Source organism: Lichenostomus cassidix, unplaced genomic scaffold (genome assembly GCF_008360975.1).
Source record: "Lichenostomus cassidix isolate B80296 unplaced genomic scaffold, HeHo_3.0 unassigened_scaffold_chr26, whole genome shotgun sequence".
In the NCBI taxonomy this organism is placed as follows: Eukaryota; Metazoa; Chordata; class Aves; order Passeriformes; family Meliphagidae; genus Lichenostomus; species Lichenostomus cassidix.
Genome location: NW_028147268.1, coordinates 1,770,582 through 1,841,656, shown reverse-complemented (window position 1 = coordinate 1,841,656; position 71,075 = coordinate 1,770,582). Strand labels below are relative to the sequence as shown.

Below are 71,075 nucleotides of genomic sequence, written 5' to 3'. Positions count from 1 at the left end.
TCCTGGCCCTCACTCCCTTCACCTCAACCACCCACAGGACCTCACGTGCCTGCCCAGATGCCTTCCAAAACCCAGCAGGTTCAGATGACTCTGGATCACAAGGGAAGCCAAATTCAAAGTCACAGGTCTTCACAGAGAATGCCTTGTCAACAACTTTCCTAACTACATATACCCTGACTGGAAAACTGCCACTGAGCAGCTGTGGCAGCCTTGCAAAAAAACAACCCAAAACCAGTATGCTTTAAAACTTTATCTTTAAAAAAACTAAACCTAACAGAGAAAATTACTACCAAACTCATCCGATGTGGTTAATATGTTTGGGTATGGGAAAAATTGCTGGATTTGAAGATTCAGTTTGATGTGCTCCAAAAGTTATATAAAATCAGCATAAAAATGGTACTTCTCTTCGTACAACTCACCAGCACTGGGTTTACAAGTTCTGGATGACTATGCTAAACAGCACAGGTCCTTACAAGACTCCAGCAGCAATTTCCTTCTGTTGAAAAACCATTCCTCTATTTTAACCAGTTACTAGGCCACAGAAGAATTCTGCTCTTGTATTTTGGCAGCTACACTGCCACACCATGCTCACGAAGCAAGAGCATCATCCAAGTCAGTGATACCTTACTGAAAGCCTACTTGAAAATCCACTACACCAAAATATTTGGATTGATTAAACCAGCCAGTGAACCTTCAGAAGTTAAGAGATTTACCTCTAAAGAGCAGCCCGCTCTCCTCATTAGGTGGTATTGATTCACATGCCCAATATTCTCCTTCTTCACTCAAATTTTAACCAACTTGCTGGAATCACCAGCCAGCCTCTGTTGATCTTCTGGACCTTCTTCCCATCAGCATTCTACATTCCCCACTCCTACCCCTTCCACACCAGCAGGGATATAAGGAACAGGCAACACATTACTGTTAATACTTCATACCTTCTCATGAACATCATCTGGCTCTTGCCATGTTCTACTATTCATTGCAGCAATTTCTTCTAAACCTTTTCTACCGGTTTTAACAGTTAGACATCTCTGTAATGGAAATTCCCAGTACAAGAATACCTCTATTTCCCTCCATGGTAAATAAAAGAAATCCCTTTGAACTACAGTTTCATCTTCCACAAGCTTTCTCATTTAAAAAGATATTATTTTCTATCTTAAACAATTTGTCCTTCCTTTTTTTTAATCCTCTTAGTTCACGTCTAACTTGCAGCTGTTTGTTCTTTTCTATTTTCTCCCTTCAGAAAGGATTTCCAATTCTGTAAATCAAGACCTCTTTCAAAATCTACCAGCCTTCTGTAGGTGCTTTTAAGATGCGTGTCTGTTTCATTTTTTTGCTTTGTTGTTTTAATTTAGCAAGTTACATGACTCAGGACCAACAGCACAGTCTCTATATTGCAGATGACTTTTCATTAGTGGTCAAACGAGGAAAACCCAACTTAAAATATGTGTTACATGAAGTCAAATAGCACCCAGCAGTTACAAAAGAAGAACAAGACAAGTGTTCAGCAAAGAAACTCTATGAGAAATATTACAGACTCCAGTCACAGAAATACTGATATCCGTTGGGATTCGGAGAAAAATGTTTTTTCCCATGACACTTTCATGTAAGGCAGCAGGCTCACACCTGGACTGCCTGACAGAGAAAGCGGTAGGTACCTCTGGAGCTCATGAATTAGCTGATGTGGGTCCAGGTGCCACTATTCAGCATTAATTTCACATTTAACAGGCAGGTTAATAAATATTATTTTACCACAAGCATTAGTTAATTAAGGGGTACTCAAAAATAATACAAGTATATGGAAAAAAAGAATAGCCAGAGTTTGTTCTCGGTGTTTTTGTCTTAGCCAAATGGGAAACAAACATGATGGAGCGATGACATCCCGGTGCTCCATCCCGGCCGTCCCCCCACCCGCCCTCAACCTCTACAAGCAGGCGATTATATAAACATCATGGAAAAAACCTCCTGCTCATCCCAGAGGAGGACGCGGGGACCGGACGCTTCGGGAGCCACCGAGTCAACAGGAGACCCGCGAGGGTCATACCCGCACAAACACCGCATCGCAGTGGCGCGAAGCCGAGCGTTCTGGGCGGAGAGCGAACCCTCGGGAGAGGACGCCGGGACGGGCCGTGGGGAGCGAAGTCCGTCTCGGGGCCGCCCCGGGACTACGGGACCGCCTCCCCCGCCGCATCGCCCCGCTCGGCGGCAGCGCCGCCTTCCCGAACCCGCGGAAACTTTCCCAGCGCGGCACCCACGCCCCGGTTTTTCCCCGGTTCCCTCCGGGCGCCGCTTCCCGCCGCGGCCCTCCCGCCGCCCCGCAGGGCGCCGGCGCGGCCGGGCCTACGCGCGGCCGGCTGGGCGGCGGCGGAAGGGCCCCGGTCCGGCTCGGCGGCAGGAGGGCCCCGGTCCTGCTCGGCGGCGGAGGGCGCTCACCTGGGCGCACAGTCTTGAGGCGCACGGGCTCCCTGAAGTGCCGCACCACGGCCAGCGTGTCGCGGTGCGTGAGGCCGCTCACCGGAGTGCCGTTCACCTCCAGCAGCACGTCTCCCGGCGCCGGCGGCTTGCCCGAGAGCAGCGCGGGGCCCGGCGCTCCCTCGCCGCCCGCGGGCAGGCGGCCCGCCAGGTACGGAAACTCCCCGCGCTCGGCGCCGCCGCGCAGCAGGTCGGGATCGGGGCCCGCCGGGCCGCCCCAGGACACCACGCACTCCTGCACCTTGCTCAGCCAGTGCCGCTTCTTCCGCAGCGTCTTGGACATGCCGCAACACGGGGCGACGCTACCCACCCCGCGCTGCCGCCGCTCCCGCCCCGGCCGCGGCTGCCGCCCGACTGGGGCCCCAGTCCCGCCTCGCCTGCCCCGCCCCTTCAAGCCCCGCCCCCAGGCCCCGCCCCGCAGCGCGGACCCCCGGCCCCGCCGCGCCCTGCCTGCCGCACTGGCCGCGCCCCTCCGGTCCTGCCACGCCCCCGCCGCGCCCTTCACACGCCCCTGGGCGGGGCTGCCGGTCACGGACTGCGCGCCCGTCGGGCAGGGCCGGGCCCGGGTGTGTAGTGGAGCTCGGACCCGGCCCCGCTAGGGCCCCCCAAGAGCCGCGGCACATCCCGCATGTCACCCCCCCCCTCTCTCGGGAAGAGCTCCTCAGCCAGGAGCCCCCCAGCCAGTGCTCGTTGCGGCAGGGTCCCCTCTCGTCCAGGACTTGCCTTCTGTAGGATCTCTCCTCAGCCAGGGCCCCTCAATCAGTGCCCATCCCAGGCAGGGTCTCCTGTCAGTCAGGATCTCTAGCAGGATCTCTCCTCAGCCAGGAACCCCCCTCAGCCAGGACCTTCGCTCAGCTAAGAGCCCCCAGTCAGCTCCCATCTGAGGAAGGGTTTATCTTCAGCTAGGATCTCCCCTCACCTAGGACCACCCCGCAGCCAGGAGCTCCTCTCGGCAGCTGGGTTTGAGGTGGATGTGAGAGCTGAGGTGGGCTGTCCATGCTCTTTCATGTTTGCACTTAGTGCCTGGGCAACCAGACAGGCAGAGACACCATTCCTGTGTGTTCCCACCATTCCCATGACCACTGCCACTGGAACCAGTTGGTTCAAAGTGTCTCGAGCACTTCAGACCAAAGCAGAGCTCAGAAGAGTGGGTACAATTTAGATACAAACGTGGATACTTTTTCAACTGGAAAACACAAGTGCAGTGGGTTTTCTCTTCACACAAGCCTGATTATTTAGCTGTGATTCACAGATCTTCGGCACAGCAATTAGGTCATGCCACGTGCAGAATACACGCCAGGTATGTGCCATGCGCATCCCAGCATTCAGGAGCACAGTGCAGCTGCTGAACAAATGAAACACTAAAAAGTACAAAGCCCAGGAAAGTTCATTCCAAATCAATGTCACTGCCATAAAAATTGCCAATGTCATTGCCATAAAAGCTGGCAATTAATCCTTTGAGAGCTTTCTGGTTCAAACTGCAAATTTGACTGCCCAGTCCTCCAATTGTTTTAATCAGAGGCTGAATTTCCACTGCGAATCTGTTGACGTCTACAGTGTTTTAGGAGTGTCTTGAAGGCTCCAGCTGTGCCCAGTGGCCTGAAGTCCTTAAGGAGCAGTGGGGCTGCAATAAAACATGAGCCCTGAGAGGGTATAGCTTTGACTCTGTTTGCAAATAAAGAGGCGTGACTCAAAAACTTCTTTCCTTTCTGTAGGAGGAAGTGACGAAACCAGTACCTGCAGTGTCTAAAGAATGTTTGCTGAGTCGTAAAACAATGGATTTTTGTTCCCATTGCTCTGCCCCTGTGTTCACCTCAGTCTGGACAAAATGTTGTGTTAGAAGTATCCGATTTCAACACTGAATTTTGCAATGGTAAAGAGCAGCAAGTGAAACCATCAAGAAACCTGCTCATAACAAATACCAGTAACTTCTGCAGCCGGGTATTTTCCAGCTCTTAGAGACTCATCTACCTTTAAGGCCTATCAGTCTGTGGCTTGTACCAAAAAAAGCAAGAATGCTTCCAAAAAAGTCAGAAGAACACCAAACTTATAATAAAACCATGCTTGCTGGGGTAAAACAGTGTAATCCAAACTTGTCTGGGGATATTAACCAAATGCTCCAGATACATCTGAGGTGCAGTGCCTCTGGCACTAATGGAGTTGCAACAAGCATAGGTTCAGCTCATCGTGTTCACTGCTATTTGAGGCACATTGGGCTGCCTGCCAACAGGCACGAGAAAACTGCCAGAGATAAATTTTCTTTCACACTTGCAGAATGGAAGCAAGAAGGCTGAAAGCTTTGTGGTGCTTGTGAACTGGACATTAAAAGGGACATCGTCTCATTGTTTGAAAGCAGCCTTCAATTTTTCACATTGGAATTGTGACATCAGGCATGAGCTGTAATTTATGAGCTGCTGACAGTAGCCTGCGCCAGATGTTCCAGAGAATACAGAGTCCCGTGTAGACAGTGTGGACATCTCAAGGAGGAGATGAGTGTCCTTGTGGCTCCAGGGTTGGCAGTGTGTCCATCCTCCTAAGCAGAACATTTGTCCACCCCTCCTCTTAGGAAAGCACAGCTCAGTCTTTTCACTGGCCAAGACTTCAAACCTTGGAGTGAAACACCCACTGCATTTACACACCTGAAATGGGGAACAACTCCAGAAATGCTGAGATGTGCCAGTTAATAATAACACTGGTAAAAAAAGCAAGTCATGAAGCTGCTGTTCTGCAGTGAAAGTACTGTTGTCTTTAATAGTATGCTTCCCTATAAAAGCCAAAAAAAAGCTGCCTAATCCTTGCAAATATTATGATGCCAGTAAGTTGGGCAGGTTCATTGTACATCACATGAACCATAATCCTCTTCTGGATCTGCACGTCTACCTGCCAGTCTCATTGTATTCTGAGAGAACAAATAGCACTGTTGAATGTATTTATTTTCTCTGAATCACTTGCCAATCCCCCATCTCCTCTTCAGCACCTGGCATGGGGATGCTTTGGCACCACAGACTAGTCCAGGAGATGTGTGGCACTGCTCTCAGACAGTGACAGTGACCACAGTCTGTGGGGCTCCTTGGGGCCTTGGCTCCTTGGGCTCCACAGTCTGTGGCCCTGCCCTGGGGTCCCCAATGTCACCTCTGTTGGGGTGGACACTGCTGGAGGTCAGGGCAGCCCCCCCCCAGGTCACAGGGTGGTTTTCGGGTAGCCCACCCCACACAGCTCATCTCAGTCCGTGGGACCTGCTGTACTGGTCTCCACAAACAAACTTTGAAACATGTACAGGCTGCTTGAAAACTGGTTGACAGTTTTAGTCCATTTGTCCAGCTTTCGTTACTCCTTCCAGATTACTCATTGCAGGTCCCACACACATGAAGTGTCTGCACAGTCTTGATGTGATCAGAAGGGAACCCTGCACTCCCACCAGCCCCAACCTGCCAAGGGCTGAGGAATTGTGTATTTACTGAGCCCTGGTGTTTGGAGCTCTCAGTGAGCTTAAAGGGACCATCAAAGAAACATCAGAGCTCTAGCATCCCTGGTTCATCACCCATCATGCTGTGGCAGCTGCCATTCCCCTCTGCTGTTGGCGTCAGCACACGCAGAATGCCACAGGAAGAGGGTGCTGAGCTCTGCCACATCAGAATGAAGGACATAAACTGCTTCAAGGCAGCACAGCCTTTGGTAGACAGGGAAGCAAAGTTTGTTTATCACGCTGCCAAAGTTCAAAGGCAATCAGAACAGCAAAAACATGTCAAACTGCTGTTTAATTAGAGCATGAAGACACACTTTCTCTGAGAGAGTAGAAAAGGAATTGTGGTGTTATGCTTGGACTCCTCTGAAGTCCTTTTCCTCGTGCCCAATGCTTGCCATGCAAATCTTGGTGTGATGTGTAGGTCAGCAGTCCTGTGCTTACAGGGAAGAGACCCTGCCAGAGGCAAAATACTCACACAACATGCACAAACACAAAAGAGCATCTCCATCCTCAGCGAGGATGACATGAAAGCCAGTTGCACCAATACAGAGCAGTGTGCAGGCATTTACTTACACAGAAGTATATTATTTCCTTCTTCCTGGTGACTGGGCACACAGGAGCTCTGACTGTCTCACAACACCACTACCTGACCACAATGCTGTTACAGCTTTTGGGAGAAGCAGCAGTGATGGTTGACTGCACTGCATTAACTGAAAACAAAAACAGTTGCTGGGGAAAAGCAGCGGGCATAATGTTCCTCCCTAACAGAGCCCTCATCTCAAACACGGGGTAACAAATTATTCAGGAAGCTTCGTGCCTCTGAGGAAGCACAAACAAATCATGGTTGGATAAGAGTGGTTCAAAGCCAGGCACTTGCTGTTCTGTTGAGAGATATATCCAGGACTGTCTCTTTGAGAATGTTGTGACCCTAAGATACATTTATGTGAAGACAAACTTTTAAACATGTCATAAATTAACTTGTACGAGAGCAAAAGCTGCCATGGAACCAGATCTTACCAGGGAATTTTTTTAAAGCTTAGAGAATAAACGCAAGCCTTAAGAGAGGTCTGTGTCACCCTGGGCTGACTAATCTTTGGTGTCTGGGCTTCTCCCCTGGGAATGGAGAATGTATCAGCCCAACAGGCTGTAGATGGGGATCAGCGGACGCTTCACTGATGCAAAGCTCCTTCATAAATCTGCCTGTATTTCATAAACACATCAGCACAGTAGGCAAATGAGAGGCAATGCCAGCAGGAATAGCATCAACACAGTGGTACATCCTTCTTTGCCCTGTTTTCACAAATAAATAACCATTGTTAAGCAATGCAGATATTAACTACTGATCATTGCATACAATAGAATCAGAGAATCATAGAATATGATCATCAAGTCCAATTCCTGGCCCTGCACAGGACAACCCCAAAATCCTACCAGGTGTTAGAGAGTGTTGTCCAAACAATCCTTGAGCTCTTGCAGCCTTAGGACCATGACCACTGCCTTGGGGAGCCTTTACAGTGCCCGACCACCCTCTGGGGAAAGAACCTTTTCCCAATATCCAGCCTAAACCTCCCCTGGCAGACCTCCATGTTGCTCCTTCAGTTCCATCACTGGTCACCAGAGAGCAGAGATTGGTGTTGAACATCTCCTTAGTAATCCTGTAAAATTTACAAACAATGAGAGTGTTGGGCTGGGAATTTTAAATGTTTCAACCAAGATTTTACAGTAAATCAGACAGTGAGTACAGATCCTCTGTATGCCTCAACTTTCTAGCTGTACCTTCAACTATATTTTGCATCTGAAACATCACAAATAGTTTTAAACTAATGCTCATGAAATAAAAGACGCCTCCATGGAAAGAAGCTATGTAACTCTGCAGTGAAGAATATGGGAAAAAACAGACACCAGATGGTTCGTTTGTTTGCTTGAAACAAACAACTGACAACAAGTTAAAAGCTTGGGCAAGGGATGAGTCTGCTCCTGACCTGTGTTGTACTGCTTTGCACAATGACAGCAGTGTTCAGTTAAACTCAAGTTGGCAAAAAAAAAAAAAAAAAAAAAAAAAAAAAGGAGGGGGAGGAGAACAATGAACAAGGCACTTCTGAAACAGGAGTAATAATCTCCGAGAGCAGGTGTCATGCAGGGATATACAGGAGAAACAGTCATATATGCTCAAGCACTTTTCATCTGCTTTGCTGTTTCCTCTGTTCCTCACCCCACAAGACTCAAAACTTCCAGAATAAATTTGAAAAGTAACTACAGGGATTGCTCCACATTTGACTGCTCTAGGTATGATTGGATTCTGCGGTAGAGTTAATGAGATGAACTAAGAGGACTTGTCAAAGTGAATAAAGAAGCAGTCTATGCAAATACCCCTCAGCCGTTCATGATGTGATCAAGCATTGCCGCAAAGTGGGGATAAAGGCCCAGTCAAACAGTGAGTGGAGAGTCACGCAGTCGTATAGAATTACAGCATGGGTTTGAAGTCTACATATTGGATTTAGGGCCTAAATGTAGTAATGGAGTGTTTAAGTCTAGATCTAGAGCTTAATGCTTTGCAGAATAAACAAGGCTGGAGAAAAGCAGTAAAATGCTCTGGCATGGCTGAGAGAGGCAAGCAGGACTGACATGTTTGGGAAGCAAGGACCGAGCATGATGGGACCAGGGGACCATCAGCAGGGAGCTGCAGTGGCAGAGCCACTGCTACTGAGTTACAGAATCACAGATCACAAAATGGGTTAGGTTGGAAGGGACCACAGTGGGTCATCCGGTCCGCCCTCCCTGCTCCAGCAGGGTCATCCCAGATCACATGACACAGGATTTTGTACAGACCGTTCCTGAGTATCTCCAGAGAGAGAGAGACCACATCCTCTCTGGGCAATCTATTCTGGTGCTGCGTCAATCACGCATTAAAGAAGTTCTTCCTCATATGCAGGTGAAACATCCTGTGCTTCGGTTTCTGCCCATTGCCTCTTGTCCTGTTATTGGGCACCACCAAGCAGAGCCCGGTCCATCTTCTTGGCAGCCCTTCTTTAAATACTTATAGACATGGATGAGGTCCCCTCTCTGTCACCCCTTCTCAAGCCTGAACAGGCCCAGCTCCCTCAGCCTTTCATGCTTTCAGCCATTTTTCCACACTTGGGTGTGTTTCTGATCAGCACCCACTAAAATCCTTTGTTTGACCTCCCCCTTGGTGTCAGCTTCCTTCAGCAGCAGCGAGTTAAAATCTGTAAGCGGTTCAGCTCTGTCAGTGGTTTTACATCTTTAATAGGATCTGAAATATCTGTAGCAGCCTTGTCAAGTTTTATAACCCTGTTCATAGGGATTTGGGATAGCTGGCATGGTCCAAAACCCTATCCTAGTCTCTGCCTGATAAAAGTAATCCCCAGCTCCTCTCTGATTCCTGCTCCTTTTTACCAGCCACTTTCTCTCTCCTCATTGACTATTAGCTGCTTGAGCAGCTGGGGAAACAAGGAGGACCAGTCAAAGGTCATAGAGCAGCACTACAAGCCATCTCTGTCTGTGCAGAGAACACACTATCCCCTGGAGAACACAGAAGGAAAATCAATTTTCTTGAGAGTTGATGCCCACTCCTGTCAGTCATCACCTCCCAGCCTGAGTCCTGCATGTGAGGTCTGAGCTTGTCTTTCATAGACATCTAGAAATATTTGAGTGGACTGGAATCAGTGACAGAGGGCTGAGGTGTTGTCCTGACCTCTCCAGTTCCACCAGCCCTACTGACAGAGGAGAGGGGGTCTGAGCTGCAGCAACACACTAACAATTCTCTTTGCATGTAGAGAAGAGGATGGAGGAGCAGCAGAGTGTTAGGAAGTGAAAACCAAGTCTCTTTCCCTCCACTACATTTGGAGGGAGCACTACGGTTACCTATGGGAGCATCAGCCTTCTCCTCGCGTCACTCCCTGGTGTTCCAGGTGTGATTTCAGACTGACATAGCCAGCCTTTCTTTGACTGCTATTGATGACATCACTGACTTCATCCCTTTGTCACTCTTCCAACTGCTTGAACCTTCCAGAAAGCCTCATTTGAGCAGATCAGCCTTGCCCAGCTGAAGCATGACTGCCTTCATTTTTCTGAGCAACAGCTCATGCAGATCTGGTTACATTACTTGTACAAATCTATATGATTAATATACTCCTTGTCTTTCCATGATTAGTATTTAAGCAGAAGGGTACAAGGGTTTTTACAGACTTACTTAGAAAAGACTGTCCCCATTCTTCCTTTTTGAATGTTAATAATGTAGCTAGAGTCTCAGTGGATCTGTCATAAAAAATATTATCAAAGGAACCAAGAGAAGTAAAGAATTATTTGCTGTTTGGAAAATCCAGACACATCACAGAAAGCAATAATAACACAAAATAACTTTGATAAAAGTTTTACAGGGAACATTTTTTTATAGCCCCAGCTGTAATTACAGTTCATACTGAATAAGCTGCTTACAAAGGCTTTAAGGTAATTTACATTTTAGTACAAGAAGCAGAATAACACACTCTGACAGAAGAAAGTGCACCTCAAGGCAGAGGTCACCCAGGTGTGGCTACAATAGAGTCAGAACTTCGAAAAAAAATATATGGGTGGGGCTCAGAGCCAGGTCGGGGCTGTCATGGCTGCACCTCACACAGAGCTCTCCACGCCTGAGATGTAAAAGTCTCCTTATTTTCTGTGGCCTTCACAACACTTTTGCTGAGAGGTGCCACGGCTGAGTATCTGCTGAGAAATAAATTGTCCTCTTCCCACTGCATTGTGTCCAGTTCTACATTGAGTTCCTCCTTTTCTCCATGGTTTTCAGCACATTGCAGAGGCAATCTCAGAACAGAGCTCGTGTAGCAATGTCAGTGTTCCTCTGAGAGCACTGGTGAGACACCTTTCTCTGTATTATTTTTTTGTTATTTTTTTCCTCCCGTATCAGCCAGACAAAAACCCTCTCACTACATTATGTCATCCATAATTCTGGAGGTCCTGTTCTATTATAATTCAGTTTTAAAATTATTACTCTAAACACAGGGAGAGAGCTTTTATACATTCTTATTTCTCCTGGCAGTGTTTGTACAGCAACATGGGTTACTGTAGCCAAAACCTGATTAGTATTGCTGGGTTTTGTTAATAAGCAAAGGACTCTTTGGGAGTAAATGAGATCTAATAGAAGCTTCATAGGTTTTCCATTAGACTCCACCATTATCATTTAGAGGTAGCTTCTTTTGTAGTCATTAATGAATAATGACAATATTATAATCTTCAAAGCTCACCATTCCAGCACCAACATTTCCTCTGACTTATAATTAAGATGTCAGTGTTAATTTCTGTCTCACAAAGCAGGGACTTTTCTTTCTTTGCTGATGCATCTGTTTTACAAGTATCACCTCTCTGCTCCATTGCTGGGCTTAACCTTGCTATGAAGGATGGGGGGGTTGGAGTACACAGTGCTTCATCTTTGTCTGTCAGCCCTCAAAACCACTTTTGCAAAAAAAAGAACAGAAGAGTGTATCATGTTGCTAGATGGCTCCTGTGGGCTCGGACACTATCTGTTATTGACATAAGGGGCAGGAATCTTAGAATCATGGTCAGAAAAAACCTTTAGGACCATCAAGTCCAGCCATTAACCCAGGACTGCCAAGGCCACCACTAATCCATGTCCTCAAGTGCCACGTCTACACATCTTCTCAATCCCTCTGGAGATGGTTACTCCACCACTGCCCTGGGCAGCCTGTTCCAATGATGGACCACCCTTTTGGTGAGGAAATTTTCCCTAATATCTCGTAAAACTCCCCTGGTTGGTGCAACTTGAAGCCATTTCCTCTCATCCTGCTGCTTACTTGGGAGAAGAGAGAATCATTTAGGTTAGAAAAGACTTTTGAGATCCTTGAGTCCAATGTCAAGAACTTTCACTGGTCTCCAGAGTATGATGTGATGCTTTTCATTTTTAGGTGAATGAAATAAGATCCCTGAGGCAAAGCTGTGCTCCATGGATGTCAGACATACTGAAATGCTTCCATACAGCAGCCTTTTGACATGTCTGACACCCACGGAGCCTCACACTGGGCCTGCCTATGTGTCATCCTCGAGGATGCCCTCATCCCTTTAAACTTTCATGGGCTCTTGCTTCTTCTCATGTATTCCTATTACTAACAGGCCTCCCAGCTGACAACACAACAGTGAATACATTATTCAGCCTGGCTAGCTGACTTCATTGCTGTCTGTCTCCATTACAGCGACATCCTCCAGCACCTAAGAGTGGGGATCCCCAGATTCATTCAAGTGTCCTGGCAGAACATGGCTGATGCTGGAGGGCTCAGCGGGGAGAGGCAGTGAGACGGGACCAGAGCCAGAGATCTCGGTCAAGACTCAACGCAGCACTGGAGCGCACAAGCCCAGCTCCTCCAGTCCTCTGTGAGCCCCAGGAGGTGCAGGGGAGGCAGGAGAAGCTTCTTGAGGCTGAAGTGCCACTTGTGCTTCTGCTATTACATTACAGAGCTGCTACCACCCTGCCACACCCCTTTCCCTCTTTTTCCACATGAACTGTGAACTGAGCAATTACCTCTGCATCTCACAGGATCACTGTGAAGCTTAATTAATTTGTGCATTTCAGTTCATTGTGCTCTCAAAATGCAGCATATTTAATTCCTTCATTACTTCACAGTTAATAACATTATTTATTTTAGTCAGGGTGGTCCCCACCAAGCCTGTGCAAGGGTGGATTCCCAATTCCACATGATACACTGGCCAGCCACAGACGCCCTGTGTTCCCTACCACTGACTAAAACAGGAGACATTTAGGTTAGATATTAGGAAGAAGTTCTTCTCTGTGAGGGTGGTGAGGCCCTGGCACAGGTGGCTGAGAGAAGCTGTGGCTCCCCCATCCCTGAAAGTGTCCAAGGCCAGGTTGGATGTGGTTTGAAGCAACCTGGTCTAGTGGAATATGTTTCTGCCCATGGCAGAGGGTTTGGAGTGAGGTGAGCTTGAAGGTCCCTTCCACCCCAAACCATTCTAGAAGTCCGTGATCAAGCACCAGTGGGCCTGGGGAGTAGCCGTAGTGTGGGGAAAGGACACAGGAACATGGCCATGGATACCTGCATGCCCTGTCATCCATGTGGAAGAAGAATCTGTGATCGATGAGTGGTGTGGTACAAGAGGAATCTGAACCCCTGCTTATCCCAGGCAGCCTTCAGCTGCTTACAGAGACCAAGAAAGACAAAAATTAAACAGGCCATTAGCAGCACTCCAGTGGATTAGCATTTGTCTGTCTCGCTTACACTGCAGGATTTCAAAATTCCTTTGAAGTTTGCATATAAGAAAATCACTTTCCAAGCCACAAAACTTTGAGCTTTAGCTGTTTCCTAACAGTTCTGTGGTTGAGGAACAGCTGACTAATCTTTTAGGATTTAATAAGGTTAACTAACATGCAGTTTTGTAGGGAGCTATAGTTTTTATTTTGGTAGCAAACATGAAAAACATTGACAATAAGTCATGTTCTGTAAAGAGCCATTATGGGAGCATGGCATCATTTTGCCAACTTTTGCTGAAGTTTCTGTTTTCTTCATAGAGCACGAGTTGGGCTTCTGATCTTGTTCAATCATAACAATTAATAGTTAACAGAACTGTTTACTTGTAACACTGATGTCAATAGGATTACACTTTTCTGTTTTCTGGGTTAATCTATGGTTATGTAGTTTCTTGTCTGACTCTACAGGACCCCCTTCCATGGACTGGCAGAATATCAGCCATGTTTTCCAGCAGCTGGGAAGGGGGTGTCCAGCACTGGGCTGGCACTGGAGCCACATCCCACTGTTTGCCCAGCAGACCCCAAATCCACCCCTGGGAAGGTCTGGCTCGGAGCCTTCCCCCAGCTGAGCTCCTAGAATAACTATGGAATAGAATCATAGAATCATTAAATTTGGAAAAGGCCTCCAAGTTCATCAAGTCCAGCCTTCTCCATTCAGGAGGTTGGCTGTGGAGTACCTGTGCCTCAAGACTGAACGACAAACTTAATTTGGTATTTACAGAATACACCAAAGTTGCATGTAACAAGCTGACACACAAATTCATTAGGATGCAATTACAACGATCAGAATGTAGACTACTCAATTATTTTAGTGAGAACATGTAATTAACTGCAGGTTCATGTTGAATGCTGCCTGGTGCCATGAAGCAAGTTCCGAGGATTGGCTTGCATGGGAAAACACAGAAGCAGGGTTTTTCCCAGAGCACGGCCTCTGGTTGAGACATGCAGACTGATGGAAAACAGCAGTGGCTGGATTGGTGGGAGACAAGCCTGAGTGAGATGAGAGGAGCAGAGCATCTTGTCCATCATCTAGCAGCCCAGCTGACAGGGCTGGAGCTGCTAGAGATGTGAGCTCAGTGCATCAAAATTCATTGGGTATTGTCACTGCTTCACCATTGCTGCCTCATGATTAAACACCATGAATATTAATGAGTTCTTATAGCATCTTTGGAAAGATCTGCCTTTTATGGCTCATAGATCAAACTGGTGCTGGGAGAAAATAAAACTATGTCAAACTGTTTGCCTTTTGCTCCTTTGTAATGCTCTCCTTCAGCTCACAGGAGCCTGGAGAGTATTCTGGAGAAGTGGTTTCCTCAGCATCTCTTCCACTTGTGAATTATTTCATGGGAAGATTTATCCTAGCAATGAGTGGAAAATTCAGTGTGGCAATTAATATGTCTGTTACCCTCAGGCCTTCACAATCCTTGTCAAAATATGTGTTACACCAGTAAAAGTTCCATACAGAGCAGCAGGCAGACAGGCGGCTGTTCAGGGGCTATGTATGGAAAGAAGGAAGAGAAAAAAGACAGGAAATCCGTCAGGATTTACTGGGTAAATAAAGCAGGAGAGCAGTAAGGGCATGAGTGGCACAACAGGACCTGGGAGCAGTGACACAGAGTCCTGTAAGGTGCTGAGCAGCTTGGTCTGGGAAAGGAGTCCCTGCCCATGGAAGGGGTGGGGGAATGAGCTTTAAGGGGCCTTCCAATCCAAACCATTCCATGATTCTATGAAGTCAATTTCATTAATTGCTGTTCCTCATTCCCGGGGCAGTGCCATGGGGTGCATGAGTTCCATCTCCCTTCTCCTGTCCCATTGTTTTAGAAGAAAGCTTCTGCAAAGAGCTTGATCTTCCCACAACTCATTTCCAACTGGGATTTAACAGACTCCTGTCTCCCAAATAATAAATAAGAACCTTTACACTGCAACACTCAGTTTGTTAAGCAGAGCTTTAAACAAAGCCTAAATAGCAGCTGATTTAGGGAACCAGGTCGGGAAGGCAATGTTGCCATAGCTGCAGCACTTGAGTGGGATAAACCACCCAGTCCTGTCTGGTCAGATCCCCAAAAACCAATCCTACTGCCAGGCTTGAAGTCACCACCAAGAGCTTTCCCCTGTAGCAGTGAAGGGAAAGCTCTGAAGGATTACAGGATTGCTGCCTTATTCCAGCAAAGTAATGTGGCTCTGGGTTTCACCATCTGCACTCTGTGGGGAGAGCCCAATGTGGCCAGGCTGGTGGTACAGCAAGGGCAGGGCCAGCACCAGCAGCTGTGCCCTTCCCAGGGAGAGCAGAACCAGACATGCTCACAGAATTCCCAGGCCAGCCTGGGAACCAGCAAGCACCAAACTGGGACAGGAGCCTGTGAGCTGATTTGCTGACAGCTGGAATGGGCTGGCAGAGACAGGAGCACCCTGGGGCTCGTGGCACCTCCACACAGTGGATCCATGGACTGCTCTGAGCGCTTTACACACCACTAACTCATGCACTTCCTTGCTGCATAATTCATACCATTTTAGCAGAAGATAAAAGCTTCATAACTGTTAAAATGCAAGTGTTTATTAACGTGAGTATGCCAGACAGCCCTTCAATTTGGAAGGAGCTCTTGAGAAAGAGCCAAAGTCTGTCCTCTGTAAGCAGACTCTTTTTGAAAAAGCAGAGCATGGTGGGTACCAGGTTCCAAGCAATTCTCCAGTGGCTGCTGAGCTGCTGCTTCATCCTGGTGCCCCTGAAGAACTTGGAGCATCACAGAAGCAGATATAAATAAATAGATAATTTCCTTTACACAAGGCCGGGTGCTGGATGTGCTGTATTGGTCATGTCCCTCTCCTGCACAGAGCAGTCAACCAAGCACAGAAAGGAGATAAGAACATTTGTTCGCACAAGGAACACGGAAAGGATGGAAAACAAGTTTGCAGTTGTGTTCTGTGCAAGGTCGATTATAATGCCTGTGACTATTTTTAAGCCTGAGAAATGAAGGGCTGCCAGCTGCAGCCAGCCCTTGAGGGAAGGTGCCTTGTGTTCTGGAGCACTGTCAGGTGAACCAGAGCAGACACTTGTCACCCGGCAGCCAGCACGGGGACATCAGTGACACCACCCTCCCCATCCCTGTCCTCGGTGGGAGCCCAGCTGCAGGCACTGTCCTGGCAGGGGCACCACGCAGCCGCTACTGGGGTGACACCAACATTCACAGGGACAATGTGACTGCAGAAAACCTTCCCAAAGATACTGCTGGAGGGGAAACACAGTCTCTGGGTCTAGCGTGGCTGCTTGGGAGTGGAGGGAGCAGGAGCCTGGGCTGGTGCTTTTGTAGTTAGTTAATTCATTTAATTAGTTGATTCATTTCTCATTGTTTTGTCCTACCTGGATGGAGCATAGCTGTGAGTGCTGCACCCTTGGAGAAGGATTTGCCATGGACCAGCCCCAAGGGAGGCCCATCTGCTGTGCCACTTCCATCAAAGAGTCTGACAGTGGTGGGGCAGAGGATCCCACAGCCCCGGGCTCCAGCTGGTTGCCTCCCGCAGTATGCGCTTCCTCACCGGGCACTGAGCTCAATCCATGGGCACTGGGATATTAGGCAGGGTGTTTCCAAGCAGAGGAGCAATAATGGTCTCTGCTTCACAGCAGAGAATTTCCACTCTGCAATGACACGCGGAGAAGAAGAATTAATTTACTTTTTCTCTGGTTCAGCACTAGTGATTGCATTCCACCTTTTGGGCTCCTGCCTCCACTCCCATTGCTTGAAAAACTAATGAATTTACACTGATCACTCGTCTGTGCTGTGTCTTCTACTTTTATTTTATTCTCATTTTAGCTTCTTATCTTTCTTCACACTCTTTTAACTTCAGTGAATGGTTTCATCCTTTCTAAGTGAGGCTCTGTGCTTCTCATAGGCTCTTTCTTATCTCTGTGGGCACTAAAAGGAATCACCCACTTTGTTCTATAGCTGGATGCCTCACAGTCCTCTTGGAGAAATGGGATGGAATTCACTGAGAATAATATCTGGTTAATTAGTTGGTAAAAAACCCAGCAGTTGAAGTCTGAGCTGAGGATGACGCCTGTGGACCATTCTCAGCAGTGTGGCTCCTCCATCCTCCAGGCTCCCACGCCAGGACACAGGAGGTGGGAGATGCCGATAGATGCCATGTGGGATCCAGGCACAGGCAGCAAGTGAAGCCACACACATGTGGAGACACAAAATGGATTTACTCTCGTAGTAAATGAGTAGCCATGTGAGTGGAGGTGGAGGGGCTGGGGGAGCACCACCACATACCCCAGTGGACCTGTGAGCACAAGGGGGCTGCTGGCTCCTGCCATTACCTGTGATGGTGCCAGTATGGCTTCTGCAAAGCAAAAACCAAAAATAGACCTGAACCAAGTTTTATTTATTTCCAGATTTATGCAGGTGTGACAGCTTTTGCTCTCTGGCTCTGCATTAACCTGCATAGTCTGGGAACAGGAAGTCATGCCCAAACAATTACGATGATAAAATTTCTGACTGAACTCATGGGATTATGAGACTCTACTTCTTTTCCACCATTTGCTGGGTAACGTGCTCTCCTGGCCCAGCTTAAGTTTATTCTTGAATTACCAAAACCACATAACATAATGCAGAAGAGCTCAGCGCTCTTAGATGAACAAGGACATTCTTCCTGGCAAGGTATTTCAGCAGTGCAGGAAATCAAACATGCAAAAGGTTAAGGCTACTATTAATAAATTAAAAAAAAAAAAAACAAAACCCCCAAAAAGTCCCAACCAAGACACATAGTGTTGAAAAAAATGCAACACTCATAGCCTGGGGAGCCACTGATTTTGTCCTCAAGATGACTAAAGCCGGGGTGTCTGAAATATCACAGAGAATTTTCACATTTCCTTTCACAAGTAAAGCCAGAAGTCGTTTCTTATTATCATAAAATCACAGAATGGTTTGGGTTGGAAGGGACCTTCAAGCTCACCCACTCCCATCACCCTGCCATGGGCAGGAACACTTTCCACTAGACCAGGTTCCTCCAAGCCCTGTTCAACCTGGCCTTGGACACTTCCAGGGATCCAGGGGCAGCCACAGCTGCTCTGGGCAACATGTGCCAGGGCCTAAGCACCCTCACAAGGAAGAATTTCTTTCCAATAGCCCTAATCTAATCCTGCCCTCTGGCAGTGAGAAGCCGTTTCCCCTTGTCCTGGCACTCCAGGCCCTTGTCCAAAGTCCCTCTCCAGCTCTCTTGGAGCCCCTTGAGGCACTGGCTCTTAAGATCTCCCCAGAGCCTTCTCTTCTCCAGCCTGAACACCCCCAGCTCTCCCAGCCTGTCTTCAGAGCAGAGGGGCTCCAGCCCTTGGAGCATTTCCATGGTCTCCTCTGGACTTGCTTGAGCAGCTCCACATCTTTCTGATGTTGGTCCCAAGAACTGGAGGCAGCTCTGCAGGTGGGGTCTCACCTGAGCAGGGCAGAGGGGCAGAATCCCCCCCTTCCCTGCTTCCCACACTGTGTGATCAGCCCAGGACTTGGGGGGGTTTCTGGGTTCGCAGCACATATGGCACTCACCCACCAGCACCCCCAGGTCCTTTTCCCCACAGCTGCTCCATGATATTTTGCACTGACACTCATTGGGAGGGTGTGTCATTGGAGTGCCCTGCTTGATCTTCAGCACACCGTGTGCTCAGCTGTCCCATTGCCTTCAGAAATGCCCCGCTATGCTCCCTGCCTTGCAACCCATTTTGGAGAAACCCAGTGAGCTGAAGGGCAGACTAGCAGGCAGATTCAGGTTGTTTTTCTTTGCTAGCTGGACATACAGATACAGGAAATATTAAGAGACCTTGAAAAGGAAAAGTGCTTCCCTTTGAATTGCTAAACCAATGGCATGGCTAAGAATAGCCTCTGAAGAGAAAAGGAAGATGAACGACATGAGGCATTCAGCACCTTTTCTTACTGTGCAATAGTCTTGAAATTTAACAAGTGAAATACCAAGGCGTGTGCAGGCAAAGGGGAAAATTTGTCCAAAGAGGACATTTGGAGGAGTGTGCTGTTATGTAAAGCGAGCCAGGGAAAGGTTAGCAAATACCACTGCTTCCCTGGGGAGCCCTTCTCTTGCCAGAGTCATTAGTGCATAGGCAGAACCTCTATACTAATTCTCTAGGTCATAAGCAAATTAAGACAGAAAAGCTGATCTGCTCTCAGTCACATTAGGCACAGGAAACCAGCTCACCTGTCCAGCAGCTACTGGTTTCCAGAAAGGTTAGGGCTGGAATATCAAAAAGTCTTGTCATTAAACCAAGTCCATTTTCCTCTCAGCTCAGCCAAACTGGGCATGGAGCTCTGGGACAGGGCTGCAGGATTATGGATGCTCTTGGGTGAGAGCATGGCATGGGGAGAATGATTCCCCCAGGACTTCCACCAGTGCCACTTCATCCCTTCAAGGAAATCCGTGGCCATGGTGTTGCAGCTATGCTCCATGTCCAGAGGCTCTGCGGGTGCGGCCCCACAGGGAGGGCTTGGGTTCAGCCAGCTCATGCTCACCTCAGAGGCTTGATGCCATCTTCTTGCACTAGTGTACCTTGTGATTTGGAAAGGGACAGACCAGGGAAATGTTGCTCATGGGATGTGGGAAATTCCATCTCTAGGTGGGAAGGGATGAGTGAGGGCAGGAAGAAGCAGAGGCTTTGCTGGGAGCAGCCCAAGTGTCTCCCAGCAGGGGCACAGAGAGCTTTTGATAACCTCAATATAAACTGCTCAGTGAGGTTAAAACAACCCACTCATGGGAAGGATTAGGCCCAGGTCTGGAACCACTCCCTCCATGGACATACCACTCTGTGGATGAGTACCCTGGGCACAGCAGATGCTGGGAGAGTGATCTCCTCTACCAGGGCCATTCCATGGGTGCAGAGAGGTTTAGGGTGGATATTAAGTAAAGGCTTTTTCCGCAGAGAGTGATTGAACACTGGAACAGGCTCCCCAGGGAATGATCATGGCCCCAAGGCTGCCAGAGCTCAAGGAGCGTTTGGACAATGCTCTCAAGCACAGGGTGGGATTTTGGGGTTCTCCTGTGCAGGGCCAGGAGCTGATCCATGCAGGTCACTTCCATCTCAGCATATTCTCTGCTTCTGTGATTTCAAACACAAATATTGCCTGCAAAACCTCCAGAGTTACATTTGCAGTGAACAAAAACATCCACCCGCACACAACACAGCATTTCAAATCCTGTGTTTAATCTCAGGTTCCAGTAACAACCTTCTCCCCATCCAATTACTTGTCTTACAATTGACATCAAAATATTAAATTCCTAAGAACTACAGCGCTTTGAAAGTATAACCTACTTTTAAAGCAGACGAGATTTATAGTGGGAGCATTTACTTTCTAGTCCTTGACATTATCAAAGTCACTGATGCCTCATCAGCAGCTCCATAAATGAGGCCTCCAAACAAAATATCTGGTTGGCATCTGTTGGGCACTGTTTGCAGGCTGAGCCCTGCCAATGGCAGCCTAGCAGAAGTCCAGAGCTTTTCCCCAGAGGCTTTGGTGTTGGGTTTGGTCAGGGTGTGATTTCAGCTCAGGAACCCCAGAAAAGGCCTTTGCCATTGCAAGGAAAGGAAGTCAAACAGCCATCCTGGAAGTGCTCTGTCCCTGCAACTGTTTGAGGCCAAGGTGAAGCAATCTGATCTAGTGGAAGGTGTCCACAGTCATGGCAGGGGTAGAATGAGATGAGCTTTAAAGTCACTTCCAACTCAAACCATTCTGGGATTCCATGATCCGTCAGGAGCAACCACAGCAAGTCACAGCTGAGCAAAGAGCAATTTGATAAATACTGCTGTAGCAGGAGTCTTGACCCACAGATATCACCACAAAGTGACTATTCCAGAGGAGGACTTCCCTGTAGGGATCACCCCACTACCCCACAGCCACATCCAGCCCCTTCTGCCTCTCCGGTGCTTCCAGATCTGGTCCTGGCTGAGCCACTCTGGCTGTGTGGCAGGTGACAGCCCTGTCACCGCTCCCTATGACTCTGAAACCACAGGTGACCACAGTGTGTCCTTGGCACCCTTCTGCTGCCACATGCTGCCTCGTGCAGTCAGGTCTATCCTGCACCCCTCTGACCATTGCTGAGTAGCAGAGGCAGCTGCACTGTGGGCTCACTGCTGCCAGCCACTGCTGCCAGAACAGCTCAAATGAAATCTAGGGAATTTTTGCACTAGGCTTCTAGCAGCTTCTAGCACTAGACTTTTGCACTAGGCTTCTAACAGCAGCAGCAGCAGCAGCAGTAACACTGGTGCCTCTGATCTCCACCTCTGCCTGGCCCCAGCCCTCATCATAAATTGCCACACTAACCTACATGGAGAGGCATTAACTTTCACTCCTGAAACAAGGTACAATTAGTTGGACATAAAAGAACACCAAAGTGATGCTAATTACCCTCTAAAAGGTGAATATCATTAAGCCAGAGAAGCAGAAAATTACCTTTGTGGGAGATCTGCTGCAGAGTTTAACTGAACAAGGATGGTAGCTGGATTGGTGCTGAGAGGTTCAGCCCTGCTTCTCCTCCCTTCTTCGAGCTAAACCATGAATCCCTGTGCCATCCAGGCAGGACCCCGGGCCCTGCAGGCAGTCTGCACCCACCCACATCACCCTTTAGTCATGGACTTGGTCTTGAGCCCCCACTGGCACTTCTTTGGGATGAGGGGCAGTGGGTAGGCTGCTGGGCAGCTGCAGCTGCTCTAGCTCAACACCCACAATGAAGAATTTGTCTTTTAACACCAGTTCACAAGCACCTTGCCTGTCCTCTTTTGTTTTTTCCTGGAAACCATCCAGAGTTTTAATTAGCCATTAACTATTGCCTACATATTCAGCAGCATTCAAGGACCCAATTCTACTGGTTTCACATCCCTCCCGCTGGCTCCTATCTCTGCCTCGGGGCACTTTGTTGATCAGTAATTGCTTCCAATAACACATAATTCATCACTGACCAACTCTGCTCCTTGCAGCCTGAGCCAAGATCACAGGATGGTTTGCATTGGAAGGACCTTCAACCTTATCCCATTCCACCCCTGCCATGACAAAGGACAGCTCCAGCTAGACCAGGTTGCTCCAAGCCCTGTCCAACTTGGCCTTGAGCACTTCCAGGAGTGGGGCAGCCACAGCTTCTCTGAGCAGCCTGTGCCGGTGCCTGTTCCAGAGATGGGCAGCAGCCTTCCTGGGAAGCCATGGTTCCTCTGGAGCTTTGCCACCAAACCACCAAGATCCAGCCCCATCCCTGGGGTGTTTGCAATGGTGCTGCTCTGTGCCAGTGCTCCTGCTTTGCAGGTCCCCACCAGATGGGATAGTGACAGCACTCACAAAAGAAACTGGGATTTGCCCCAGGTTTTCTCCCCTGCAGCCCTGAGGAAACCTGTTCATCCGGCAGCACTCCAGCTGCTACACATTCCAAGTGCTTTCTGACTCCAAATCCTTCCCATGCACAGGTTTCTTCTCTGGCTGTTGCACCCAAAGAAACCTGAAGCATCTGTGGAGGAGCTGGAACCCAAACAGGACAACTTCGGGGCTCTGTATGGCTAACACGTGCACAGGGATGTGTCATGAGCAGCCCTCAGCACAAGTGATTTTCAAGGCTGGTCAGCCATGGTGAGTTGATGCTCTCTCCCTTCAGCCACAGCATTGAGCTCAGGGCTGTACCCAGGACAGACCCCCCAGCACAGCCCACTCAGGACTGGAGTTCCCCATGAAAACACTGGAGGTAACAGGGAATTTTATCCAGTGCAAAGCATCCAAGACCTCAAGGAGTTTCTGCTCCCATCTGTTCCGGGCAGGCAGGAAGCACACAGTACTGTGCAGCTCGTGGGACTTTTAATAGTAATTAATCTGTTCTTCTCAAGTCTTGGTGGTAAGGGGTTAGGAAAAGCTGTCTGCCAGGAAGAAACCCACCAGGATGGCTCTGATGTGGCTACAAATGCTCCTGAAAGGAGAAAGATCCATCTCTCCCAAGGGCTGTTGCCTCAAGAGCCTCCTGCTTTCCCTACTGCTCTCTGAAGTTCATACATATAAAATCTTTTTGTTCCCATCAAAGCCACTCCTGGATTTATGCTTATGGGAAAAGCCCATGGAATGTGTTGTGGGAATAGAAGACTTTAAAAAGCAAGTTGAGAAGCAGTGCAGGAAATGCGCTCCCAATAACTGCTGCCGCTACTCTCCCTGCTGTGCAGGACTTGCTGTACCTGCAGCACCAGCTGCTTGTTCCAGCCTGATTTCAGCTCTCTTCATTTACAAGATGCATTATTTACCAGTCTGACATGTACCTCATTTAAAAATCAGATTTATCAGCAAAATAGTAGCACTTGCTATGGTAGCTTCCAAGAGTGTTTTGCTGGGCTAGTGTTGACTTGGCAGATTTCTGCCCAATTCATCCCAAAAGAGTGCTAGCACAGAGCCCTCAGCCCCTTCCCAGCCTGGGGGCTCTGCTCGCAGCTCCACTGGGGTATGGACCACCTTGGACTTTGGACATCCACAGGCAAGCTAAGCAGGAGGAGGCTCATGCCAAGGGAATGGCCTTTGTGGAAGCACAATAAACTTGGTACTGCAAAGAGCCTGGATCCACAACTGCATCCTGTTTGGGCAGCGGGATGCTGACCTCAAGGGACTGCTCTACAGCACTCACAAAGCAGGGTTAACACAGTTTGTGATGTGTGCCAGTGGCAGCAGGTCCTGGTGGAAGGTCCCAGGATGCAACACTGGCCCCAGGGGTGCCATCCTGGTGCTCACTGTTGACAAATCTCTGTGTGGCTGCCTGGGAGAAAGGCTAAAAGAACATCTGAGCACTGGCCACACTCTTATGGAGCTAGGGAGGGTATAAATGTGTACGGGAAGATCCAAAGCTGCATCCTGGAATGCACCACCTGCCCCGTGCCTCGCAAATATCTGAGCTGCCGCTTCCCACACCTGGAAGCAGGGTCTGCCCTGCTCTTTTGGTTCTGCAGCAGTCCAGCAGTGCCTGGTCTGTTGTAGGGAGCTTTGAGGGTAGGAACAGCTTGCTCCAGCTGAACCACACCACAGGAACCGTTCTGGTGCCAAGGAATTTTTAGCAAACAGTGGGAAGTGTCAGTCGCTTTGCAAAGGTGCAACTGTTCTTGGAGTGAAGTGTATCTGAAGCTCCTCAGCAGCTTAAGATACACCCTGGAAAGGGGATACTGGTGGTCAGAGGAGCAATGTCTTTCCCCTGTGGGCTCGCTTCCCAGCTCGCACCCTGCAGCCTGTTCCTCCAGCTCCTGGGACCAGTCACCCCGTTGGGCCATTAGCCAGTGGCAGTTTTGTGTGGGAGCAAACCAAGACCTTCTGAGCACAGCAGCAGAGCCAGAGCCAGGGCCAGGGCCAGTCATGTCTGGGTCACCCATGGTTGAGGGGCCCATGGCCATCTCATCACACCTACGCCTTCTCTCTGCAACACATGTGCGGACACTCACTGCTCCGGGCACTGTGGCCCCTCCTCTGCAGCCAGGAGTAGGAACACGCTGTAAACACACATAAATATTTAATGTTCAGAAAGAGAGTTTTTGCCATGACCCAGATTTCTTTGCCCCTGATGCCCCGCTAGGACCCAAGGGGATTGCATGGGATGGAAGCTCAGACGTGGACATGTGCAGCCCCTCTGTGCCCACAGCAGCCCCCAGCCCAAATCAGCCAGGACGACATATTTTTCCTGCCCACTGTTCCATCCTCGCAGGGCTTATCTTTGAGCCAAGGTGGACACATGCCTGCAGGTGCCACACTACCCACCTGCAATGGGGACAAGCACAAAGTGGGAAGGTGGATGCCCTGCTCTCTGCGAGGCACAGGAGAAGCTGGGATGTTCCAAGCAGAATCAGCCCCTTTCCCACAGCAGACTTCTCCTCTGGGAGAGGTGCCTGGCAAGGGCTTCCCAGTCTCAGGCCCACCTTGCTGCAGCATTGCTTGGCTCCTTTCCACACCTGCTCAGGCCAGGGGCTGGTTGACCTCCCTGGGAGCACCCACTGGCACCGGCAGGGCTCACTGCTTGTCCCCAGCTCCCGCTCCAGCTCACAGCAGAGTTGCATCCTCCAAAGGCAGCCCTGCCTTATCAATAATAAAAGGCAATTTCCTCAGAGAGAGCCAGGAGATTACTCAGCTCTTCGTGTGCCTCATCTGCTGCTGACAGGATGGGAAGGACTTTAATAAGATGAGATTTGACAGTAACACAAAACAACAACAGCATTAAGGGAAGAATAGTGGCAAAGGCAGATGTCAAAAACCTCATGTTCCCTAACCAACAACAAGAAATCAGAACTGTCAGGCATGAGCAGAGACTGAAAGGGAGGGCAGGACTGCAGCAGGGAGCCAGGTACCACTGCCCGTGGGGCATCCTGGCCACTGTGGGATCTCAGCTTTGGGATGTGGACACAGGGAAGATGAGAGGTGTTACCCTAGCCAGCTCAGCAATTTGCCAGTTCCACAGCCACAGAGCCCAGGGGAGGGAGAGGCACCACTGTGCACAAGGCAAGTAACCTTGCACATCCGTCAGGGCAGGACCTAGTGCCATGAGCCCACAGCAGGCACAGGGTAGGGGGGGAGCTGGTCATGGCTGCTTACAGGGCTGGCTGCAGAGGGGGATGGAGCCAGGCCAGATGCTGCTGCTTCAGTCTCTATGAAAACAAGCCAGAGGATGTCTGACATTGTTAGATGAAATGTATCCAGAGGAGCCAGGCTTCATGCGGTTGTGCTGGCTCAACAACCAAGGATCTGCGGCCCAGGATTGGATTCAGGCACCTGCTGTGGAGAGGGGACCACCATTCCCCCCAGGGACAGCTCTGGTGACACCAGGGGAAGAGGGAACGTGTTTTAGCTGGCAGAGCTGGCAGCCCTTGGACTTCAGCACAGTTGTGAGAGCTGAGCAGGGTGCAGCAACTGTCCTGGAGCTGGTAGGTAGTCTCCAGAGGCCCCCCAAAATCCAGGAGCAGGGAGATCTGTCACTGCTGATACCGCAGTACAGCAGGGCTCAAGCCGCTGAGAGATCTGCACAGATGAGGCTGGCCTGATCTTCCCTTAACAAGGGCTGGATTTATGGGTGTTTATGTGTCCTCCACATGTCATTCGAGCCCCTGCTCAGTGATTCAGTTTTGCCCACCAAAGTTCAAATCCCATCAATGGAGCTGCCATGGAGAGACCTGCCCAGCACAACCAAAGCTCACAGGTCCTCTCCAGAGAGTCAGCAAGCGGCACCTCTCCAGTCTGTGGGAATGCTGGTGTCAAGCACGCAGAGTGTGGCATGGCCCAGATGGGACCTCATTAAGAGTCTGTTATGCCTCAATACTTAAAACAGAAAAATGAGGGTGAGAAAGAGAGAGGTACCAGTGAATGAGGATCTGATCCCCTTTCGAATATGGGCTTTGTGTTATGAACCACTTGAATACATGAATACAAGAATCAGAACCATGCCCCATTGTGGGGACCTGCCCAGGGGAGGCAGCACTACCAGAGCATTTCAATGCACTACTGGGCTCTGCTGAGTGGAGGATTCCCATTAATCAGAAATGCTTCCATCCCATTCCCTCACACAGACCTTCTCCTCCAGAGAGGTTGTCCCTGACTCTCACTAAGGATCTCATGGATCCCCCAGAGTAGGAATGAGGGTCTGACCGAACAGCAGGGTGGGTGCTGCAGGCAGATGCTCAGTGTAAGGGTCTGGGGGGACCCTGCATAAAGCCTGTAATCCCCATCACGAAGCCACACAGGAACAACACATCCTGCTGTCTGTCTAAGGTTCCCCTTTCCACATGGAGCAAACAACTGCGCAAACTTCTCTCCCTTCTGGAGCCAGGCCCCTGCAGAGCCTGACACTCATCTCTCCATCCAGGCTGGATGCTCTTGCTTTCCTTCAGGCACTTGGTTTAGCATAAGTCACTGCCGGGTCATGACACCCATTATACAACCCACTCATGAATTTTGCAGCAGCTACTGGCCAGGCAGGTGCTGCATTGGGAAGCAGCAGAAAGAAAACCTCTCCAGAAAGTCACTGGCAGAGCCCCAGCCCAGCACTGCCAAGGAGCTGCAGACCTCTGCAGCTGTGGGCAGTGCCAACAAAGGGAGAAAGAACACCACATGCAAGAGTGACATCCCCCTTGGAAAGACACCAAGAGCCACTCACTGTCAGAAGCACTGTCCTGAGGTTGAAGAGCGTGGACAGGGACACCAGAGCTCTGGAAGCAGAGGCTCAGCCAAAACTTCTTCTCTGGATCTCGCCATGTCAGAGCAACCAAGGGAGAGAGGGCACCTCCTGTGCTATCCAGGCTCCTAGAGCTGCTGCCAGTCAATAAAAACCAGTGAAGGGTTCGATAATGTGTATGTCTCGACCGACAAACAAACAGGACTTAATGAAACCTTTATTTTAAAAATACGGTTTTTAATTTAAATGCAAATTGGGTGCTGCATTGGCTTTAGGTCACTTGCACGGACACACTGTGTAATTAGCAGGGATAAGGCTCAGGAAGCAACAGCACAAATGGTTGGCCTTTTCCTGGGCATTTATTTTAATTAAAATTTTTCAGGACAGGATCAGTCCTGCTCTACAGAACAGCTCTTCACCCCAGTTCAGCCAGACCATTCCCAAGCCATGTATGCTGCCAGGGATACTCTCAGCAGGCTGTTTGCTATTAATGGAGCAGGGCACATTTATTTCTGCATCCCAAAATCCCCTTTGGCAAGTCACAAATCACAGCCCTCTGCTCAATAGAAGCTCTTGCAACATCCAGCATCAGGCAAATGGTGTAAGTGATAAATCTGTGCAAGGACAGCAGAGATGTTTCCAGCTGCTGGGGCAAATTACATTGATAAATCTTCAGAAGACATATTAAACCTAACATGAAATCAAACCTTCCAAGTGATGAGCAGAGCAGTTATCCTGTGTTACATGCAAGTCATGCACACGAAGATCTTGTTCAGAGAAGATCTGCCTTTGCAAAAGAGATGAGCTGGAATGAGAGCCCTGATCCGAGAGAGATGACCCGGAATCCAGAGCCCTGAAATAAGAGAAATGAGAGCTCTGATCTCTGCTTAGGGCTCCAGGAACAGAGCTTTAACCCTTCCCTCAGACCAGCTCTGCTTCGTGTGAGAGAAATCCTGACACAAAACATCACCAGGAGATGGAGGGGGCAGAGCAGGAGCGACCCTGCAGCTACCCAGCTGTCAGTAACTGCTCAGGGTTCAATCAGTGCATGTGCATCATGAAGCAGATCAATGGCAACTCATTGGGAGAAAATGAGATAAACAGTAGCCTTAATAGCGCTCCATTGCTCTCCAAATAGCAACCCCAGACAGGGCTGCCTCTGGGCACAGCAGGAAAAGGCCCTTGGATTAAAGGACACACTCTGAGGTTGTCCCTTCTCTGCTGTGCTGTGTTTCAGCCCATTTTCATCCTGGTCAGCTCAGAGCAGATCCAGAACCAGCCAAATCAGACATGGAAAGGAGAAGCACTGGGTGGAAGCCCAGGGCCTGGTGTGTGTGCCCGGTCTCCAGGGGGCTGTTCCCTTCCTCCCTCAGTGTCCATAACCGGGAGGGCATGAGCTCACCCATCCTCCTAAAGGTTGGAAATGCCATCTACAATGCACAGCAGGAGCTAACCACCCGTTTTCTCACCTGCACAAGCCCAGGTGAACAGTCACAGCACTTTCACATGCCCATCGCCGCCTGCAACAGCGGACATCCCTGTGTGATCTCTGCCATTGTCTGCTCTGTGCTGTTGGGACTTGGTGATCCTACACCACCAATGTCTGGCTGGAGGCAGCTGAACCTCTCGGGTGGTGATCTCCACTGCTGGTGCTCCCAGTGAGCCACTTCAGGGCGAAAGCCATACAAATTAGGATTTGGAGTTTATTTGTTCCCCTCTACTTCTGTCTTTCTATGAATACATGGGTTCATTCTGAAAAAGAGCCCCATGTATCTTCCAGCTTCCTTTGTGCAGGGAACAGCAGCCTGGATTTCAGGAAGCTCCCAGTGCAGGTGACAGCCATGGCTGCTTTGGGATTGGAGTCCAAACTCCCCAGTGCTGGGGGTCCCATGGACTCAAGGACTTGTCTTCTCCTTCAATCTCAGCTATTTGCTTATTGCCTCACTAGGTCAAGACCTGAGGGACTTGGGGCTCAATTTGGCAGAAGGTAAAGCTATTAACCCACAAATGAGGGGATAATTTTTCCAAGCAGGAGTCTGGAGGAATCCCAGGGACACACAGGACTGCTCTCAGAGGGGGCTGCACCCAGCCCCCTGCCCCTGCTCACCTCCCCATGTCACACATACCTGCCCACCACACCATGCTCATCGGCTCCATCGCTCCACGGTGCCCAGGCTCGTGCTCAGGGCACTAGCCATTACTCCCGAGCCTGGAGACTCATCCAAAGGGAACACAAACTCCTGCAGGAGGGAAGGAGGGGAGGAGAACCTGGCAGGCAGGAGGGAAGGTGCTTTAATGAAGCATCCAGTACTAAACCACTGAAGGATTAAAGTGAGGAAGGACTAGGATCCTCCACAAAAATTCAGTCATTAGTGAAGCCTGAGGGTAAATGCAATTGTTTTCTGTGTTTTCCTGTCTTTGATGACCCAGTTTTTTACTCTCATCAGCACCAGGCTTGTGTTAATTTTCAAATATGCTTGGGTAACTGAGAACATTAACTATTCATGATCTTATCTGCAATAGCTGTTGGCTCTGACACTGTGCCAGAGAGAGCTGAACTTGCCAGGGAAGGCAGTAGCCGGTTCTTCCTGAGCATCTTGTTGAAATGATCACGGGGTGTGGTTCTGCAACACTCCTGGATAAATCAAGGCTTGTGGGGCAGGTTAGGATCATTGAGGCCATTCTCCCACAATTGAGGTGGCTTGCAAATACTTAAGAGCACACAAAAAGCTGGGATCTGGGAAATGCTGTGGACACAGAATTCTTCAGCTGCAGGGAAACCCCAGTATGGTTTATAAATACGAGGGAAGCCTCCAGAGGTGGCAGGTGACTGCTGTCTCCTGCCCAGCCAGGTACTGTCCTAGTCCAGGCAGAGGCTGGAGGAATCCCTGGTTATCAGGAATGTGAGCAGATAAATCACAGAATCATGGAATGTTTCAAGTTGGAAAGGATTTAAAAGCTCACTTCATTCCACCCTCTGCCCATGGGCAGGGACATCTTCCAGTGCACCAGGTTGCTCCAAGCCCCATCCAACCTGGCCTTGGACACTTCCAGGGATGGGACAGCCAGAGCTGCTCTGGGAAATCTGTGCCAGGGCCTCAGCACCCTTACAGGGAAGAATTTCTTCATAGTATCTAATCTAAGCCTTCCCTCATCAGCTTAAGGTCTTTCCCCCTTGCCCTGTCACTACATGCCCTTGTACAAAGTCCCTCTCCAGAACAAACACGGAAGTCAGTGTGTCTAAGGTGGCGGGAACAATGCACACGCAGCTCTTGAGAGCCCATTCCCTGGGTGTAAATATCTCTGTCAGCAAGAGCACGGGATGAAGCAGATGCAGGAGCTCAAATTAACCTGGGAAAAGCTACAGAGTGCTGAGACCTGAGAACAGGTGCAAGAGTGAAGAACACAGGACAGAGCACAGGAGAACAAAGGTGATTAATTATCAGAACATCAACCAGCAGAAGAACGCGGCAAGAGAATTATTCAAAGGAATAAAAAACTCACAACGGTTTTCAGGAGGTATGGAGCTGGCAGCACCTCCCACAGTCGGTGTGTGGGGCATACTCCCACCAACTTGCACTGAATGTTTGTTGTTGGAAAGAAAATCTCCTTTTCAGAGGATCCAAAGTGCATGAGGGCAGCATTGGAATAGCAGGAGAAAACTGTGGGGTGAACAGTGATGTGCAAGGCTCCTGGCCCAGAGTCAACAGCACCATGGAGAAACCACCCCCACAATCTTCCAAAAAGGGTCCAGGTGCTTCCCGCACAAAAACTGAAATGAGAACCACAGAATCAGAGAATTGTTGAGATGGAAACACCCTCTGGAGATCACCTTGTCCAATTCTCAGAGTCCCAGGAACATGTCCAGTTGGCAAATTGAATCAATTCTTTTCCCTCTATGAAAATTAAAATACCATAGAAAAAATATAATCATACAATCTGCAAACTAACAGAGTTACACTGAATGCTCAATGTATCCAGCGTTTTATTGATTGGACATATGTTACAATAGACAAACATATATTACATATGCTATACAAAATATACATTCTAATGTGAAAAAAATATAAATAGACACTAGGAAATAGCAAGAGGGAACAGGAGCAGCTTTGCTCTTGCTGCCCTCTGAACCCTCAGCTCCTGTACCAGTAGTGCTTTGGCATTGATTGAGGAAAATTGTTTGTTTTTATGGAAAAAAGGAAGACCACTCTGTCCCCTCTACACACCTGGACCAACAGGGATAGAAGACACACGTGATTTTTTTCTCCAGGTCTACCAAAGAAGTTTTTCCACAGTGCAGCAAGATGTCACCTACTTAAAGCATCAGCTATTTACAACCAGCTTATGGACTTTAAATGCTCATGGAAGGATGTAAGAGTCTTCATTCAGGATGGCAGCTTTTATAGGTGACTCTCTCACAGAAATCGGAGCAGCTTTAGCTGCAGTCTCTGACAGCCAACACAGTCCTGGTGCAGACAGCAGTGATTTTAAAGCCCTGGTCCAGGCCAAGCAGGTCTAACCTACTAAACGGGAATTCCCTTGCTCCAGGGAGTTGGACCCCAACTACTCCCAGAGTCTGGACACCCCCATCTGGACTGTGACAGATCTGGATGAGCTCAGCTCCTCTGAAGAGAGAGGGGAGTGAAAGAAAAAGGAACAAGTGTTTGCCAAAAGATGATGGGAGACAGAGCAGCAGCAGGAGGGAAGCTGTTTTCCTACTCCTGGCAATCACACATGCCAGCAACTCCCTGTCTCTGTAGCGTGAGTGGCTGGCTGAGAGCAGCCCAAAAGAATGAGGCTTTGCTGCTGCTGTAGTTTCATGACAGGACCTTTCTCATCTGGATTTAAATTGACAGTGGTGGGTGCCTGCAGCCAGGATCACTTTGGATTCAGAGTAAGCACTGTGTCTTAAATGCTCTCTGGGAAGGAAACGTCTGAAGGAAATACAAACAGGAAGAAATGAACTTCAGATTTTTTTTTTTTTAAATTGTATTAAAACATTTCACCTGTCAGGATCCAAAAATTCACTTGTCCAAAATCAAAAAAAAGAGAGAATCCTGTGTTTCTCTCTACTTTACCCAAAGGTCAAGGACAACTGGATCCTCTTCCCACTAAAGCTGCTGGCTATCAAAGCTCCTACACTGGCTTTGAGAGCATGGGAAGAGTGCTTGAAAATACTTGCTCATTTGCAACAGATCTGACTATCATTCATGTGCAAAGAGCCGTGGGAAAAGCATCATTATTCCCAGAGTTTCCTCACTCATTTACTCAAATACTTCACTACAGTCTCTAAATTCAGCTGTCATTCTGCACAACTACACCTGACACTTGAGTCACAAACCCTTCAGTCCAGGAATGGATCAATGGGAATTCTCACATACCTTCACTGAACTGGGCCAAAAAGAGGTTACTCCCTTTAAAAAAATACCACAGAGATGATTTTATTTGGGTACAAATCCTAGAGCTCCAAAGCAGGCAGCAGTGACCAGGAAGGAAGCACCTGACTCAAAAGGTGTGAGCACTGAGCGCAACTTACCCACTGAAAACCCATCCCTGAGGAATCTTTTAACCCCTTCTACAAAAAGGGGTATTTTATCAAAAGAAAGAATTTTTCAGGAAGTCTTTATAAATGTCATTGTTCTTCCTCATTTTGTCAGGCACATCTCACTGGAGCTATCAAGTCTGAGCTTCCTCTGTCTCAGCAAGATTTTCAGTAGTGAGGGGTTCCCTGTACTGTATAATTTCTCACCTGTCAAATATTTAAACATTTTGGCCACACTAAGGTTTAGAGAACTCTTAGTTCAACAATTTAGCCTGATAGTTTACAACAGAGAAAAACAAGTGTTTTAAAGTCCATATGCCTTTGGCTATGCAGAAGAAACAGAAAATCCACAGTACAGTTCACTAAGTATTTATCAAGTGCTCTCCCAATTTACCTCACGCTTTTCATCACCACATTCTTTTTAAAAATTCACTTAACTGTCAGCTAGGAAAAATATGGAGACCCTCTCAACATACACAATATGAAGGTGTTTTTTAAAGACAAAAGCTTAGATAAACCTTGAAATTCTGCTAGTATCATGAAATGGATCAGCTTGCAGCCCAGTCAGCCAGGCACACAGTTGTAGGCAACAATGAAATTCATCAATATCACAGTTCTACCACATATCTATAAGTAAACGCACTTCTTTCCAAAATGAAGACAGCTATTCCCCCACAAACAAGCTTTCGGTCCCCTCAAGCCCCACCATATGGCTTGATATGCAGCTGTCAAGACTAACAGTATGATACATACTTTGGCATAATAAAAAATAATTTACATTACAGCCAACACATTTATATGCTTAGTGTATACAAAATATTTATAAATGCAAATTTATTTACAACTAGAGTCCATTATTCATAGGAGAAAACAAGCCCCAGACTTAAACTGGTAACAGACACCTGCCAACAGTCTAAGGAAGGAAAAGCTGGCCAAGGGTTTTACACTTACAGTTCCTGGGGAATTCCATGAGGAGGCCCTGATGGTTTGTTTCCAAGCCAGCAAAGCACTGTGAAATAGCTACATCCATTCTTGAGAGCTTTTCAAAGCATGCACCACCAAAAAGGCTGCTTCCAGCATCACGCAATTCATGTTTTAATGCAATTTCTGTAGATGGCACTAATTATCCACGTATTCTCTGGTGCACATTCCCATTTTCCAACGGAGAAATCACAGAAAAAAGGGCATGTGCCTCCTCCTCCAGACCAGAGTCTGGCTGTTTAGTAACTGCGGACACATACATGAGCATCTTTGGCTTTGGGGTTAGTCCTGAGGTAGTAAACACAGTCAGTCAATCTGGATTTGCTTTCAAGGCTCTTTAAGTGTCTTATGTGGTTTCACTGTGGTCATGAATGTTCCGTGTCCTGTTATAATCAAAATTCTGCTCTCGTAGCCTGGGGCAGGGTCTGGGTGACACCTGGTCCTGGTCACTCTCAGCAATACCGTCGCTCAGGAGTGGCTGCGGGGCCTCATGGGCCAATGGATGGTGAAGGAATTGTGGGTGAGAGCAAGCCAGGTCTTTGCTGCCTCCCCACAGAGGAACCTGGAGGGGCTCTGAGGGAGAAAAATTAGAAGATGAACAGGAGCAAGTTCATAGAATCAAGGAATATCCTAAGCTGGAATGGACCCTCAAGGATCACTGAGTCCAACTCCTGGCCCTGCACAGACACCCCAACAAATTCCACCCTGTGCCTGAGAGTGTCGTCCAAACACCCTTTGAGCTCTGGCAGCCTTGGGGTCAGGACCATTCCCTGGGGAGCCTGTTCAGTGCCTGACCACCCTCTGGAGGAAGAACTTTCTCCTGATACCCAGCCCAAACCTCCCCTGACACAGCTCCAGCTGTTCCCTTGGGTGCTGTCACACCTCACAGAGAGCAGAGATCAACCACACTCAGATTTTAAACAGATTTAAGCTCTATGGCAATAACTTGGCAATAACAATCATTCTGAGCTGACTTTCTCTGGTTTTGAGAGTATGTTCTACTGGATGCTCTCCTTTTCTAGCAATCTCTTCCAGTAACCAGTAACACACACAGCTTTGATGTGAATTTTTAAAAAGGTGATATGGAAGAAAGTCAACAGAAAAACAAACAATTTAGGGAGTTCTTTGAAATTCAGGCCAGCTCAAACAGAAAGCCCATCTGGATTTCTTAACGTGAAGCTCCAACTTTTGGTTAATAGATGTCCTTGAAATATAAGCAAAGGCTCACATTCCACAATTTTAAACCACAAATTAAGAAATTCCATCCTTTAACATCACCCTCTTTAATCTTGGGTACTGGATGCAAGCTGTTGTTTGTTTGCTGATGCAACAAGGGCATTTGAAGAACAAGTGATTAATAAACATGAGTTGCTCCACAAACAATTGGCACTTGAAGGATTAGCTGTGTGTCAACAGTGAAGGGCAGCAAAATGAAAGCCAAAGTTATCAGGGAATACAAAGCAACAAAAGGAAAAGTGGACACTCACCATTAATCTGCTGGCAGGAGATTTTCTTATCACTTTTTTTGTCACGGTTGGTAAGGAAGACAGGCATGTCTCTGTCTACTATGAGATTATTCAGAGCGCTGGTTTCATTCTGGGTGCGTGCTGTACACGTTTCCTTGGGCATCTGCACCATGAGATTTGGGAGTGTTTGATCCAGGGAGTCCTCCTCGGTGATGAAAGCATAGGGACAGTACTCTCGGGCCCGCGAGTAGATGTTGGTATTGTCATAACAATCTGGGCAGATCACTAATGGTGCTGCACCACCTGATGAACACAATGGAAAAATAATATACTTTCAAAAAGGATGAGGATGCCACATTTCCATAGGCTTTATGTCCCGGTATGACCATTTAGTACAGCAGCACAATCTGAAGGGCCTTTATACAGTTAAGGGAGTAACAGAGTACTTGGCCTGAGATGCCACATGAGAAACTTTACAGATTCTCACCACCCAAATTCTCCACAGCAGTGCCCTTCTGAAGTTGACCAGGGGAACCATGGACATGTTCCCCTATTTCATGGGCAAAAGAGCTCCATGCAGCTCCAGCCAGCTTGGGCACCAGGCTGAAACAGCCTTGGGATCAAACCAGGGTATCTGCCCACATCCATCTTGGATCTGACTTGTCCCTGCATGCCCACACACCTCAGAGCTGATGATAAACTCGTCACTGAGATGTGCTGTTTCTCAACTCCTTCCTGATACAGACTCTAGTGCAGTGGGATTGGATTGGAGGGATCATGGACAGGTGTGAAAAACTCACACTGAGGATCAATTTTCAGCCAGCCTATATAATGAGTGATGAGTCCTCAGCATTCTGATGGCAAAAAAAGCATCTCTGTAAGCTCAATGACACAAACATCCAGCAAAGTGTCCAAACAAGGTAGGGAAATAGTGCAGACCCCTTAGTTACAATTTCAACAAGCCAAGCAGATGTCTGACAGAGGCAGGAATTTTATACCAAGGATAGGAGGCACAGCTAGTCATCTTACAAGCAAATTCTATTTCCACGTCTTCTGCCTGGGCTCTTGAGATGCCAAAGGAAAGAAACAGGATGAAGATCTACCTTGACACTTAAGCTGTGAGGATTAGACTGCATTGGTATCCTGCTGAGGCACTGGTAACACACCTGAGGGCTTTGCTTACCATCTGTGCCTTTGTGCATGTAGCTGCCAGCTGGAGGCATCAGCTGCTGATGGCTCCCTGCCTCCAAGTTACTGTAGCCTTCCTGAGGTTCAGACAGTGTTCCTTGGGAGGACAGGTAGCTGGGAATGTCAGCAGGTAGGTTCATCTCCTCTGTAAGGCAGAATTAACATTGGCAACATTAAACAGTGTGAATATTTCAAGGTATTACCAGCACTATTCCCCACACTAACAAGAATATCCAGAATTTCAACTCACATGTAGGTATCTTTTTTCTACCTCAGTAATTATGAATCCAGATGGCCAGTTCAAAGCTGACAGGACCAGAAAGAAAATTTACACCTATTATTTCAGGTCCTGTAAATATTTCTAAGTTTATTCAAATATTTACTTTCGAACTTTAGTGTTTTCCCTCAATGTAGGACAAATCTAATGTATATGGAATAGAAGTAGCACACTTCTGGTATTTAAAAGAACCTCTAAGTGGAGGAATTTGAGCAAATCCCTGACAGGATTTTTGAAGGAAATCTTCAGTTCTTTAATCTTATCCATTTGTAATGAATCCAGAAATTTCAAGTGTTTTTTATTAAAAACAGGACTAGAGACTGGTGATTTTGCACTTTACCGGTGTTAGTGATGCTGTAATCTTCATTCTTCCTCCTCATGTGGTAGATGACAATAACCCACACTAAGGATGTTCCCACCACACAACACACGACAACGATAATCACGATCCCTACTGTTGTCCAGCCGTCCTCCTCATGCACAATGCCACTCTGGGAAGAATCACAGCTAGTGGAAGCCAGGACATTTAGGTAAATATGGCCACGCTCAGTGCCCAGTGTGTTGGACATGATGCACGTATACTTCCCAGCATCCTCCAGTCCCGCATCCACGATGATGAGGAGCTGATTTGCTGCAGCGAAGAAATGCCGCTCGGTGACTATCAAAGGACCGTCGTCCTTAGTCCAGTTGAGGCGAGGGGCAGGACTGCCACCAGCTATGCACTGTAGGACAGCAGTTTCACCTCGGGTCACTGTCCTGTCCTCCAGGGGTCTCATGAAGGAAGGAGTTTCTGGGACAAAAAGCAAAATTGTAAGATAACTTCAAAGAATCGTGGAATTGTATTAATGATTTGGGTTGAAAGGGACCTTCAAGATCATCCTGTCCAACCCCCTGACATAGACAAGGACACCTTCCACTAGACCAGTCTGCTGCAAGCCCTGTCCAACCTGGCATTGAGCACTTCCAGAGATGGGGCAGCCACAGCTGCTCCGGGAAACCTGTGCCAGTCTGATTCTGTATTTGGCCATAACGTTAAAAGTCAGTGTCTTCAAAAAATGCTGCACTCTGGAAGGAACTGAGCTTCCATTATTACTCAGCACAGTTCACAGTTCAGGATGGGTCAGCTTGGAAGGACCATGGTGGGTCATCTGGTCCCACCTTCCTGCTCCGGCACAGTCATCCCAGAGCACATAGCACAGGACTGCATCCAGATGGTTCTGGAACATCTCCAGTGAGGGAGACTCCACACCCTCCTCTCTATACAGCCTGCTCCCACGCAAGAATGTGAGAAGTTCTTCCTCACATTCGTGTAGAACTTGCTGTGCATCAGTTTCTGCCCATGGTCTCTTTTCCCATTGCTGAGCACCACCGAGCACAGCCAGGTCCATCCTCTGACCTCTCCCTGCAGACACAGACAGGCATTGATGAGGGCCCCTCTCAGCCATCTTTTTTCAAGGTCGAATAGCCTCAGTTCCCTCAGCCTTTCATAGAATCATGGAATAATTTAGGTTGGAAAAGGCCTCTAAGATTACCAAGTCCAACCATTCACCATTTCCTTTTAAGAGTGATGTTCCAGTCCCTTCATCATCTCTGTAGCCTCTGCTGGACTTGCTCCAGGAGCTGTGCATCCTGGAGCCCAGAACAGGACACAGCACTCCAGATGTGCCTCACTAGGCCTGAGGAGAGAGGCAGGATCACCTCCCTGACCTGCTGGTAATGCTCTTCTCCTCATGCATACCAAGATCCCATTTGGTCTTCTTGGTGGCAAGTTTGTTACAAGCGATAACATTTGCTCTAAGTCAACACAAATAACCGGCCTAATCTATGCTGCTAGACTGAGATATGCCCCTCAGCTCCCTGCAAAGATCACACTAACTCCAACTCCACCGGGCAGCTCTGCAGCTCAGCTTTAAAGCTTCACTATGTAAACATCACACTAAGTGGTGCTCTTTGTATTTTAACTTAATTCTCCAGGATTTCAACTTGCTACTTAGAGCTAAGCTGCGCTTCCACTGCAGGGGTCCATCTGCCAGCACAGGCCAGCCACACTTACCCAGCACAGTCAGGGTGGCATTGGCTGAGAGTCCCCCTGCGATGTTCTGAGCCATGCAGCTGTAGATCCCCATGTCTTCCATCTTCACATTTGCAATGAAGAACACATCATCCTCAGGCATGACATGCATTCTCCTCTCTCTTGCAGCAGGGAAGTCTGTGCCACCATCCTTCTGCCAGGAGATCTGTGGCGGGGGGTGGCCTTCAGCAGCACACTCCAGCCGGGCCATCGCCCCAGTGCGGATAGTGAGATCCATGGGGGTTTTCAGAAAAGAAGGGAGCTCTGGGTGAAAGGGGACATCAATTCAGCGTTTTCAGTACCAGGTAAAACGCAGCAAAAGCTCCACAGCAGAGAGAAAATTTGAAAACACATCTGAAACACTCCAGAAGAATCTGCTCCTCTTTCTTAGGAAGAACTGCACAGACTTCCAGTAGTTATTTCTAAGAGCTTTTCTTCTAAAATTTAAATACAGTATCTACAGTGTTCATAGAATCATGAAATGCTTTGGGTTGAAAGGGACCCTAAAGACAATACATGCCCATGGGCAGGGACACAATCCACTAGACTAGCTGCTCCAAGCCCCATCCAACCTGGCCTTGAACACTTCCAGGGGCGGGGTAGCCACAGCTTCTCTGGGCAACCTGTGTCAGGGCCTCACCACCCCCACAGGGAGAAATTTCTTCCTAATATCCAATACAAACCTACTCTTTTTCAGTTTAAAGCCATTAAGTTAATCTATGATGATGTGAAGAGCAACATTTCTCATGGGAAGAATCCAGGGAAAAGTCTTTACCACATTTTTCTTCCCTGTTAACAGGGAAAGCAAGTTTCTATCTCATCACCTTGGCTCTGAGGTACTGTGGGGATCAGTGGTCTGCTGACTGATGTGAACATTGTCTTTTTACCTACCCTTCCCTCAAAATAAATGGAATCATTATGGCGAAAAATAAAAAAAATACTTCTCACTTTTCAGAATTTTTATCATTTATTTTCAGTTGAGTCTTTCCCAGTTTTACAAACGTGGGAAAGGTGCTGAGTTCTGAGGAGACAGTAGAGGGAGCTTTTTCTTTAAAGAATTCCACCTCCAATTCACTAGATTAACAACTAATTGTCTTCTGATAAAGCACGGGAGATAACTGCCACTTTCAAAAAGTGAACAGAAGTTTTTCATCCACAAAAAGAAAGAAATAACTTCTTTCCAGCTTTATAAAAAGATGTGCTCTAAAACCCGGTGAGATTTGCAAGACTATTTTGGGCCAGCTTTAGTAAAAAATAGACTTGTAGCTACTTAAATGAAGTTTTACGTTCAGAGTATTTCTCCATTTTTACCATTATCACTTACCATTGACGGTCAGCTTAGCTTTGTTGGAATAATTGGAGCCAAAGTGATTGGTGATAATGCACTGGTATTTCCCTTCATCAGTGAAATTCACATTGAAGAGGTGCAGGACAGTGGTGTATTCCAGCACCTCCCCACTTTGCTGCTGGTACCTGGCAAAATTCTCCACCTCTGCATCATAGAGGACCTCGCTGTCTTTGCGCCAGGCTGTGGCCATGGGTGAATCACTGCTGCTCACAGCAGTGCACATTAGGGTCACATTTGTGCCTCGCAGGGCCACCGTGGTCTCCGGGTGGACTCTGATCTGCGGTTTGGGGAAATTATCTGGAAAAAAAAGCAACAAGATAAGCTACTTTCCTCTTGAATTAATATTGCAAGGAAACGCACTCAAAAGACAATGTAACCAAAACCAAAACTTTGGGAACCGATGTCCTGCTTGAGGTGCACAAACTCAGCTGTTTTGAGCTGGAAATCAAGCTGTGAAGGAGGAAGAAGAATCAGCACTGAAAACAATCAGTGTGCAAGTGTGGTGCTGAGCAGCCCTGCCTTCTGTCCACCTGTCTGAAACTTGGTGTATTTAGATCCCACTCATAAGCCCTGCTCAGCTGAAGAGTGAGGCCATTTTATGAAGGACTGAGACTTACATTCAAATAGTTTGAATATCCCGAAGAGCCTTGACGTTCTACAAGAGCAAAGCATAACTAGCTCGCAGTTCGCTATCTCATGAGAGAGTGACTTCCATATCCATTATTTCAGCAAAGACACTCTCACAGACACACACAGAGCTCTGTCAGACACCACCGTGGTGGTACTGGAGTGGAGAAGTGGGTGCTTCCACCTACATGATTATTATTGTAGCCTTTGCCAACAAAGCAATGAAGGAATTGCATATACACAAGTAACTGTTATAAGATTGCTCACCAGAAAAAGCAAACGCCAATTCCAGGTCTGCCACAGACTTCACCCAGACTCTGGGCAAAGAGCCTCAGACCACCATAAACATCACACATACGGAGCACCAGAAAATGTGCCAGAGCCTGAACTACTCTAAGTTTTGCCCAGAGAAGCTGCAGCTGCCCCCACCCCATACCTGGAAGTGCTCAAGGCCAAGTTTGAAAGTGCTTGGAGCAACCTGCTCTTGTGGAAGGTGCCCTGTCTACGGTAGGGGGTGGAACTGGGTGAACTTTAAGGTCCCTTCCAATCCAAATCATTTTATGATTCTATGAGACTCTGCTGGTATGGACAAGAACCAGGGAGAGAATGTCAAACAGACCTTACAAAGCTAAAGGTAGTCATAAGCAGGTAGAATTGAGGCATAATCCATTTTTAACAGTAAGCTAAATAAATAACAATGCAGTCTCACAGTACGACTCCCTTGGGTTGAGTTCAGTGCTCAAACCCACAAAACAGAGCGTAAAGAAGCAGAATTAAACCCCAGACTCATCATTGTCAGGACCAAGTACCTCCCCAGCACAACAGTTTGATTTCAGCTACAAGACTTGTGTTACTGTGTTTTTATATCAAATGTGACTAAAAATACAAACCACAGACAAGGTCATCAGGGTCCACACTGAGAAGGCTTTGTCCTGCCAACCCCTCAGGGTGAGCACAGCTGACATTTACAGCTTGCAGCAAATGGCTCTCACTGAGCCACTGGGGCAGCCACTTCAACTGGCAATCGCAAAGCAAACTGCTCGTGTTCAACACTCTGCAGAAACAGGGCAAAACAAAAGGATGAGTGAAGTTTGTTTCACATGCCTACATGTGATTTCATGCAGCAAAACAACTTGAAAGCATACACAAAAGAACATCAGATTTCCAGTATCATTTTACACATACGAGTATTTGTTATAGAATCTCAGCTATTTATGCTAGAATCAGTCAGTCCCTCTATGTCAGCATTAAAACTTTACATTTCATTTAAATCCTGGAGAATATAATATTGTAGTTTTAATTTCTAAAAAAAAAAACAAAAAAAAAAACCAAAACACACCACAAAACCACTAAGCCTGTCTTTACAATTCTCTCATCCCTCTTTAAAGCAATTAAAAGGAATGTAACACTGCAGAGCAGCTTCATGTTTCAAACTAAACACACTTCCCATTATGAAATGCGCAGAAGCCTCAATTTGCATTTTAACACCAGCTGATAAATAGGCCAAAAGTGATTTGTTTCATACAGGTATCAACTGCAGCTCATTTTCTCTGCTCCACAGAAAAACTGCCAACAGGAAACAATGATGGGTCTCTTTTTTCCCTACCACCTGCTTCCAAAGTTTCCTAAATATTGAATATGAATATGACTGACTTGAGACAGTCCAGCATTTAACAAGAAGTGATCTGCCCTAAGATGAATCCAGTAATAAGAGAGGCACCAAACAAGCTAGGATTCCATCCTGCTCTTTGCCTGTACATATCAATGATTCCTCACTTTAAAAATACATCAGAGAGGGCAACAAAAGTCTGTAACACATGAAATTGTCTCCTCACATGGGCAGATCTTGCAGACTAAGTCCATCTGGCCAAGGTTAACTAACGGAGTAACAGTTTTAGACCAGATTACACAATAGTCAGAGACTTAAACTCACAGAAAGGACTGCATTAAAGTAGGATTAGTCTTGGGTGCGAAGGTCACTTCACATTACAATACCTCAGATGTCTGAAGACCACAAGAGTCCCTATCAACTTAAACATCTGCTGAGCACATAAAAAATCTTGTCTAGCTGTGAATTTTAAAGCCTTTCCAAAGCCCCCAAAATAGGAAGAAAAACCAGGGAGTTTGTTAATCTCCCTGAGAGATTCCTGATGAATTATTTCTTTTGTTCACTGCCTACATGCAGTGCTGAGCTTGCTGCTAAATCATAGGATAGGAAAAGCTTAATGGTTCAGTACCGCAAGAAAAAATTGACTCCTACTAATTGCAACTAAGGAAATGCAGGTGATCATTTTATCAAAACTTAGATCTAAATATATTGCTACCAACTTTGAGTTGATAATCTACCAGCATTGCTGCAAATATTTCATGATGAAAGCAGACACACTTCAGACACTTTTGGACAACCCTACAATGGCTGAAGGATTCTCTCCCAGGTAGGGCTTGTAAAGAATCTCTACATAATTGTCATGAACTTACAGCTCCTTCAGCTGAGCCTGGGAGAAGGCATTTTCTTGGATGGACATTACTGCATTGTTGCTTAAATCTCTGTAAGTTAAGCAAAGAGCACAGTAATGAGTCAGTGCAATTTCATATGCTGCCTTCAGTTAAAGTCTTGAAAATCTGACAAAGAACACAAGACTGATGTTGACAAATAATTAGGAGTCATACTAATTATAGTACTTACAGATGTTTGAGCCCTTCAAGACCAGAGAATGCTTTTTTGGTAATTGACTTAATTTGGTTTCCTTGCAAGATTCTGAAAATAAAAGGCCCAGAAACCAGTCTGAATGTCAATATGAGTTCACAAACAAGACCCAAAAGAAGTTCCCTATGATGCTTAACTGCATTTTTTTTCTAATTCTAGCTGAGATAAAAGATTAAATACTATTTTTTTTAGCTTAAAGGCTCAACTAATTTTCCCAAGAACAGGGTTTCTTTTCTATTTTCAACTTAGAGATTTGGACTAGAGACGCGTCAGAAGATAATTTAAGTCAGCAATATGTAGAACTTGGGAGTGAAGCAATGCAGTACCTTCCTAATGCCAAACTGCTACCACCACGCAAATTCCTGGACTGTACCCTCACACCAGGCTATTTGTTACAAGCAACATCTGTAGCTACACAGGATGGAACTTCCTACAAAGCATGTGGCACTGGATGAAAAGTTCACAGTCCACTGGAAAGTTTGTTAATGCAATAGTGTTTTGCATTTGCTCAAAAATACTTTGTGTTTTGGGGTTGTTTTTTTGATAAGCAGTAACTTTCACCCAAACCAAAGAAGGACAAAAAGCAATAATCATCACACAGAGGGAGTGAGGTATTCAATAACAAATGCAGTCAAATGCATTATGCTTAATCTCATAAAATTGGTGCTGTAAGGAAATCCAGTGCTACATGGATCTGATACTCCTGAACAAGGAACCCAGCCCTATATCAAGAGGTTGTGGCATGCAAGTGGAAACACTGTGACAAAGGCTTTCTGCCTGGTGTCATTGATTTACAATTACTTAATATTTTGCACTCTCCCTCTCTGCATGCCTGGTAAGTGCTGTCATTCCCCTAAGTCTGTAATACATACAGTTTATCCAGCCTGCTGAGTCCTATAAAAGCTTCATTTGCATCTTCTATGGCCCAGGAGATCTCGTTGTTCCGCAAGTCCCTGCAGGAGAAGACACCTCTTAGAAAGAAGCCTCAGAACACCATCATCACCATGGCCACTGGTGAGCTGGGGAAGACAAGCCAGGTATGCGACTCTGGCACAACATCACCTGGAAGGTCTCAAATCTTTTACAAAATTAAGCTTGTCAGGAGATGAGTATTTCACTTCAGAAGTACAAAAGGGAAAACTGCTCATGATCAGTGCTGCAGCCAGAACCACAAGCAAATTCTGCAACACAACTTCTTGATGTGGCATTTAAGGAAAGTCCCGGTCTAACCAGCACTTGTCATGTGATGGACTATTTGCCAGGATATGGGAGAGGCTCCTGAAGCAAGTTGGGTCAGGTAACCAATACACTAGCAACATTAATCTTCACGAGTAACAGGCTTATACCAGCATTAACATATTAAGGGATTATGCACAGGTTACAGTGTAGGCCTGCCAGGCACACCATGGTGGATTTTCAAAATGAAGCTGATATTCTGCTCACAAATCTCGTTATCAGCTAATGGGATTTCTGATTGACCTCAGCACAGCACTTCAGCCCCTCATGGAGAACAGAGGTCTAAACAGCAAAAGCAATAGAGCAATAGGGTCTGGGGAGGATTAAATGCTTTCCAGAGAGAAGATGAAATAAATTCACTTGCATTTTCAGCCTGAATGACATGGACTCAGCTGAGAGCACTTGTTTTGATATCACCATGCACAGACAGGATTGTGTTTAAAGGAAATCACACTAATAAAAGATAGTCTGCACTGTCTTTTACCAGATATTCTATGCAACAGCTAGATGAAGCTTCCAAATGAGTCAACTGACGGAAAACTAGCTGCATACACAGGCAACTCATATAAACACCTCTTTCCCTGTGCTAATGGGGGAAAAAATGAAGCATCTATTTTCCCTTACGTGAGACTGTAAACTGCGTAGAACACCATTGTGAAAGAGACTGGGATCAACCTCCAGGACACCATCTGTGGTAACACACAATTTTCTTATTTTTCTTACTTTGAAATATAGAAGTCTTGTTAAAACCGCACACAGCAGCCACTTCCACAATTTATATTTACACACTTCCAAGTTTAGGACAAAAAGAAAAGTATTTTCTATTTCATGCATCACAAGGTCTGAACAAATACAGCCTTGAAACTTGCTCAAATTGAATCTTTTTCTCTTTGAAAATTATTCAAGCTAAGGTACCCAATATGGAACTGAGAAAATAATGACTAGATGAATAATATGCCCAATTTATTTCCAAGTTGCTAATTCTTGTGATTTAAAACACATTTCTAGAATTATCTCAAGGTCTGCTTCAGACCTTGAATGCTGTGAATGCTGGAGAATATAAATGCCAAACTGCTCACAGTACTATGAAGTAAATTACATGGTACTATGTAAAACTTCAAAACTTCAGTGCTAGTCTTAGATATGTGTAATCCTAACTTGCAGCTAATATTTAGTTTTAGTTTATTCTCCTACATTGCAGAGTGGCAAGAGCTGAACATATAGAAATATTTACACCAGCCATAGCACCCAAACAACCACCATGCAACCAACAATGGAACTAATCCCAGAACCACATGGTATCTCTTGTTTTTTGAAGTACTTTTACACTCCACTACTCAGACCACTCAGAAACGAATGAGCAGCCCAGAAGAAAAGTCCCTTATTGTGTGAGTGAGGAGTTGGCTGCTCATGCCTGGCTGAACACTAATGCTCGGAGCCTTGTTAATTACCACTGCCCTCCATTCTGCACATTCCAGCCCCAAAGCAAAGGGCCAGGCCCTCAGCTGTTGACACCCGAGAGCCCAGAAAAAACCTACCAATTAATCTGCTCTTGTTCTTTTTCATGCTGCTCTAAATCTAAGAAATTAGGTTTAATTATTTCATTAAAAGGTTGCATTAAGGTTAACAGAATATGACTGCTTACATAAATCCCTCTGGTGAGTTTGCTTATTTAAGCATTTATTTAATGAAGTGACAGAGGGGTTATAAACTTTCACTCCCTTCTCAAGTACTGTTGTTTAGGATAATTACAACTCTTCAGATCTACTTAGGACAGGATTGGGTCTTTTCAGAAATATCCAACAGCTGCAACAGCTGCAAGTGCTAAGCTGCGTCTTCAACAGCAAGAAGCAACTCTACACCCCTGTTAGGTTTGTGAGATCAGCATATGAGCAGGGCCGGTTAAAACCACACCTCCTGCAACACAAAAGGGTTCAGCACTTGGTTTCTGAGGTTCTAAACCTAAGGAAACCCTCTGGACTAAAGAGCCCCAGGCTATTTGCTTCACAACGGGCATTTACACAAACTATCCACACCTCTCAGAACCAGCAGGACACACATCTGAGCACTCAAGGTCACCAAGTCGCTGTTTCTTACCACCTCTAAAATTGAGTGGTTGGTTGGCTGGTTTTAGCTGGGCTGGAATTCTGCCATCTTGGCAAGCCAAAAGGTTATCAGCCCCACCACACATGCAGGCAGGACTACATCACCAATGATCTCAGGCTTCCAGTCTCTACTTCCAAAAGCTCCACTTAAACTGAAATTGCATTAAACTGAAATTTCGGTTTGGAGTTTTCTGTACTTACAAGGTTTGAAGATTTGTCAGACCTCTAAAGACACCATCGGCAATGTGACTAATGCGATTGTCACTCAGGTTTAGTTTCTCCAATAAGCCAAGTCCCACAAAGGCAGATTCCTTGAGGCGAGTGAGCTGGTTGTATGACAGGTCTCTGGAAACATTCAACACACACTTTAAAGGCAAGTAGGGGGATTAATTATTAAGATACTATCTGACTTGATTAACTATTGTGTTTTAATTTCTCTAACAGAATACTTACAAGTAAAATACAGCATTACCATGGGCCTAGCAAGGAAATGGAGTAGTTCCTTTGGCAATTCATTCTTGCCAATCTATAACTGCAACATCTCAAAAATCCCCAACAAATAGCAGCCCAGGACTTACAGCTCAGCGAGTCTTTGGCAGAATTCCCATGCATCTGAGCTGATCCTGGTGATGGCATTCTGGCTAACATAGAGTTGTTGCAATGTCCGCAGTCCATACAGCCAGCCCTTGTTAACTTCTGTTAAGTTATTATGTTCCAGTTCTCTAATGAATTAGAAGGAAAAACATTTGTCAAATAGACAATCAATGAAACATCCATTTAAAAAATTTCACCTTGTGGATCTCAAAATTATTTACTAACTTCAAGCCTCAGACAACACATAATGCATGACTCTTTCAATCCCACTGAAATAAAAAGAGTGAGTTAAAGTATATGAAGAACTGAGTAACACAACACCAGCTGCATGGACCCAGTGGCAGAAACAAAACTATAATCTCTATGCCCAAAAACTTCTTTTTTAAAAAAGTCTTTTGCTAACACTGCATCAGACATCCTTGTGTTCACTCTGTCAAAGTCACAAAGGAAAGAACAACCCCATGTTATGAGGTTGCAAATGAAACCTCATATGAATGCAAATGAAAAACAGCAAGAAGAGATTGCAGAGGCAAACATTCTTGATCATCATGTGGGAAGAAGCTGGAAAAAAGGACCAATATTATGGAATCCCAAGACTGGTTTGTGTTGAAAGGGACCTCAAAGATCATCCAGTTCCAACTCCCTGCCATGGGCAAGGACACTTTCCACTAGACCAGGATGTTCCAAGCCCCATCCAACCTGGCCTTGAACACTTCCAGGAATGGAGAAGTGTATCCTTCCACTTCTGAAGTAACCAGAGATTACATAAAAATAATAGGAAAATACTCTTTTCCTATGATTTCATCAATATCTAAGCACAGCCTTGATGTAAGGGAAGCCATACAGGACACAACCCCTCCAGAGCCATTTTCTTTTTGCTAAACAAATTCCACAACTAGGCATACTCACAATTCCTCTATATTACCCAGGCCAAAGAATGCTCCGTCCATTAGTCTGCTAATCCCATTGCGCTGCATTTTCAAGGATTTTAAGGATTCCAGTCCTTGGAATGTAAGACTTTCCACTATTTTAATCCGGTTCCTTTTCAGTTCCCTTTTAGAAAGATGACATTCAAATATTAAGACACCTTGCAAAAAGCACCACTGTGTGAAAGTCAAGAACATGCTGAGGTTAACAGTTCAGCTGTAAATATTGTTTTGACGTTTTCACAACTGTTACTTACAGAAATTGCACATGAGGCAATCTGAAGATCTTTGGTGGAATCACACTAATCCTATTTCTGTTCAGTTTTATCACCGTTAGTGAGCTAGATAAGTTATCAAGGCAACCTGCTTCTAGAGTAGCTATTCTGTTGTTACTCAGATTCCTAAGGAAGGAAGAGGGAAAAAAGCCATTCAGAACACAGAGAGTTTGATGAACATAACAGCACAACCACCTCAGAGCAACCACTGATTAAAAGAATACAAGATCGTTGTGAAGTCACATGAGAAATATGAATTCTGGGATACCAAGCTAAATTCTTTTTCCCAAAGGAATCAGTGTGAGGAGCTGATTTTTACTGCATGCCCATGTTTCAGTTAGACGTGGTTAACCCAATGTCCACAGTGATCTACTCACAGAGGGCAGAAATTATTCCGTCCCTGATGGCTTGCGTACCTGCACTTTGACAATAGCAGTTGGTTATTTCCATGTTATTTGGGAAAATACAATATAGATTGGTATGAAAAATATTTTACTTCAAGGATATCTGTAGCTCCATTAAGCACTGCTACCAGTTCAAAGCTGTGTAAGGATGACAACTTCAAGGCACTAACTGAAGAGTAGATGAGGTCTCCAACATGACCATTATAGAGCCAGGAATCCCAGACACAGTAGCTCACTCATACTTACAGGTACTTCAGTTGCATTCGTGGAAATGAAGAGGCTTTAATTTCTGAGATAAGATTAGAACTAAGGTCTAGATTTTCCAATGAAAGGTAGACCTGGAGTTGCTCAGCATTTATTTCTGGAATGGCATTGTGCACCCTGAAAAAGATCAGCAATAAATATGATTATCACAACATCTCATCCTTCCAGCTGAAATAGCAACAGGACTCTATTCTATCAATAGTACCAGTGAGCCTCCTGAATGGGACATGCACCACATGCTTCCAAAAGTGTCAATTCCAAAAGCAATACTGGAAATCCGGGAGCTATTTGCCACTTTGACATACAAATAGATTCAAATTCTGAGGCCTGTAGCTGAGCTGGTCCTTGTGGGAAGTGTCTTTCCTGGACTGAATCCCTCCCCTTCAAAGATGCCTGCCTTGGTTGACTGCATTTTATTGGTAATTTAGGGTGACTTGATTGTCTAACTGATTTGTATTTATTAAAGAGTGTTTACATATTCCCTGACACATTTTACATGAGCAGTATTTCGAGAAAACAGATGTCTTGTTACAATTTGATAGCAGAATTCTCATGGATCTCCCATTTGTTAAACAAGAAAAAGGCAGATGAGCTATTACTTACAATGAGAGAAGAGTTATATTGGAAGTTGTTTCTCCAAAATATGGAATTTCACTTAGCTCATTGTAATTCATTTTCCTTAAGCAGAAGGGAAAAAAAAAAATATTGACACTTCAAAGAGGAGAAAAACCTTCCTGTACACAGCAGAAATAATTAATGCATTTAACAATTTTACTGCATTAATAATACTTAGTAGTTGACAAAAAAGATTTCCCAAGAGCTTAAATACTAATAATTTGAACAATTTAAACAGTGAAACATGCTAGCTTTTCTCATTTTCATGGCTACTATTACTTCTCTTTCATTTAAAATCAGCTATAGCCAAAACAAACACACCTCATTTCTCTTTAAAAATAACAGTCTTCTGATTTTTCATGAAAAACATTTCTGCTCACAACACAACAGTTTTATATATAAAATGTGTTGCCAACATGCAGCATCCATTTTTAATTAACTTGCACTGAATATTTCTGCAAGTCAGACCAGGTATCTTGACATCCAATGGAATGTTCTAATTAGAATTAGGGTAGGATATCTTTTGACTTTATTCCCATAAAAAACAACTTACACTTCTTGCAGAGTATGGACAGACAAATCAATGCTCCAGTTGGATGATAACAAATGATTATGACTTAAATCCCTAGGGAACAGAGAGAAAAGTTATTTAGCTCCTGGAATAAGAAAAAAAAAAAAAAAACAACAAACCAACAAACCTAAACCGAGTATACTTTATACAATCTCAAGTTTTAAACTGTACTTATATATATTATGTATATCATACAATTGCTCCTTCACTAAAGAAAAGAGCTTGTTCAGGTGGTCGCTCATAATAGAAGTCTAAACAGTTCCATTTCTCTGAACCAAAAAAACTTTTTGTCAAAGCTTCTTGAAAGGAAGATTGTACCTCACCAGATAATTTTTCCTTTAACCCAGAGCTTTATTAACAACACTTGTACATTGCAAGAAGAAAAAAACTTTGCAGGGACATGAGAGTAATTTCTTACAAAATGCCCGATATTGAACTGCTTTCTGTAGCATGATCCCCATTTTCTCAGCTTTCCAAAGTCGCTGACTAGCCAAGGCAGGCTTATTTTAAAGGAACGACATACACACAATTCCCAAACAAGCTGGAAGGGAAAGAACCCTGAGGCTGGGAATCTTACAGATAGATGCTTTAGCACCAGTTGGTTTTATTTATAGGCATCACATGCAGGAGTTGGACTCTTTCAATGGACAAAAGTCATTAAATCCAGCTTTAATCTGGCTCCCACTGGGTATTGGTGCTATTCCCATTGGTATAACTTTACACAGTATTTTACTCTTCCCTTGGACTTGGTGCATAAATGCAATAGATGGGTCCACTTCTGAGGGCTGATCTGAGCACAGGCTGCCTCTAGTCCATGACATGAGTTAAAGTATGACCAAAAATATAAGGTTGGTGATGGAAACATGGTCCTGGACACACCAGAAAGGACAGGCAGATGTCAGTCCAAAAGGTGAAACCAACTCATTGGTGTGACATTCTTCTGGCACAAGTCCAGCACAGAGGTGAATCCCCAAAAGCTCATGCCCAGAGTCTGAGTCACTGTGTCTGAACAGACCTGGCACTGCCACTGTGCTAGCAGAACACGACTGGTCCCCTCACCACAGTTAGAAACCTGTTGGTAAGTGTAGAAATAACTAGACACAGCTTATGTCTCTGAGCCATCTGTGAAGATGGTGAGAGGTCTAAAGGGGCCATACAAGGGGTGGTTGACGTCACTTGGCACTTGAGAGATGATCCCAAATCCCAGCAGTAGACTGTCTGCTGGATGTTTCAGACATGCAAGCACCAAGCTAGTGCTGAGCAGACTTATCTTGGTGCAGAGGGTTTAACCAGAGCAGGAAGTACTAAGCCACACTGTTTCCAAAGGACCAGCGTGCAACCCATGGAGGAAGGAGACAATGGACATGGAATATAACAACACACGCCTCAAGATGTGCAGATACTCCACTGATGAGCAAAACCGGGTCATAGGTGCTGAGCCAAACCAACTTGCGTGTCAGCCACAGCTAGCGGGTAGTGACATAGATCTTGGAAGCAAGATTAATATGCAAAGAAAACTGAAACTCGATTTTTCTAAGGCTTTCAGGAACAGCATCATAGAATACTTTAGTTGGGGGAGGACCTACAACAGTGCTACAAGTCCACCTGCCTGACCACATCAGAACTGACCAATATTAAAGCAAATTATTCAGGACATTGTCCAAATGACTCTTAAACACTGACAGCCATGGAGCCTGGGCAATGAGAACATGCTAACATCCAACTATCCCCTTCAGAAGCCTACTGTCTGATTACCAAGTTAGAAATTAAGATTTTAATTTAGAAAACGCAGGAAAGTATTTTTCTGTTATTACACAGATTTGTACTACAACAAAGTTTTCATTACAATAAGTGCTCTTTCAAGAAGTTTGGTATAGTTGATATTTAAACTGGTTCTCACATTATTTATATCTACTTTCTGTTACTGATGCTTTTCTTTTTCAAAGAGACCAACTGATCACAAAATACAGAATGAAATACATGGGCTGATGTTCTGTATTTAGAGATCATTCAATCACACAGCTAAGACTCATGTTATCCTGGAGAACTAGAAGCAATTCCCTTGCCCTGGAAAAGCCAAAACCAAAGAACCCATCCTTTCAGCAGCCTTGCACTGTAACTGGGAGGCCCAAGCTGTGCAAGATACAGAGCAAACACGCAAAACTTGTATTTTAGAGATTCATCTGGTATTGTATATAGCATCATCTAAACAGTCATTCTAAGCTTAAGAGGTACTCATCTCTTAAATAAATAAAACAGAACAAACATACCAAACTGATTATGGATGATGAAGAATGATCTTAGCCAAGCTGAGCATACTGTGGCACTGCAGAGGTGTTGATGCAGAATGCAGGCAGCCATCTGAGCTCACCCAAAAAAACTACTGTGAATGGAACTTGCTGAACTGATAACTGAACAACTTTTATTCATTGTCTGTCTGGTTACCAGGATATATAAACATACTTAATATGGGACTGGAGGCGGCGATCACCAGCATTGTGCATCCCTCTGACCCTACACACAGTCACCCTTCACACAGCGCTGGAATTCCTTGCTCTAAAGAAACTAATGTTAAGAGGCAGACATAAAAAAATATTTCCTAACTCATTAATTTCCCAACCCTTTTCATCATCCACCAGGTTAGCCACAAAATGCATATAACTTCAGAGGAAAAATGAAGTTACAGTCGCCTGAGCAGTTCCATCATGAAAACCAAGCCCTGCTCACCTGGCTTTATTAAAAACAGAAAGTGAAAACAAGACCAACCTGCACACACACACACACTGGAAGCACCAGTTTTTAACACAGATCAGACTCTTGAGACCTGCTAAAGGAATTCCTGGAGTTAACTCCCGTGGCCTGTGTGTTCATAGTACCTTCCCAACAGGCTTAATTTTCTCTTGGTCAGGAATAATGTCATTTTTATCGACTAGGAAGAATGATAACTGCAACAGGGACTAAAAACTCTGTGCACAGAAGCCAGTTTTGATATCCCTCACATCCCAGCACCTCTTCCACCCAAACATGCTGTAGCCAAAGATGACAAAACAGTGATTGTGACAGCAAAAGTCAAGAAAGGACAAAGGCTTGACCTGGGTGAACACTATTTAGCACATTGTCTTATTAAACACTTGGGAGCCGAAACTAAGGGTGGCTTTGAATTGCTTTGTGGGTTGTTTTTTTTTTAATAAACAATGGCAACAAATGTCACAAGGAGTCCACAATAGTTTAACTGAAGAAAAAGGAGAGTGTCACTGAGTTGCACAGCACAGCGGGATGCAAAGGAAACCAGAAGCAACAGGAAGTACCACAACACAGCTGAGGTTGGTGCTTGAAGGAACACTTCCAAGCACAATCCTAAAAGACCATGTCCTAAAGCCTGACTTGAAACAACGTTAACTCCTGGATTGAATGGCATTAATAAGTGACTTACTAACCACAACCTGCCCGTGCTCCACCCTCCTCTCACTTCTTGTCATCACAGAGTAGGGCAAGACAAGCGCCAAACTGCGCCCTGAAACCCCAGTACACGGAGCCTTCCAGGCCAGACCATCTTTCTCTCCACGGCACCACTGCAGCCGCTTCGCCCCGGCCGCTGCCCCGAGAGAGCCAGACACCACTGCTGGGGCCGCCCTGCCCGCAGCCCTCCGGGCTCCGTGCGAACACCCCGCGGACAAAATCACAGAAACAATTAGGTTGGAAAAGACCTCCAAGATGATTGAGTCCAACCTACAAGCAAGCACCTCCTTGTCAATCAGACCATGGCACTGAGTGCCACGTCCAGTCGCTCCTTGAACGCCTTCAGGCATTGGGACTCCACTACCTCCCTAGGCAGCCCCTTCCAACGTCTAATTACCCTTTTTGTGAAGAAATTCTTCCAGATGTCTAACCTGAACCTCCCCTGACGCACTTTTAAGACTATGACCTCTTGTCCGTTCATTACCTGGGAGCAGAGCCCGACCCCCACCTGGCTGCACCGCCCTGTCAGGGAGTTATAGAGAGAAATAAGGACACCGAGCCCCAGCCCCGCCGGCCCGTTCAGCCCGGGCCTCGCACCGCCCCCGCCGCCGGGCCCTGAGCCCGCAACCCCGTCCCCGCCAGGCCTAGACCTGAACACAGCCCGCTGCCCGTTCGGCCCCGCAACCCCGCCGCGCTCACTCACAGCCCCGTGGTGCCGGAGGGCAACGGCGGGATCCTCCACGGGTCCGGCCCGCTGGACAGGCGCTGCCGGCTGCAGTCCAGCAGGCCGCGGCGGCAGGAGCAGGGCGCGGCGCAGGGCTCGGCGGCGCCCGCCCGAGCACACAGCGCTGCCGCCGCTATCAGCAGCAGCAGCGGTAGTACCCGCGGCAGCGCCCTGCGGCCGGCCCGCGCGGCTGGCCCCGCTTCCCGCATCCCCCGGCCCGGCCCGGCCCGGCCCGGCCGCGCCGCGCCGCCCCGCCCGGAGCCACCGCAGCGCGCAGGCGACGAGGGGGGCCACGCCTATCGAGGGCGGGGCCCACAGAGGGCGGGGTAAAAGGGGCGGGGCCACAGTAAGCCCCGCCCAGTTCCGGCGGTAAATCAGCTTGCAGGCAGCGAGGGGCGGGGCCAGGAGAGCGCGAGGCCACCTCAAGTCCCGCCCAGCACTGACTGCAACCGCAGGGCGGAGTTCTCTCGGGGGCAGGGCAAGAAGGGGCGGGGTCATCACCACCAAGGGACGGAGCCACCGCAGCCCCCGCCCAGCCAGGTTGGCACCACGGGCTTGGAGGCAGCGTGGGGCGGGACCAAGACTGGGCGGTGCCACCACGAGCCCATCCCACCCACACCTTCAGTTTGAAGGTGCAAGGGGCGGGACAAGGAGAGGGTGGGGCGAGCACGAGCCCCACGGGCCTCAACAACGACCTCAGCTTGCAGAGGGGGGAGGTGGGGTTCATTGGGAGATTCGCTTCATCAGTTCTGTCAATGGGTGTCAGTATCTGTCAGGGAGGGGTCAGAGGATAGACCTGGCTCTAGTCCGTGGTGCTCAGCAATGGGAAAAGAGGCCACGGGCAGAAACTGATGCACAGTAAAATCGACCCGAACGTGGAGAAGAGCTTCTTTGCTGTGTGGGTACAGATTGCCCAGAGAAGGGGTGGAGTGTCCCTCACTGGACATGTTCCAGAACCATCTGGACACAGTCCTGTGCCATGTGCTTTGGGATGACCCTGCTGGAGCTGGGATGTGGAACCAGATGACCCACTGTGGTCCCTTCCAAGCTGACCCATCCTGTGATTCTGTGTCCTCACAAGCCAGGTGCTGCCGCCAGGGTGTCACCCCATCCCTGGGCTGTGGGTGCAGTCCACCCACGCTAAGGTGTCCCCTCACAGACAGTGGCTCCAAGGTGTGGGTCTGTGCTCCCACAGCCAGCGTGAGGGCAGTAAGACCTGCAGGGCTTCACCTGGCTCAAGGCTGGGCACCACCAGTGCCCGGCCTAGCTACCAATATCTGGGCACAGATCAAACCACTGACTGTGTGCCCAGCACTGTGTGCCCTCTGCAGCTCCTCCATCCCATTCACATCTTGCTGTCGGTCTCAGGCTGCTCTCATACACTACTGCTGTGGCCATGGTCTCCAGGAGACCACGGTCACAGGATCATTTAGGCCAAGGTCACAGAATCAATCATGCCGCTTGGATGACCCCAAGGTCATTGAGTCCAACTTATGACTGAACACCACCTTGTCAACTGGACCATGGCACTAAATGACACATCCAGTTGTTCCTTAAACACCTCCATGGAGAGTGACTCCATCACCTCTCTCAGCAGCCTGTTTCAATGTCTAATCACCTTCTCTGTGAAGAAATTCTTCCTAATGTCCAATCTGAACCTTCCCTGGCACAGCTTGAGGCCATTTCCTCTTGTCCTGTCATTTGTTCCGTGGAAGCAGAACCCCCCGACCTGGCTACACCCTCCTGTTAGGGAGTTATACAGAGTGAGAAGGTCCTCCCTGAGCATCCTTTTCTCCAGACTAAACCCCAACTTCCACAGCTGCTCCTCACAGGACATTTCCTCCAGACCCTTCAGCAGTTTTGTTGCCCTTCTCTGGACCCAGGTCTGTGGGAAGCAGGACCACAGGAACCCAGCAGGTGCACCCATGATTTGGTGGCAGCTCTCAGGAGGTCTGAGGGGTCTTGATGGGTCTCAGTGCCTGGGGTGGCAGGAGCCCAGGGCATCATTTATGCTGTCAGTCACTGACATCTCATCATCCTGGCCCTGACTGAGAAGGGGCACATGTGCTCGGCTCTTCGGGGGCATGGCTGCCCTCCGCAGCTGGCCTGCGGTGGGCCAGGCACAGGACACAGTGCCCCCTACACAGTCCCCAGCCCATGGCTGACCTAGCCCTCCCAGTTGGTGTGGGGCTGCTGGTGCCTCCATCCAGAGAAGGCTCAGGAGAAAATATCCCCTCTGCCCTCGAGTCAGGATCTGCAGCTCAGTGCTGCCCCAGAGCAGGGCAAGCAGGTGCTGGAGCTTGCTGTGCCCATGGTCCTGGGCCAGCCACAGCCTCTCTGAGTGGCTACAGCATGGCTGGGCAGCAGCTATGTCCTGCTGCAGGCGAGTCTGGCTGCGTGGGGGAGGTGAAGGGAGCTGTGCACATCCCTGCGTCTCAGAGTGGCTAAGGGCACAGCTTCTGATGGCTGCAGAAACTGGAATTGGATGCTGGTGGCAGGTGGAAGGACATTCCCACAAAGTAGCAAGCCTGTTGCTGCTGACACATAGGGAAGGATATAAAGCTGTTAGAGAGTGTCCAAAGGAGTGCCATGAAGATGGTGCGAGGTCTGGAGGGACCATATGAGGAGAGGTTGAGATCACTTGGTTTGTTCAGCCCAGAGAAGGAGAGCCCCAGGTCAGATCTCATCGGGGTCTGCAGCTTACTCCCGAGGCCAGCAGAGGCGCATCTCTAATCTCTGCTCTCTTCGACCAGCGAGAGGACCCAAGGGAATGTATGGAGCTTTGTCAGGGGAGGGTTAGGCTGGATATTAGGAAAAGGTACTTCCTCCAGAGGGTGGTTGCCCAGAGAAGGGGTGGAGTGTCCCTCACTGGAGATGTTCCAGAACCCCAGTTCCCTGGGGGCACTGGAACAGGCTCCCCAGGGCAGTGGTCACAGCCCCGAGGCTGCCAGAGCTCAAAGAGTGTTTGGACAACACTCCGAGGCACAGGGTGGGATTTTTGGGGGTGTCTGTGCAGGGCCAGGAGTTGGACCCGATGATCCTTGGGGGTCCCTTCCAACTCAGGATATTCTTTATATCCTTTATATCTTTATATCGATCTGTGCAAAACGGCCCGAGCAAGGACAGGGATGATGCCAGGTGGGAATCTGCTGCCTGCATCAGGGTGGCCTCTAGCAGTGCTCTCCCCAGCTGTCCAGGGCCACAGGCTTGGGGGAGCTCAATTAGGAGAATCTGCTCAGTCAAAGTCCAGGGCCCAGCACAGGTCTCTCCAACAATAGTTCCCAGTGTAATTTGCATTTATGAGATTATTGCCATGGCAGCAGAAATTTGCATATTAATAGAAAACAGTCTTAATTGTTGAGCTGCTCCTAATGTCTTAGAGCAGAAAGGAGCCTGCTGTGATTCACCAAGCTACAACTGCCATTTCTGGGGGCTCTGCCTTTTCAGCAAATTTCCTTAAAGCTCTCTCTCCTGCTTCTTCTACCAGTCCCAGTCCAGTGCAGCTCCAAGATCTGTGCAGTTGCCCACAACTATCCATTTAGATGTCACATCCCTCTGGAATTCATCTGGGACGATGCCTCTGGCATCCATTTGCCCATGCAGGGCTACTGCTACACACAGAACATCTCCTGTGTGCCCAGGATTGCCCACAATTCCCTCCAGGTGTTTCAAATCCCAGCCCAACTGTACTAAAGTGGGCACAAGCCCTTGCAGAGCATGTAGCAGTGGCACACCCGGGGGTACAACTGAAAGGACCCTGCTGGAGGCAATTCCAGCTCGGCCAGCAGTGCAAGTGTGGTTTAACATGGAGGAGGCACTTGATCCCTTTCCTGTCGCTGGCTCAGACAAGAGGGATGGAAGGGTCAGGAAGGGCCATGGAAGGACTTGAACATCTCCCTGAGATGAGGAGTCTCCCCGCTCCCCAGCACAGGTCGATCCTGGATCACTAGGGCAGGGGAAGGAGGCTTTGCTGCAGCCAAGCCCTGCTAACCCCCTCTGGCCACTCGCATCTCCCAACACCTGGACTGCTTCCCTGAGCATCCCGAGGGGAAGCCTGGGATCCTGCTACAGAAGCAGGAGGCCCCCTGCCCCTGCACGAGCATCCCTGCTCTGGGCATGCCTCCCTGGCTGGGTGGCAATGGAGACTCAGCGCATCCCTTTGTTATCTGCAGCTTCCACAGTGGGTCCTCCCCAGCAAGATGCTTTCCAGGCTCCAGCCCAGCATAGTTCCCTCCCTTCCCAGCACTGAGCTGCAGCATGGGAAGGCTCAGACTGTGCTGGAGCTGGGTCTTCGCCACTGGATGGCACACGAACCTCGGCAGAGGAGGCTGGGTGGTCTTGAACAAACCTGAAACAAACCCTGAACAAACCGCTCTCAGCTGCAGGCTGGGGCTGTCGGGGGGTGCTGAGGAGTGCGGGGGGGTGCCAGGAAGTGCTGGCAGGTGCTGGGCTCCCAGCCCCTCAGGTCTGCTCCCTCCATGCCGCCCTCGGGAGTGTCAGTAGCTGGGTTCGAGCGGGACTCTGACCTTGGCTGAACAATATCTGTTGCTGCTCTGGCCAGGCATCCAGCTGCTCTTCAGGAGCACACAGTTTTCTTCCTGATCAGCAATCCCTCCAGATAAGTGTGAGCTTACATCCCTGCTCTTCACAGGCTGGAAATTCAGGGAGGTTTTTAAGCCTGCTGGCCTTGACAAGCACAGACTGAAACAAGCCCCTTATTTAAGTATTGTCCCTTATGCCAACGACTCTGCTGGAAGGCAGAGGCTGCCAGCATGGCCAATAAAAACTCCTCTCTCCCCCAAATCCCTGACCAGCCACTTTTCTATCTGCCCCCGTCGCCCTCTCAGCCCTGTGTTCTCACCAGCACGAAGGTACCTCTGCATTCCTTTCCTCACTGGGACATGTTGACCAGCATCCAGGCAGTGCAGGGTGGCCTTATGCTGTGGGATGCCCAGTGCTGTGGTGCTTGGATGGGGCAGTGCCAAGCTGCTCAGGCTGTGGCTCCCCTGTGGGGTCACCCTGCCCTGGCTTTCCCCTGGTGCTGCCACGTCATCATCTGTGCTGTGGGTCCCTGTGGCCCAGCTGTGCCCAGGAAGGTGAGCAGACAGCCAAAGGAAGGGACAGGTTGTCTCTCTGCCGCCCTTGGCCCCATTGTTCTTCCAAGGCCACTGTGTCAACAGGAGCTGAAAGGAAATGGGGGCTAAGGAGATGCCAAGACCCCTGCTGCTCAAGGAAAGATAAGGAGGGAGGGGGCATTTACAGGCTGTCCAGGGGTGGCGGATGCAGGAGGTTCCCCTGTGGTGCAGGAGAAGGACAGCATTGTGTCCCCAGACAGCCTTCCATGCACCATGCTGAGCGTGGGCAGTGACTGGAGATGCATGGGATGCTCAGGTGGTGGTTTAGGCCAAACATTGAAAAAGATGGAAGTGATTTGCCTGAGAAGCTTTGGAGATGCCTGGAACTGTGGGGAGGACTGCATCATGCACAGACCCTCCTCATGGCACAGAGCTGGCTGGGCTCTGGATTTGGTTCTTGGAATGTTCCTGTCTCCTCCAGTCCATTCCCAGGGTGCCTGCAACATCCCAGCACCAAGGGATGGGTGATCCTGGCTGTGTCTGCCCATGGCCCCAGTGTCCAGGGCACCATGCTTGTCTGGGAGGAAGAGATGAGTGCCAGGGGACTGGTGGCACTGCTGCCTCCCCCAGGCACCCCCAGGATGCAGAAGTCTGCTGTGCACCTGCTCCAGGACTGGGAACTAACCTTCCCACATCCACTCTGCCAGCAAACCAGGACTGGACTGTGAACTTTGCCCTTCAAAGGGGTGACCATGCCCAAAGAGTCACAGCTATGGCCTTGGCCAGGGCTCAGAGGTTTTGCTTGGAGCACACACGGGAGACACGCTACTGCCACAATCTCCTTCCTGGCTCCCAGTCCATGGGTCTGGTGGCCAGTAGACCACCACTCTGCAGCTGCTGATGGGCAGCACCTGAGTGGATGCTGTGCCTGTGTCCTGGACCTCTCCAAGTGCAGTAACTGCATGTCTTTGCAGATACCCGTTGTCTGGCTGGGAGCTGGAGCCACGCCTCGACATTGTGTGCTGGAGCTGGGCATTGGTGCCTCATCCAGTGCTGCAAGTTTGCAGTCATGTCTGCTCAGGGCCACATTCGCAACATTGTCAAAAGGAGCCAAAACACCTCCACAGCCTTCAGGGTGCCCTAAATCCACACCATCCTGGTCATTGAGTGCTTCCCAGGAGCAGTAAGGAGATCTCCAGGCCTGTTTTTCCAGGGAAATCACTGCAACACAATAGCATCTTCAGCTGGAGCCCAGCTTGGCTCCACTGACATGTGGCCAACACCTACAGCCCTTCCTCTCCCTCCCAGCAGTTTGTTTTGTTTCCTTTCAACATTTATAGGTCAGCTGGAGTCAAGAGAGCTAATGAGCAGGAGCATGGCTCCAGGCACTTCCCAGGCCACTATGGACTAGGAATGGGGTGGGATGGGGAATTCTCCAACACCACACAGCTGACTTGGGAATCCCTGCATTTCAAGAGTGGTGCAAGTCCAGTTCAGAGATGATGGAATTGACTCGTGGTGAAAGTGAAAGGCAAAGGTTTTCATAGTAAAGATCTATGAAAAGAAAATTAGGAACAGTTTCATATTTATCTCAGCATGGAGACCAAACACTGTGTTATAATCAACAATTAAATAGAACTGTTATTTAAAACCTTTAAGCTATATTTAAACTAAATGGAAATTAATCTTTAAAAAATCTGGGTTTATTCAGATTTACGTTCTCACTGTCAGAGCAGATCAAAGGATTTTCTGGGGAATTTATTTGAGGACTGGTTTTGGGACATACACCTGCGTTGCTGCTCTATTTGGGGCACTAAGACTATGACACCAGTCACAACTCTTCCTTGTTGTCACTCAGCATTATTTCCAATGCAGGAACCAAGCTGCACATCTGTTCTCTGGTGTGGAAAAGGGCCGGATCCAGGCAAGGGGACTGTGACCTCTCCAGCATCTCCAGCAGACCACTAGAGGTGCCCAGTTCAGGTGGAGCTGAAATGCGAAAGCCAGCTCCGGGTCCCTTGCTGCTGGTAGGTCCCACTCAGAGGACACAGGGATCAAGCTCAGGAGCCACAGCTAAGCAGCACATGAACACTGGTGTGAGCACCAGGCCTTTGCCTGCCACCCCATCTGCCCTGCAGCTGCAGCACCTCCTGGCACTGCTGTGGCTGGAGCACCTGGAGCCAGCATGAGATCCAAAGAGCACGCCAACGTCAGAGCCAGGACAAAGTCTGGCAGGACATGGAGAGGTGTGAAAGACAAAGTGCTGTCACATGTGTCTAATCCACGTGACTGCCAGTGCAGGATGTCACCCACACCGTCTGCCCAGTGCCCTGCATTGGCGACACACATGGGGCCAGGACAGGGATGAATTCCACCAGGCATGTCTCCTGAAGCAAGCACAGGAGCAGGGCTATTGGGTACCTGGAACACACTGTGTGGTGTGTCCCAAGACAATCCCAGTCCCCTGGGATGACCGCACCAGTCCCTAGTGGGGTGCAGGGCCGAGTGGGTGCGTGTGAGGTGCCTGCGCACCCCAGCCAGGGCATTGCCTTTCATGGGGCTTTGTCCACACCATCACTAATAATATCAAGGTGTTCTGCCAAGTTCCTTCCAGCAAACCTATGACTTCATTCAAAGTGACAGGGGACCTGATTTATTATACTAACGAGCCAGCGATAAATAAACATGACCTGAGAGAATCCCAATCCCACAATTCCATTCTTGTTCGGCTCCTTGGGGGAGATGAAAGGTTTCCTACAATTTCCCAGTGCTACCCAGAATCTCCCCTACTTGATCTGCCAAAGCTTTCTCCTGCTGTCGAGCCTGGCATTTGATTGCATTGACAGAAGCAGCTTATTAATTGTACTAATGAGGGGCTCGGCAATATGGAGCAGTGGAGAGAGTCCAGTGTGGCTAATAAAATGCTCAAAGCTGAGCAGAGCATAAGGTCACCGTGTTGCCAGGCTACTGGCTAAGCTGCCTGGAAAACGAATATGTGAACCAGTAGGTGACTCTGGGAAAAATATTACTCCAGAACTCACATAATTAATAGGACAGTGATGCTTTATTTTCTTAGGAAGAGTGTAGAGCAGGGTGGGTGTGAGCACACAGGCGTCACAGCTGAGTGGCTGGGGTGGCTGAGAGCTGCAGGAGCTATGCTGGGGTTGGGATAACAGGGTCTCCTCCTCTCCTGGCCTTTTCCCAGCAGCCATTTACTCCTCATCTCAGACATGCAGGAACCCAGAGCCAGGCTCCAGGAGAGGCCTGAGGAAGGTGTCCACACCATGATGTTTTGGTGTGGCCTGAAAGGAGATTTTGGATATCTGGTTACATTAAGGGAACTGCCCCGTGTTTGACCTGAGCTAGTTCCCTAAATACCACTGCAGGGAGAGATAAACAAGGCTAATTAGATCTAAAGGTAACTGTAAATTTGGCAAGGGGATGTTCTCGGGATCTCTGATCTCTTGAGACTGTAATTCCCACTGGGAGTTTACCACACAGCCCCCAAAGGTTTATAGCAATAAACAGGAATATTTTTGCTCTGCTAGAAAGGAAAAAGGAAAAGAAAAGGACAAATACTGATCTTAATCTCTTTATTTGCAACTAGTTTTGGAGCCCCCAATGAAGTTCTCCAAATTGCATGTCACCAGGGGAGCTTATTCTCATACCAGACCGTTATCTGAGCAAAACCCTGGAGCACGAGCCTCTGCCTAAAGTAAACACTGGAAAAAGGTCATTAATCTTTCAGGCTCGTGTGGGACTTGCAGCTGTGGCACTGGGGGCTCCCACGTGCCCCCTGTGCTGTCTGCGAGACTTTGTGGGCTGCCAGCTCTGTGCTGGGAAGAGTCAGTGGGGTCCCTGCACATGGAGGGATCTCCAGGGGAGAGACTGTCACCCCAGCACTGAGCTGCTGGCCACTGTGCCATATGCTGGGTGGGCACTGACATTTTTCCACTCCAACAGCAGGACTAGCCTTTCAGTCTGCCATCAGGTGGGCTGTGATTGCCTTTGGGAAAGATTGGGTTGATGGTGCTGCAGTGGCCAGCAAGTGGCCACTCCTGAGCCACAAGAAAATACACTCAGACTACTGGGCCGAAACACCCCTTAAAAAATCCACCATGGTAAAGAGGCAACATGACAGAAATGCCTTTGCCTGCAGATAGGATCATGGAAGATTGATCCATCTAACCAGAGAGGCCCACAGAGTCCCTCTAACTGCCCTGGGTGTCCCTGACTGTGTGGAGATGGATCCTGGCCCTGTTTCTGGCCCTGGACTGGCTCCTGGGGAGGTGCTGGCTGCTGCCACACTATCCTGGAATGAGCCAGCTGCTATTCCCCACAGTGATGGGGTGTTGGGGCAGCAAGAGCAGAGGGTGCCCCAGACCCACATTCCTGAGGAGCTGGTGGCATGTGGCCTGGCAGTAGGGCTCAGACATCACCTGCAAGGTGGTGAGGGGTGGGAACAGAAGTGGAGGGGCAGGAAGGGAGAAAAGGCAGCCCCTCTCCATGCTGTGCCTCAACCCCAAGGCTGCCAAACAATGGCTGGGAAAGTGGAGGGGAGATGGGAAGTGTGGAGGGAATGACAGGACATGCTCCAGTTGCCTGTACCCTGCCCCTGCCAGAGCCTGGCAGGCTCCCTCCTGCTGACGCTTGCCTCTGCCCACAGTCTCATCCCTGTCCCACAGCTTCCTGCCCCACAGCTCCCTGCTCCATGGCTCTCTGCTCTTCCAAGAAGCCGCCAGCCCTTTCCTCCCAAGGTCTTTGTTTACCTTCTCTGGAAGCCAGTGGATCTGAGGCTCAGGTTTCCAAGGTGGAAAAGCAATTTCTTCCCCTGCAAATTGCCCGTTTTGAATTGTTTACTGACTCCCCTCACACAGCCTTGGAAGCTGGGGCTGCTGTCAGGCGCTGCGGTGGCTCCCCCTGGCACCCAGGGCCACCCTAGCAAGTGTGAGCCCCCTGTGAGCTCTGCCCAAACCTTTGCATGGATGGGTGTGGGAGCTGGGTGCCTTTCCCAGGGAGCTGCCTGCACCCCTGTGCTCAGCAAGTGCAAGCTGGCCTAGCACAAAGCTGCAGCTCAGAGCAGCCCCCCACACCAGAGCATGGGTGGACAGCACAGCAGCAGAGAGCAGGAGCCAGGGTTAGGGTTCCTGGGCTCCAGTATCCAGATAGGACACAGCTCCAGCCTCAACATGGCCTCAGCCCTAGCTCAGGTGGGATTCTGGGTATTTTTAGGTAGAAATGGGTAATAAGGGTCCCCTGCTCAGCCTAGGGGTGTCCACGTCTGGGGTCACAGCCTCTGACATCTCACCGAGACCCATGCAGCATTAGGGATGTATAGAGGCACAGACTCTGCTCCAAACAGGAATGCCCCCACAAGGGAAGTGAAACTAGAGGTTTCCTGCTGTGAAAGCTGTGCCAGCACTGATGCAGCCCCCTGTCTGTCTGCCTGAGGTCTCTTGGACAGGGCAGACCACTCCACAGTATTCTGCCCTCACCCCCACTCCCCCTGCACTGAGGATAGGGAGGTTCCCCCTGCCAAGTTCCCTCTGCCTGGCTCCTCTCACCAGCTTGAAATTCACTTGGGAAAAAAATACTTAGACTAACAAATAACAACCCTGGCAGCTGGCCAGTGATTCAAAGCCTCCAAAAACGAAGCTGAAATTTGCAGCTGGCCACACTCCCTGCCTGACTTGGCAGCAGCGCTGGTGTCTGAACACCTGCCAGGGCCAGGACCGACCGTGGCGCCCGCAGCGGAGCGCGCCGAGCTGGCCGCGGGGCATCGTGCGTGCCCTGGCACCGGTGCCAGGCCGCCGAGTGTGGCTGTACCTGTGCCCCGGGCTTTATTCTCACAGAAAGGGATCTTCTGACTCCCGGGAGCAGCTCTGCCAGGACAAGGAAAATACCCTGGAAAAATAATGTTTGCAAACAGCAGCACTGCTGTGGGAAGCAGGGTGTATGCTGGAGCTCTCCGGGTGCAACACCGCAGTGTGCTCAGCATTCCCGCATCCTGTGGACATGCGGCAAGCCAGACTGGCCCCTGCACCACCCTGGGCAGGCTGGTATCACTGCCTGAGCCAGCCAAACAGCAGCTCAGCCGGGATGGGTGCTGTTGGTGTGGCAAGGGAGCAGCAGCTGGCTGGGTAGGTGGGTCAGTGTGATGCTGGGGAGCGAACAGCCAGCTGAGAAAATGCCACAGAGCCTTGCAGAGGGTCGGGGCTCCTGCAGAGAAACACAAACTTTGATAATTTTAAATGACACGGAGGCAGAGAGGTGCAGGGCAGGAGAGGAGCTATGCAGGAGGCTGCTGGAGGGGCAGGGCACTGGGCTGCAGCCTCTCGGCCTCCCCATGCCCAGGAAGGGGTGTCATGTGGAAAGGTAATTGGATCCCAGGATTTACTGAATGATACTTTGGATTATTTCACAGCCATCATGTCACAGTGTAATCTCGTTATGGCATTACACAGCCACGTGCACACGCAGCCCTATTGTGCCCGTGGCTGGTGACACATGAAGACCTGCCCAGGATGTACCTTTGCTGAGGCTTGGTCTGAGACTGCACAGGAGAGGAGGGATCAGTTAGTCAAGGGTGGCTGGTGACAGCTGGGACCTGGGGTTATCCAAGGCACATGACATGTTGGGACATGGTGCTGTGGCTTTATGGTAGAGCACTGAGCCTGCAGGTGCAGGATGAATGCTGGCAGGTGGCAGTGTGGCCATTCCTGCCCTAGTGGTACTGGGGCTGGGGCCTTGCCCCTGGCATGGGCTCCTGGGGCAGAGGCAAGAGGCAGCCATGCAGCTTGGAATGCAGCAGCAGTGCTGGGCTGGTTCCAACAGAGCTCAGACCTGTAGAGGGAGATTCTCCATTCTGGAAGACCTGAGCCCTGGGCATCCCAGGGGAGCATGGTCGGGGCATCCCACAAGGCAGAGGGGGCTGGGGTGCTGTGGGAGATCTGGGAGCAGGGTCTGCAGCTGCCGCTAGCCCTGTAACAAATATCTCCTGCAAGCCCAGACCACATGCCTCCCCTCCAGCTCCCTGCACCACAGTTGGCTGCTTTTTTAAGGCATAATAGAAGCGAATCCTGTCTCTGAGGCAGTGAAAACACAGCTCACCCCCACGAGGTGTGTAAGAATAGCAGATGAGCTAGGGCAGACAAACAGCCTTGACCGCAGCTTCCTGCCACATCCCCAACAAGATGGAGCTGAAGGAGATCATCCCTGTGCCCCTGCACTGGAGCATCTGAAGCCAAACAGGGACTCAGGGGGACTCACGGTGCAGCCAGGAGAAGAGGGTGGCCAGTGCAGGGGTCTGAGACCTCAGCCCACCTGGGCTGGTGCCTGAATCTCCCAAGACAGAGGTGGAAGGAAACTGTCATCCTCTTCTTTCTCCCTCATCCCTCCACCTCAGGACAGGGAAGTGAGACTCACAGGGCAGCACTGAGAGCTGCCGCTACCCAAGCCATGGCACTGGGCACTGTATGATTAATTATGTTTGGTGCTTGTGCCCTAATGAACTTACACCCAGAAAATAAGTATTTGGACCTGGCAGCAACAGGCTTAATCAAAAACAAGCTTTTTGAGTGTTTTTTGTTTGTTTGCACCCAGCTGTAACATGGAAATCTGAAACACTGCAGATCAGCCAACTCTCCCACAGCAGCTTTCCAGCAGGTTAACTTTGAACTGGGATGATAACAAATTATCTGCTAAACACACATGTGGAGGGAGCTCAGTGCCAGTGTGTCTGACTTGTCTTTAGCTGCTCCTGCTCTAAAATTCTAATTTTCTTTGTCATTTTCTATCACTTGATTTTGTTCCTTAAGCTGGTAAACCAGGGAAAGGGTAGCAGTGCCTTTATCCTAAGATGAAGCATGACCTCCTGCTTTAAAACAAGAGCTGGCTTTATCTCCAAGCTGGGCTTGGGGAATAACAGGAATATTTGTTGTCCCACACAAGGCTGGTTTATCAGCTACTATTAGAGCAGGAATGGCAATTTGGAATGAGCAGCTTATTAGGCACATTTAACCCCGTTCTCTGATTATGGAAGATTGGGGATTTGTAACTGAGGTTGTTGCAGATATTTTCTGCTGAGGGTTTTTGGAGCCAGCACAGTGCACCCACCCCGTGCCTATGTAGCAGTCGAGCTGGGGGTGGTTGTGCTGCCAGCGATGGGTCAAAAGTCAATTAATGAGGCACCTGCCCAGTTGAGGAAGCAGTTCTAGCTTGCACGTAAGACTCATTAAATTGCTTTATGTAACTCCTCCTGCCTGTAGAGCTCAGTCACCAGCGAGTGTGTAAACCCAACACAAACAGCACATGGAGAAGGTAGGACTGAATTTGCCAGTGAGAGCTAGTTTTGATGGACACTTCACAGTGTCCAAGCCTTACCTCCAGTAATGCTGACTTGGAAGGCGGGACTTGGGAACTGTAAGTATATTTTCTTCCTCAAAACAACTTTCTTTCTGCTCACCACTATGGATAATACAATTTCAGAGAGAGAAGAGTGGGACCTGATATAGTGGGTTGTATCTCTGCCCATTGTGGGGGATGGAATGAAACAATCTGTAGGGTCCCTTCCAGCCTGAAAGTTTCTATGATTCTATGATTCTGTGATGACACGAAGAGTGGGCAGAGTGGGCAGAATGGGCAGAGCAAGTAGGATGGGCAGAGTGGGGTGAGCATCCCAGTGGGATGGGGTGGGAGGTGGGTGCTGACGAGTGGTGGATATGGCAGTGAAGCAGCAGCTTCCCAAGGACAAGCCACCTGCATCCTGCCCTGAGCGTCACATGCTAGCAGGGCATGAAATCCCAGTCTCTGTGGTAGCAAAAGGCAAAGTCCCCAAAGCCTGTTCTGGGGCCAGGCTGCCTCCAGCTGTCAGTGTACTTTGGTGGTGCCGGACTTAGGCCTGTGTTTGTGCAAGAAAGGCACCTGACCCACTTCAGAAAGAGCCGTCTTCAAGCGAGCCAGCCACGGGCACTGCTCCCTGCTCCCTTCTGCCCAGGGTCAGGAATAATGCTGGCCTGGGCCCTGGGAGGGAGCAGAGCCTGCAGGGTGTCCTCCCTGCCCAGAACTGGGGCCTGCTCCCTGTCAGCAGCAAGCCTGTGTTGGGGCATGCAGAAGCAGTGAGCTCCTCTCCAGGGATCTTTCCTCCAAACAAGCACAGTCAAACAAAGCCAGGGGGACAGAGGCTTTCCTGACATTGTCTGTCCAGGTTCTTTGGGAACAGAAGAAGAGGGGTTTTGGAACAAGCAACACAAACACATATTTACACACGCACACAATAGGTTGTGTGCTCACAGTGTGGGACGGGAGCACCCAGTGGCTGTCCTGCCACTGGGCCCTGCTAGCAAGGGGAAGATGGAAACAGTGACACACTCAAGCCACAAAGAAACAGCCAGTGTTGGCTTTCCTGTCTCCTCTGATCACCTCCATGCAGCTTGACAGGCTGGGGGCCAGACACTTGAAGAGACAGGTGGCTGCACCAGCTAGGGTGTTGCTGGCAGAGTGGTGCAGGTACCACCTGTCTCTCTCTTTTCATTACAGATGGTCTCTGGGGGGTTATTTTGGGGGAATGTTCAGGTATTGAGCCAGCCCAGAGAGGGAGAGTGGAGCTGACTGGTCTCATGGTCCTGCCGTCCATGGGAGAAAGTTTGGGGTAGCTGGGTAGGGATGCCGGGGGACAGTCACACAGACTAATGTCCCCTCTACCTCTCCTTGACCTCATGAGTTGGGTCATGCTCACTCTACAGACCCAAATGTCACTCCAGAGGTGGTCCTCCTCAGAAACGCACTCTGAACCACTGGGAGCTCACCTGAGGGCTCTGCATTCCCCTTGCTGGTGCAGGAGAACAGGAGCATGTCCCTGCCTTCCTCACTGCAGCTTCTGTCCTTCTTCCCTGACAGTCTTCCAGATACGGAGCAGCCCAGGCTCTGCAGCATGGGGATCTGCACTGGTGCTGGCCTGGCAGAGGGAGAGGGCTCAGTGCATTCTGCAAGGATGGACAGGTGCTCAGCCCCACGGGGCTGCACACATGGTCCGAGGGTGGCCCTCATGGCCCACTCCACCAGTGCCTACCTTTCCAAGTGCTTGTCCTTTTGGCCATCCCAGTGCAGCTGCACGTCTCAAGGACTCCCAGGTGGAGCGGCAGGGGCAGGCTCCACGCTGTCCTTGAGCTGTGTGTTCAAGCCAGGAAATCCCAGCCATCTGGTATCTGCCAGGCTCCAGTTTAAAAATACCTAAGGAAAACAGTCCTCTAGGCTCATCAAGGCCAAAGCAATTCTAGTAAGGTTTCTGGACAAATACTGAGGTTTGTGTTTTTGTCTGTTCTCAGCAGGCACTTGTCTCGGTGCTCACTGCCTCCCCAGGGCTCATGAGGTCAGGACATCTCAATGGCCATCCCAGCCACATTGTGGCTTGGGAGGGGACCGTCAGGCCAGACATCCACAGTGTGCTGTGGGGCAGGAGTGCTCAGCTCTGTTTAGCAGCAGTAGTGGCCTGATAGCAACTGAGGCCATAGCGTGTTTGGGAGTGAGGCATTTCAGGCCAGTGGCACTCGCCCTGTCGAATGCTCACCCTCTGTTTCAGCCTTCTCCGTCTCCGCAACCAGTGCTGCCCTGCTCCATAGTTCTCTGGATTCCACACATTCATGTCGCAAAGCACCAATTGGGTCTCTCCCACCCAAGCACTCTCCAGTGATTACCCCCAAGCTAGGAGCACCGGGGCTGGCAAACACTAGAGGCAGCAGGAATAGATGCCCCGGCACTGTAGGCAACCCTATGTGACTGAGTGGTGGGACCAGCATGGCCAGGGACTGAGAGGCATCTCCACAGGTGTCAGGGCCAGCTGGTCAAACCTCTTGGCTCTCAGGCTGCCCTAAGTCCTTTCCCTTCCTCTTCAAACTTATGAGACTGCCCCAAGCTCCCCTGAGATGATGCAGGACCAAAAATGTGAAGCACTACAGAGAGAAGCCTGGCTTTGTGCAATATCCCAAGAAAACAGCTGCTACAGATGCTGCAAAGCAGGACCTGAACTGGAGCACAGCCCAGAGCTCCAGCTCATCCCTGTGGTGATACTGCCCTGAAGTCACTGAGGGTGCCATCCTCTCAGAAGCAGCCCAGTCAACAAACCCATCAGCAGTGGAAACTGATCTTGAAGATGCATTGTATGGAGAGGGAGAGGTGCTGAAGCCTGTTTGGAGATCAAGAGATATAGCTAGGATGCCACCAACCTCTTGGCAGCCAGGAAT

The 71,075-nt window shown here is 48.5% G+C and overlaps 2 protein-coding genes across 8 annotated transcripts in view; both read right to left on the bottom strand.

Moving 5' to 3' along the window:
* The window catches only part of MAGI3 (membrane associated guanylate kinase, WW and PDZ domain containing 3), a 61,129-nt gene extending 58,298 nt beyond the window's left edge, over window positions 1-2,831 (bottom strand). Inside the window, exon 1 of one of the 2 annotated variants that reach the window (XM_085044344.1) lies at window positions 2,434-2,831. In XM_085044344.1, coding sequence (XP_084900470.1) covers window positions 2,434-2,755 — 322 coding nt within the window. In that variant the 5' untranslated portion in view covers window positions 2,756-2,831. The remainder of the gene's footprint in view (window positions 1-2,433) is intronic. The other variant, XM_085044343.1, reaches the window with a different exon arrangement.
* Window positions 2,832-27,608: 24,777 nt separating this feature from the next.
* Window positions 27,609-55,017, bottom strand: LRIG2 (leucine rich repeats and immunoglobulin like domains 2). Of its 6 annotated transcripts, none has more exons than XM_085044365.1 (19): window positions 54,740-55,016; window positions 50,560-50,631; window positions 49,995-50,069; window positions 49,374-49,508; window positions 48,706-48,849; window positions 48,432-48,575; window positions 47,507-47,650; window positions 47,130-47,273; window positions 44,460-44,540; window positions 43,567-43,638; window positions 43,359-43,427; window positions 41,771-41,934; window positions 40,230-40,550; window positions 38,888-39,169; window positions 37,175-37,624; window positions 36,553-36,702; window positions 35,391-35,672; window positions 30,885-31,152; window positions 27,622-28,233 (listed from the first exon to the last, which is right to left on the bottom strand). In XM_085044365.1, exons 1-18 carry the CDS (start codon window positions 54,967-54,969, stop codon window positions 30,893-30,895), a joined length of 3,219 nt encoding a protein of 1,072 aa, XP_084900491.1. In that variant the 5' UTR covers window positions 54,970-55,016; the 3' UTR covers window positions 27,622-28,233; window positions 30,885-30,892. The 6 variants fall into 6 exon arrangements, with proteins under 6 accessions (XP_084900490.1, XP_084900494.1, XP_084900491.1 ...); XM_085044366.1 differs by having other exon boundaries at window positions 30,888-31,152; XM_085044364.1 differs by having other exon boundaries at window positions 27,609-31,152.
* Window positions 55,018-71,075: the final 16,058 nt, after the last annotated feature.

Excerpts from the sequence above, each read along its gene's own strand:
- LRIG2 (XM_085044364.1), bottom strand. The coding sequence starts at position 54,969 with ATGCGGGAAGCGGGGCCAGCCGCGCGGGCCGGCCGCAGGGCGCTGCCG. Across the intron at positions 43,639-44,459 it reads CTCAGCAGGCTGGATAAACT|AATCTTGCAAGGAAACCAAA; the intron begins GTATGTATTACA and ends TTTTATTTTCAG. Across the intron at positions 41,935-43,358 it reads CAGGCTCAGCTGAAGGAGCT|AGTGTTGAACACGAGCAGTT; the intron begins GTAAGTTCATGA and ends CTGTTTCTGCAG.